Here is a 60,684-nt window from a genome sequence, read left to right on the forward strand (position 1 = left end):
CTATAGTTATTTTTTTAATTATTTATTACACACTTTAGCCGACGAATATCTTAATTGTTTCGTCGGCTAAAGTCTTGGAAAAAAACCGACGACATGTTTTTCGTCGGCTAACTGTGGGACTATAGCCGACGAAAAAAAAAAAATTTCGTCGGCTAAAGTCATCACCGACGACCTTTTCCCGACGACACTATAGCCGACGAGCCTTTGTCGGCTAAGATCTTAGCCGACGAATTAAGATAACAGGCCGACGAAAATTTTTCGTCGGCTAAAGTGCTTGTCCTGGTAGTGGTTGCATAAAATGCACCTATCAAAACTCACTTTCTTCCTTGGGCGAGTAAGTATCAAGCCTAAGAGTCTCCATCTTCTTCTTTTGGGGAGTCATAATCTAGCTTGTGACACCATCTTGCAAGTTTTGTGGCGTCACCATTTCATCATCCATGATGACAGTGCCAACATCAATTCCTTTAGGTTGTGCCATGTGCTCTTAATAGGACATCATTTGCTTGCAAACATGTTTGCAACATGTATGTACATGTGATCTCGTTACTTTAGGTATTAAGTATTCAACGTACTTTGTGAGAGTTTTGTGGATCAAGATGAGCTTGGGGACAAACCACGAAATTTTTTGTCTTTCCACTTGAACATATATGTTTGTTCTTATCTTCCCTTAACGACAGAAAGACTGTCACATCAAAGTGTCAATTCAAAAATATAGTAGTAAAATCGCCTATCAAGGTTTCTAAATAACGGACTATAGTTAGAGATTCACATCCAAATATTTAATCATCTCAAAGGAATGCATTATGGCAGTGCAATTTGGCATGTAGAACCATGCATCTGGCCGAGCTCAAGGATTGCAAATCTGTTTCAATCTTGCCGAGTTCAAGGATTGCAAGTCTGTTTTAGTACTCCTCACAAACAGTCACTAATTGTAAATGAAAAATTCAATGATTGTGGATCGTAGACAAATTAGTATGCGCTTACCAATATCAAGACTATTATCGTAGTCGTTTTTTGTGAGACCAATTAGGTTATAAATATCAATTTTTAATGATATAAGATAGTCATCAGATCTTCGATGAAAACTCCTTTAAAGAATGGGTGGTGAGCCCGTAGAAGTTGCATGTATCATAAGCAACATAAGTAGTAACGCTCGTGTAACACATGACCAATGTGTGACACATTAACGAACACCATAAAACATGTAAGACGTCCGAAAGTTGGTTGTATCTATCCACATAATCCGATTTAGATTTGTTGTAAGAATGAATGTTCTATTTTGTGTCATTATCGTAGGAGGGTCTCGCTCCTAATTTTAGCTAAAGTACAGGCTCTACAAAATGAGCGATGAGCATTAGATGACCAATGAAATATCATGGGAAGGTTAGTGAGTCTCTAGTACTATAGAAAATGACCGTCAGGCCGCTGATGCGTTGGAGCCTCTTGGTGCTGAGGGGGCATCTGTCACATTAATAATCGTGCCATGAGGTAGCAAGAATCGAGCAGCATTGCGCTCTTGAATAATTGGTGATGATCAAATCGTTGTTGTCACAAAATATTTATAAGGCTTTAAATTTAAAAATAGTTGCCGGCTCCTTAGAATTGTATGGGTAGTTTCACTATCCGCAAGACACTCAATGTCTTCGCGAGACATGCATACTCAAGAAAGTAGATATATGAGTATGTGCACAAGACATATATAACTCAGAAAAATAGCTCAAGTACTTTAGAGTTTTTCGATGAGATTGAAAGTATGTTGCAATCCTAAGAGTGCAAAAGATGGCGTGAGCGTCAGGGCCTGCAATTGGGCTGTAGTCATACTTGTCTATACAAGGTGATGTTTTCTCATCTCATCTCTAGGATGAGTCTTCAATGTCTAAGAAAGGAGGACAATTGTTTAAATAGTGTGATTCATAATTCAATACTTCGGATTTACAATATGAAAACCAAAATAAATAAATTTTGGTAACTCTAATTCAGTATGATCAATCAGTCATATATGTGGAGAATCGGTAGTGCAGAGGCACACTTGATATACTGTATTGTAATTCTTTTATGTTGTGATGACTTAAACCCTTGACCATGCATTTTAGCTATTAACTACGTTGTAGTTCTCATTCAAATAATATGTGAGCACCGAAGTACCAATTGCAACCCTATTCCACCACACTAAGGCCCAGATTGGTATTGAGTTTTAGAGATTAAAATCACTTATAATCACCATTTTAGATAGATTTTCTGTTTGGTAAAATCTTAAAACGTGCTTATCTAGAACTTTTTAGTTTAAATAATCACGATTTTAGAAAGCATGTCGGGGGTTGCTTATTTAAAACTGAGTTTTTTAAAAATTGAATTTTTAAACCACAATACCAAACTAAGCCTAAGAAACTGAGAAAAGAAATCCGTGGCTGGAGAATGCCCGCAGATAGATCCTACAGCCAGCTGATTTCCCGGCTTAAGGCAAGGCGCCGCAGTTTACAATATTCGGCCAATAAATATCACCACCACGGTCTTCACGTACCTCTTTCTTGTTGTTGTTGTTGGGATCACGTACATCTTTATCATCCTATTTACTCATGATCATATCCTTCCACATAGTATGTCTAATATGTCTCAGTTCTATCAGGAAAATATCTAATTTCTGTAATAAAATGGAAAAACTAAAGAAAATTCAGAGCAGCTTTGATGAAGTAATAAATGGAGTTAGGTGTCACGACTCCTCTGTATATATAAATTATGGTGGCCTCATGAGCTAGCTTTGCAAGCATTTAACAAGCTTCACCCACCACCAACCCTGCCCTGCTTGAATGAAGTAGGAAACACTCTTTATTAATCTCACCTGTAATTTCATGCTTTACCCGTTTTATATACCCTCCCACTACCTCACTACTTCATCCATTCCATCTCCAATGGCTTCTCTGTCCTTTTCCCCTGCTTCACTTTCTTCTTACTACCACCTCTTCTTCACTCTCTTAGCTTTCCTAATCTCCGGCCTCATTATCCTGCTCACCCAGAAAACCAAATCCAAACAACCCCACCTCCCTCCCGGACCACCAGGATGGCCTATTGTCGGCAACCTCTTCCAAGTCGCTCGCTCCGGCAAGCCCTTCTTCGTCTACGTAGACGAGCTCAGACACAAATATGGTCCAATATTCACTCTCAAGATGGGCACCAGGACCATGATCATTCTCAGCGACGCCAAGCTAGTCCACGAAGCCCTCATCGAAAAGGGTGCGGTCTATGCCACCAGACCTAGAGAGAATCCCACTCGGACAATCTTCAGCTGCAACAAGTTCACCGTCAACGCTTCCATTTACGGCTCGGTGTGGCGGTCCTTGAGGCGGAACATGGTCCAGAACATGCTCAGCTCAACCAGGCTCAAAGAGTTCCGAAGCGTCCGAGATCATGCAATGGACAAACTCGTCGAGAGGATCAACATGGAGGCCAAGGCCAACGACGGCGTCGTTTCCGTGCTCAAAAACTCCCGCTTCGCAGTGTTCTGTATTCTCTTGGCAATGTGCTTCGGGATCGAAATGGACGAAGAGACGGTGGAGAAAATGGATCAGGTAATGAAGTCGGTTCTCATTGTGTTGGATCCCAGAATCGATGACTACCTTCCTGTTCTGAGTCCCTTCTTCTCCAAGCAAAGAAAGAGAGCTCTGGAAGTGAGAAAGGAGCAGGTGGATTACATAGTCCCCTTCATCGAACGGCGTCGTCGGGCGATCCAAAACCCAGGATCAGATCGAGAAGCCACATCGTTCTCGTACCTCGACACGCTCTTCGACTTGAAAGTAGAAGGACGCAAATCATCTCCTTCGAACGAGGAACTGGTCACACTTTGCTCGGAATTTATCAACGGTGGGACCGACACGACGGCGACGGCTCTGGAGTGGGGAATCGCACAGCTCATAGTGAACCCTCAAATACAAGAGAAGCTGTACGCGGAGGTTAAAGCGACGGTCGGTGACAGAAAGGTGGACGAAAAGGACGTGGAGAAAATGCCCTATTTGCAAGCAGTGGTGAAGGAGCTTTTACGAAAACACCCTCCGACCTATTTTTCACTAACCCATGCAGTGACCGAGCCAACTACATTGGCGGGTTACGACATTCCCACTAATGCAAATGTCGAGATCTACTTGCCCGGGATTTCGGAGGATCACAAATTGTGGTCTGATCCCGAGAAGTTTGATCCCGATCGGTTTATTTCTGGTCGGGAAGATGCGGACATCACGGGTGTGACCGGTGTTAGAATGATGCCGTTCGGGGTCGGGAGGAGGATTTGCCCTGGTTTGGCCATGGCCACGGTGCATGTTCATCTCATGTTGGCTAGAATGGTGCAAGAGTTTGAGTGGAGTGCGTACCCGGATGGAAGTAAGTTGGATTTTACAGGCAAGTTGGAATTTACGGTGGTGATGAAGAATACGCTTAGAGCTAAGATCAAGGCCAGGGTTTAGTTAGGTCAAAAATATAGCTAATCAAATTTAAATATCCTGTGGTAAATCGAATTTGTGATTTTGTGGATTGTTCTTTTCTTTTCAGTTTGTTCCTTGTTCATTCTGAAATATTCCCAGATTTGGTTTATTTGTTTTGTTATATAAGTGGGTTACTAAATTAGTACCTTTCATCTGACCTCGATCAGAATAGAGATCGATGGTGTACGAAACATGTCTCATTAAACATTGACAGTTTAAGTAACTAATTGGTAGTTTGGTAACTAATCAAATGCACATGTTAATATCTCGTTAACTTACACATTTCGTCTCAAATCAATATAGGAAAACCAGGCCGATCTTCATTATGAGAAAAACAAAGACCTGAAATTCGTTTTTCTTTTCATTTAATTATCTGGTTACCAATGTCATTTCACATGACCGAGTGAGAGGTATGTCTTTAGGAAATGTGTAGTTGTCGAACTTAAATGATCATGTGCGCGCCCTACTCCTACTTTCCGATGGATGTACTTGTAGTGTTTAAGGTGTGTCTCGTGGAGTCGCACTTAGCTGCATATATTGGTAGTACGTGTTCGCTTGCATGTGACGCTCGTGAATGTCACAATTATATGGACGTGACAGTTAGTACAAGTCTACCGTCTATAATGCTGACGTTTGGTTTATGTGATCAGGCTTGCCTTTGAGATCGATGCACCAAAAATAGAAAGTATAAAGGGTGAATTAGAACTCTTCACGAGATTAGTCCGAGCTGTGATTAAATGGCCACATATAAATAGGGATTAATTACAAAACATCATCTGAATTATGATGCTATTTTTATTTTTATACCTAACTATCAAAAACTTGCATTTTTATATTTTAAGTTTTATTCCGTTAGCATTTTGATACCTGACCACTAACACCGTTAAATTTTGAGGACATTTTCGTCATTTCAATAAATGTATCATTTTTTACATTTACTTTAACAAAATAATTTGTTTTGTGAGGTTATCAAATTCAAATAGAATAATTTGCTTTAGCAAAAATATTCAAAAAAAAAACTCCAAAATGAAATATTTATTTTTGCAACAATAGTGATAAAATTTAGTATAACTCTTGTATATTTTTGGAGTTACATGTTAAGCAAAAAAAAAATTTTAAATATATAATTAAAAACAAATTCTATCAAGAAAATATCAAATATCGATAGAAATTTTATCAAATTTTATATAAAAATTGTATATTTAACCAAAAAATATATTAAATATAAAATATCAGAAAGATATAAAAATTAATATAGATGTCTGTATGTGGTGACCTAACTAGGCACGCAGGCTAGTAGGTGCACCCGTCCCATATCGCACGAGGGAGACAAGTTGATGTGCTTATATGTGCAGAGCTAGCATCTTAAATTAAGACGCGTTTTAGGGTGAAACCTCAAGACCAAGACCGTGAGGGCCGGTGGGCCCAAAGCGCACAATATCTCAATGGTAGGGACTGGGCGCACTGTTATAAATGGTATCAGAGTCTGTCCTCGGCCAGAAGTGTGTCGATGAGGACGTCATGCCCCTAAAGGAGTAGATTGTAGTAGGTGCACCCGTCTCACATTGCTCGGGAGAGACAAGTTGCTGTGCTTATATGTGCAGAGCTAACATTTTAAATTGAGACGCGTTTTGGGGTGAAACATCAAGAACAAAACCATGAGGGCCTGTGGGCCCAAAACGGACAATATCTCAATGGTAGGGACTGGGCAGTTACACTGTAAAAAACAGAAAATTCGAGGAAATATCGAGGATATCGTGGATATTTTAGTCCATAATCACAATAACCCAATGATTTGGGTGAATAAATAGTGTTCTCGAGTTTGAAGAATAGCAATGAAAAATATTTAATTTTAATAACAATTTTAATGTATAATTTTTAATTTCAATTATAAAAGATATCATAAATTGACATAAATGCTTTTAAATATTATCAAAATTTAACGGTGTTAGTGGTCAGGATATCAAAATGTTAACGGAATGAAACTTAAGGTATGAAAATGCAAGTTTTTGATAGTTAGGTATGAGAATAAAAATAACATCGTAGTTCGGGTGATGTTTTGTAAGTAATCCTATAAACAGAGAAGAAAGACAGTCCTTGATCAGTTCAACACAGCAAAGCTCGTGGATATAATCTCAGTCTTATTCCAATGCGCGCATTTCTTGTTGAAATTACTCTAAAGATTTTCTTGTTCCTGAACCTGCAGATCATCATTGTGGGCTTGTGGCTAAGCTATACATGGAGCATACGCTTGACTTGGAGGCTCAAGCATTAATGGAGCTGTTGGTTCTGAACCTGGCACGTAGGTTTACTGTTTGCACTAGGAAGGTTACATTCCACGTTTCAATGGAGCTGTATAGATGATTTTGTGATGATTATTATGAAATTTTGTTAGTTAACAATAATTTCATCAAGCAAGGGAATATAGATGGAAAAAAAGTTCCTTCTATAGTCTCATTCTTCCTTTCATTTGCAAAATTATTACGAACTTTTTAACAATTTTTCGCTAACAATTTTTTGCATAACTTTCTTCAGGTACGTACCAAACATCAAAGCACAAAGTTCTTCAGAAATCTCATTTTCTTTCGCATAAGGATGACACAGAAGAATCACTTTCACTTTCGTAAACTCTTTCGCATATAATATTTGCACCAACTTATATATTTCTTTTACATAGCACTACACCTAATTTTTAATTATTTTCCAAACAAAACCAACTTTCATTAATTAACACAGTACATTATAGTGATCGATGTGGACTTGCGTAAGGAACTGAGGAAGGGAAGTAGGGAAAATGCGCTATATCAAGTAAAAAGGACAATGAGGCAGCTCAATGAGTGTAGTTGGGGTCATGTCAGTCAGGCTAATTCGATAAGGCAGTACGTACACATGCGTGCTGCGAAAACAAACTCTTGAGCTGAATCAGATCGATCAACCTCTGCTCGATCTGTTATAGTTGGGGCATTCATGGCTCATGGCTTGGTCCTTGTTTTACAGATGGCCAGTACTCCTACTATGTTTTTATTTTTTATTTTTTTATATTTTATTTATCAAAGTATTCCTAATATGTTTTATTATGGATTTTTCTTTTTCTTTTCAATTCATTATTTAGAAAGGTTTAATTTGATGGCCACTAGATACTCTATTGTATTATGGTTGAATACTGAAATGAAGGGAAAACTTTTAATGATGATCTTATATATAATAAGGATCAAGTTAAATTTATTTATTTACTTATTATTATTTTTTTTTTTAAGAATGATCAAGTTAAAGACTTTTGAATGAACAGTTTGATATATATATATTTTTTCAATTAATGAAGAAAAACTCTCTCTCCCTCTCTCTTGTGAGAGAGAAAAATGGAGGCTGCCTCCACGCGAAGGTCACGAAAGCTTAACCGGTGGTATTGGGTTTCTCCCCGTCATTACATTCTCCTTTCTTTTCTTCTTGCTTTTAAGAAAGGTGATTTTTTTGCAGGCTTTCGATGGGGGCGGCAGTTTGCTTTGCCAGGCCCTGAAGGCGGCAGTTTGGTAGCTTTGTAGATTTGGGGTTGGAGTCGGTTGCGATTGCCGACAGCAGTGATGGGGGCAGGTTCGTTGAGGAGGGTGGCTCGGTGGTCCTTCACGGGATGCAAGGCGGTGGGTTACAGCGCATCATGGTGTTAAACCCTTTTTAGAAGGGATCAATGGCTCAGAAGGTTCCACTGGCTTTGGATTCATGGGGTTAAGGTGGACGCTCTCAATATGTTTGCACCTAAATTTAGCAATCCATAGAGATTGCTATATTGGTTTTGTTAGTCTGAGATTAGAGGGAAATGGGTTTGGCCATTTGGTCGGGAGTGGTAGTTCGGCCGAATAGTGATGGCATTTCGGTCCTTCGGCCGAGAGTGGTAGTGTTCGGCAATTCGGTCGAGAGTGAGTGGATACACTCGATCATTTGGCCAGGAATACGAAAAATGAAGTTTTGTGGCCGAAATGAGGGAAATGACTAGAGAGAGACGTTGGACCATATGATTGGGATAAGGCGCCCAAAATTTAAAATAACCTAAGTCATATAATCCAAAGCCAAATATTCTAAAGTGTATTTCAGTCATTTGGCCAAAAAAAGAAGGTCTTTAAGGTCGCATGGCCAAAGCATGGCCGAAGCGAAGGTGTTCACTCAGCCATTCGGCCGAAAATATGTGGTTCGGCCATACAACCGAGATAGAGGTGTTGCTCAAATAAAGTATTGACTTCATGTCATTCGAATTAAACATCAATCCATTTAGACGATTCAAGTGGACCAACGTGCAAACAGGAGAAATCCAATAACTATGAGTACGTAGTAGGTCGAGTCCATACGACAGTCTTGCCAAGAGTTCGTTTAGGAAAGAAGTCTCTACACGGACAAACTTCAATCATATCAGAGATTTCAAGCGCGACGTATCTCAAACATTAGTCAGATCAAGACTTTATGTGTGATTCAACCTAAAAGGGAAATATTAAATCGCTCTGTGATTCCTTAACTTGTAAAGCGAGTAGCTAGGTCTTCTTGTCTGTATATATAGAGCGTTGTAACTCATTTGTAAAGGGTCATGCACCACACAAACAAATAAATATACAACTTTCACACAAACTTATCTCCCTCATCGTATAGGTACTTTATCTTTCCCTTCTACATCCAAACTCAATTTTGTTTCTTAGCTTTATTTTCAATTCAGTTCTTAATTTACATTCAAGCACTTTATTTTCCTGTTCTTTAATTTACTTGAACTTTACTTATCGTACCTAGGAGTAGTTGTAACGTAGAATTTCTCATTCATTGATCTCTTTCGGCCAGTCCGAATTGGGTCAATGTGATTCGTTGTTCACACACACATCACCACACAATATTTCAGTAACCGAGTCTGTTTCATCTTCGTGTTCACGATGATTTGCAAGTATTATCACCCAATAGATCTCTCTCATGTCACCAAAACATTTGAGTTCACCCAAGAAGTAAACATATTCGAGGATCCCGGTGAGATTAACGCCTAGCCGAAAATCCTTGCAACACAGGCATTAGAACTTAATGGCCGAGAGGGTTCCTTCCTCGGCCTACAATCCTTTAAAGAAATCAGATCCAGCGCGCAACATCAATCAAAACCTCGCTTAGACTTTCGGCTGCGAGTTGGCACATCCGCACAAGTTAGAAGGACATTTGTACCCACGTCCCTCGGCCGAGACGATTTTGGATCAAACACAATTTTTTGCCTTCATTCTAGGCTGGCCACTGGTTCTTTGGTCTAGAATTAATGGTGGTGGCGTTGGGTTGATCGTCGACGATGGTGCTCGGCTTTGGTTTGGAGACTCGGCGATTGCAGTGGGGAATTGGGGATATGTGGCGGTGTGCCTGGAGGTCGGCAGTGGCCATTTTGCCCGTCGGTAGGAGTCTGGTTGGGACGCCCACCCTTGTGGATGTCCTGATCAATTTTGGATGGGCCTGGGTCTTTGGGCTTGGATCTGACCAAAAAATGCCAAGTGCTTTAGCTAAGCCTTGCGCATGCGTTCTCATCCTTCCAACCTAGCACTCCCAGCGCTGAGCGCCTCTCTGCCTTACATGTGGACGCCTCTCTAACCTCCGATCTTATCTTGCAGGATCCTCACAAATCGCCTCAGCGGTCAATCCACTTTACAGATTGAAAACGAACAACTGATAATCCTCAAAAATTTCTTATCCAAATTTTCTTGTACTAACAATTCAAGAGGCGAGATGTGATGACGGTGCTCGAAAGTTTTGGACTGAGCGTGGCGGTTCTGGTCAAGGAATCGGAGGATCTCCAACTCAGCAAGCGATTGGGTAGCCGTAGGCTCCAAAACGTCGTCGTTCTAGGCACGATCCAATTCTTGATGGTGGACGCGAAGAGCGAGTTGAAAGAGTTGGGGAGTGTAGAACTACAGATCGGCGGCAAGCTTCTGTTTTCTTTATATCCGTTAGAGCGTGTGTGCACGCGCCGTTAACTCAGAGATAGTGAGTTAACATCGGGTATGCTGAAAACTCTCCGCAAAAGTAGCTTGTACTCTACCTATACAGTCCCAAACTCTTCATGTCCTCGTCTTCCTCTTCTCTTCGACTCTTCGTTCTTCATATCCATTATATTTGTTCTTTCTTTTATATCTCATCTTCCTACCAAGTTGTATCTCATCCAAATCGGTATGACAGATACTAGATAGTTTTTTCCTTTATTTCATCAGCAACATGAAGCTTTCATTACTCAAAAGTACAAGGTTTAAATCAATTTTTCATTTTTTCTTCAGATTGTTCATCCCTTACCAAACCCAACTGGGTCTTCAACCTTTCGTATCATCGTTTGAATGAATTCCCATAAAGGAAGCCGCCCAACAAGGGAAAAAAAAAGAAGCTATTTTTGTGTTTTGACAATTTTCACTCATAAATATCGGCCAGTTTTTAGGTTACGTGAGTATAATACTCTGACAATACATGAGAGGGATACAAGTAAATCAACTACAACCTCCTCCAGTCGTTCTCTATGTCTTTAGAACTGATCTAACAAAACTTCCCAAGATCAGCCACCTAATAGGGAAAGAAGAAACTGAACCATGAACATAAAAGAAAGAGACCGCAACTGAAAACCTCACTTTTGCACTATATACAGCAAGCACGAAGAGTCGGCAACAAGCTGATCCCAACTTTCTAATTGAGCTCAAATGGTATTTACTTGCAGATTAAGGACATGCCTGTTTTGATCGCTGCAAATTACTTGGATTCCGAAAAAACCATTGTATTTAAGGATTTGATGGGCTCTCTACATGCTTGTTTTCCATGTCCTTAGAATTCCGAATACTCTCATTTAAGGGCAAGACATTCTCCCTGGCATCTGCTCCATCACCCTCAGATGCTATGTGATCCTCTTGAATGGGGTCCATACTAGGGTTGGCATGCGTTCTTGATCCATGATTGTTCAAAGGATAGCGATAAGAATGGATGTCAAAGGATTCTGTACCATAATGAGATCGAATAGCTGAACTGAACAAGGGTTGCAAACGACGTTTTCTCTCAGGAAGCTCCCGCAATGATATTCTACATACAGGACATGTGGAATGCTGATGAAGCCATATGTCTATACAGGTCACATGGAAAGAGTGCCCACAATATGGGAGGATGCGCAATACATCATCGCCATGGTATTCTGCGAGGCAAACTGTACATCTGCCACATATCAAAAGAAATTTTCATTAGCAATAAACAGAAGGGTTGAATGATTGATAGACCAATGATCAACAATTTCAGAAGTGGCAGATATTCTGGGTGAAGTCACCACAATTACAACAACACAGTGCTTATTATTATTTTTTATTTTTTATATTAATGCAACAGGCTAAAAAGAACTACCAAAATGAAGCCCTGCTGTCTTTTCTTTATTTCAATACCACTCAAAACATGAACACCGTTTCACAAAGACAAAACACAAGACAGCAGTCATGAATCAGTCGCAACAAAATAGAAGCTTGCAGATCATAGGACATAGATATAAAAGGATTAGGGAAGCAAAATCCTCATAATATTGCTTTGTACATAATATGATAGTAAATATTTGACCCTCAGAATAGATATTAAAAGAACTGGAAAGGTCGACCCAAGAGGCAAATATGTCTTCAGGCTTGGTGTTGGACTTGAAGTACTATTATTTTGTCAGTTCACACTGTCAGGCATAAGCAAGGATTTGCATGGTCTACTTAAAACTATTATTAGATAACACCACTATAAGATGACGAGAGGTGTTTAAATTACAGGCCACCAGAGAACAAGAAATTGAGACCTCTCATCCCAATTAATGTTCAACACGTTAAGTTTTACATGTTGAAAGCTCACGGTCCATTCATTTCCAATTCCAAACTTGTTAAAACTGACAGGAGGGACCTCAAAGAGAATTTAGAAATGCTATCGTACCTCTCTAAATATGCCAATAACACCCTGAAGAAAATTAATAATTGGCTCAGGAGGACATGCTGCCCTGACTCGCAGTACATGTAATTAATATAAACAAAAGAGTATATTAACAAGCTGGAATATCAATCTACACCATATTGACTTTCAATTTGTATTTTATGATAAAAATATATTACCCTACTGTTTTTAATCAATTCATAAATATATTGAGGGTTTTATGAATTTATGACCAAATCTCATATAATGAAGGCAAATAAGAAAGTTGAGAGGGTGTATAGACTAACATTTGTGGTGAAATAATAACACTCCCAAAAACCATTATGTTGATTTCAGAAACAACAGCATACTAACAATATTCATTAACACCCCAAACCAAAATTTAGTTATATGGTGATGCATCTTTAACTATGTGAAATATTGTCTAACCAGCACTGGGTATGAAAAACATTTTATGAGATTATACAATCATACATTGTATACAACCATGAAAAATCATAGGCTAGACAAAATTGTTGTAGACATGTAGTACGATAGTGTAAACTCTCAAGTTTTATTTTAATATATGCCTCTTTTATAGCAATTCCGATGATACATCAACTCCATCCAATTATATAAAGTCTTTATGAATAGAAAAAATTGCTCACAAACAGAAATATCAAATTTAACACATGTACCCTTTCTAGTCGAGAACATGTCTGAATTTTTTTATGAGAAAAAAGGATACAAATCCACAATGAGTCAGAAAATGAGTCAACATCACCCAGCTTGAATCAACTTTGTTTAGCAACCGATGTTGCTTACAGCAGCTCTAACCAATGAAATTACAGAAATAGAAGGAAACAAGATCCTGATGTTACTCTCTCTAGGGAAAAACACAAATGACCAGAGAACATGAAAAGCCCAAAACTTTGGTCACCTTAGTAATAAAAAAAATTAATAATAATAACACCACACTTCACTCAAACTTGTGTCTGGCGCACGTGTACCAGTATATCTACATAAAAAGCTTGGTGGCAAAAACAACGCCTAGAGAATTATCTAATCAAAAGGCTACACTAACAAGGGTTGCTCTGGACAATTTCTACCAGTTTATCTGCACTAAGAGGTCGGAATGAAGGATAGAGGTATTACAGAATGTAAAATATCGGCAGAAGCCAATATGACAATAGATTAAAAATTTAAAAGTCATACGAATGGCTTCTCTTAAATTGACATCTCCATATACAACTCCATTCAGGTACCAAGGAAATAAATACCACCCATTGTTCCGATCCTAAGATTTGCTTACTTTGTAGCAAGAGGTTAGAAAGTTCAGTCTTTAACTTGCTGCTCAAACCTAGTAAATTAAGATCAAAAAGGTTATGGTAGATTAATATCCTGTAAGATGTAACTGCCTAAAGAAAAATTAAATTATCCCATCAAAGGGTGTGCTTTACTATGTTCATCTTTGATGCATAATTAAGGTGACATCTCAAATAGAAAATAGACCTTAGCATAATAAACAATAGAAAGTTAGAAACCAATATCAGACAAAGTGCTTGACATTTGCAACTTGGAGACCAAAAGTTCTACAAGCTGGACTTAGTGGGCTTTTACCTCCCAATATGGACAAGTAGAAAAGATGTAGTCATTCTAAATATCATAAGTAACAAAATCTCTGGTAATAAATGCCATCATCTTGCATTCACAAACTATGTGAAAGAGACAAGAAGTTTAAAGCCAGGAATAACAGTAAACAGATGAACAGTCTCCATATAATTACTTCCATAATCCCATAATAGAGTTAAGGTATACACATAAGATCTAGGTCTCCAATATAAATAAAAAATAAAAACACTTATGAGACCTAAAATCTTTCAAATAACACTACCATAAGTACCACAGATCTTGATTATGCAAGATCGATAAGAAGAAAAAGAAAAGTTATGTAATACTACGGAGTCATGTATTTCATAAAGGTTAAACCTATCAACTATCAACTATGTAATTTTTGAGCTAGACGCAACTGTGGAGAATCTATCAGGGAGAACTAACCAATTACCACTGCATCCCCAGGTCTTTTCAAACTTTAAAGTTTATACTCACTATTTATTTTGTTTATCTAATACACACTTCAAGAGTATATTATCTCCCTAACTGAATTCTGAAGTACCACAAGACTGCTCCTTGCTGTTGTTGAAAAAAAAAAAAATGCAAAAGCACCATATAATGTGCAATCATTTCAAAGGAACTATAGACAGCCATAAAGTGAGACATACTGAGCATCTTCCACGGCTGAAAAAAACGGATCATTGTACTTCTTTATCGGAAATTTGGCTACAGCTACAGGTTCAACGCCATGTAAACCGCGTTCTAGCTGTATAATGAATCACATGAAAATGCTTTATTCATTGTCAATGAAGTATCTTAAAATAACAATATTGCAATATTTGAGAAACACTAAAAACCAAAAGAATATCAAAAAGTAAAAACTTGGACAAGGCTTACTATAAGATCAAAAGACTAATAACATTATGCATGATGCTAAAAGCTAAGAGCCATAATTGTTATGACTTATCCAAAGAAAAAAAATAGACAAGTGTTAACAAGAAAAAGTTACTGAAACAGTAAGATCTAAGGGACAATTACTGGAAATAAAATGAAGAATAAGAAACATACAATACTGAGATCGGATCTGGAAGCTGTGGGGAAGGAGCGTCTGGAAACATTGAGGTGAATGCGAGCACAAACAAGCCTGGTGCAGACAAAGACGATGAACATGGTGCTCACCGCGAAACCAATCACAGTCATCACCAGGTTGATCCCTGAAGATATCATACTCTATCTGACCAAGTGGGGATAGTCCACTGGTCTTGTGGGAAATGGGTTTCGTGCTGCTGCTACTGTTGGTTTTGGGTTCGGGCCAATTGTCATGGACAAGGAAATGTTGTTGTCTTCAGGATGATTTGGATTGTATATGGGAGTGTCTGTCTGTGTGAGAGTGGGAGGGAAAAGAGCAACGAGGTGGAGCGTGTTCTACTGTCGGAGGGATTGAGAAGAAGGAAGCCATGGAGGGATTGAGCAGAGCCAGGGACTGAGGCAGCCCATGTATCCAAGTGAGTCAGAGAGAAGATGATGAGGATATTAGTGGGAAAGGGAATTGCTCAGATCCAAATCAAATTCGGGTGTTGAAATATCCGAGTTGAACTCAAGTGACAAACCAAATGGACATGGGACTCCAAGTCACACCAACACCACCTCACGAACACTCTTCAATCGAAGATTGTGTTCTCCTTTTCGATTAAATCTCGGCATATCAACTCTCCAATCAACTGTAGATATAGACTTTTTTTAACGGTAAAATGTTTATGATTTGAAGTCTATATTTGTTCATATTTTTAAAGTTTTAGTTTTATTTGAATTTGAATAGTCTTTAAAGTTATAATTAAAATAAAACTATAAAGATTGGACATATGTCAATTTCAAACCACAGAAATTAAACAAATAGGAAAATCCACATCTATCCTAATTTTAAGCAATTTTTTCCCATTAATAAAATAAGAATCTAAAATTTCCATCAACCCAAAGACTTTTTAGACAACTTTCCCATTAACAAAATTTTTAACTTTTTCTGTTTTTTAGACCATATTACCCTTCATATTATCTTCTCTTCTATTTCTCTCCTCCATACCTCTTCTTTCTCTCTCGTCTGTTCCATGCCTCTCTCTCTCTCTAGATACCCAGCAAAATGTAGAGAGAGAATTCTCCACCAATCAATCAACCATGGTGTCCTCCTCTCAAAACACCAATAAAAGCCCTCCATTCCCACCTCGCTGCAAAGCTCACCAACATCACAATTCCACCTTCCTCCTCCTCCTCATCTCCGCCTTAAGACTTCGACTTCAACGACGTCTTCGGCCCCCAACCGCCTCCAACCACGCCGCGCCGCTGCCGTTGCTTGTTATCGATCCACAACCGCTCCCACTCCTTCGTCGGCCCCTCCCTGCGCTTCACCCCCACCTCCTCCTCCTTCCTCCGCCCCTTCGCCGCCGAATCTGACTCCGATGAAGACGAAAACGACGCCGGTTTAGATCTGGCCTGTATGAAGCGGCTCGCTTGTGCTTGCTTTGCTCGGAGCTATTTTGGCCGGGGATGGCTGCCCTGGTAGATCTCAGAAGATGAAGCTCGTAGATCTTTTCGGAGATGAACCGGAGCTACTCAGTAGTGGTAGTGTGGTTCGGGATTCGGAGGTAATTCACTGTACCAGAGTAGAGATTTGATTTGGCTTATCGGATTAGAAATTCGGCGATCAATTCTGGAATTGAGTTTTGGATGAAACGATTGTATATAGCACTGTTTATGCTTTTTGTTGTTTCCTTATGTTTATAAAAGGATTTTGATGGTCAGGAGTATATATGGTTATTGTTGAAGCACTTGATCGAACTTGTGGACAAAATGTAGTAGCTATTGTTTAAAAGAACCTATTTGGATGTAGTATGCGAAGGAAAACTATGTAACTTTGTTATGATGATGATGGTGAGATTAAGTGATATTAGGTTCCAATCACTCGAGTCTCCTGCCTCAGTAGACCCTCCTACTGCCCCTAGTAGACCCCCCTACTGCCCCTAGTAGACTCCTGGACAGACCTCCTACTGTCCCCAGTAGAACCTCCTACTGCCCCTAGTAGGACCCCCCCCTAATGCCCCTAGTAGACTCCTGGACAGACCTCCTACTGTCCCCAGTAGACCCCCCTACTGCCCTAGTAGATCCCTGGACAGACCTCCTACTGCCCTCAATAGACCCTCCTACTGCCCCCAGTAGATCCCCTAGCTTTCATCGGAGCCAGTCAACGGTGGCCGGAGCCCGGTCAACCGTCGTCGGAGTCCGGTCAACAACCCCCGGAGCCCGGTCAACGTCATTGGTCATGAGAATCCGTCATAGAAACTTTATTTTATAATAGACTCTTATAATGGTCAATTGTAGTTTATTTAATTCATTAAGGGTATAATTATCTTTCTGTTCTTTAAGTTGGCTCTTGAGAATTTTAAAATCTTATTTTATTAGTGGGAATAAAATTCTTAAAATTAGGGCTAGTGGGCATTGTCCCTAAACAAATTTCAACTCTTTTTTTAATAAAAAGAAATAACTTTATAGATAAAGACTATCATCACAAGTGATTGAGTTAGTAAAAGTCTAGGTGTGAAATCTTCATAACAAGGTTCGAAACCCGCCAATGCTGGTTAGAGTCTCAGGTCCTAAATGTATTTGAGAAAACCATGTAATCTCGATACAAATAAAATAAAATAAAAACAAAAAACAAAACTTCATAGATAGAAGCTCAGACGAGCATAGTAACATGACAAGCTTGATAACAATCATATCGAAGCACATCTATATAACATATGTAATCTCTATATGCCAAGGTGTGCATATTTTGCTGGATCAAAACCTCCATATCCTTGTAGTTCAGAGTTTCTCAGGTTGCCCACAAAAAAATATTTTATTTCCATTTCAGAGCTTAAAGATGAGCCTACTTTACAGCTTTTACCCCTTGAGACCCCTAGGTTTCATTTAGCCTCCTGTTAGATTACATTGCACTTTGGACCTCCAAGCAAGGTTTGGGCACCTGATCAAAACCTAAGTTACGATCCCCAGTTGCATGATCGTAATCTGATCTCGTTGCTCTGTCTCTTTAGTCTTCACATTCATACAAGCAACAATCGCCTCCTCACATGCTTCGTCATAGCGCATCAGCGCTCTCATCATCTACGATCGGAGAGCAGTCACAATAGGGTGGAAAGTTTCACACCACATTAAGGGTTACGAGCTGATCAACCTTATTCGGGCTTGATCAACTCAGCGTCAAGCCAATCCGTCGTGCCCGAGCCTTCTCATCTAGAACTAATCTAAATGGGTTCTAGATCCGCTTCACTACCCATATGTCATCCATTATGGGTTGTTTGTTACACGGGTTGAGACTGGCTTACATAACAAAAGAAGACTTGTCCAACATTTGGCTAAGAATGGGACTCATTTAAATGAGGTTACAGAGTCCCCGTGTCCCCTTCTTACCTTCTTACGTACACACACCTCCCAATTTTCATGGGACTCTCTAACGTGCTCTTTCTTCTTTGTTCATCATCTCTCTTCATTCTTCTGCTCCAACACGCTCAACTGCTTAACCTTCATAATTTTTCTCCTCCTCCTTTCTCATTCTATCACTGTCTCTATCTCTCTCCAAATTCGTTAAAGATTGGCTGCTGCAGCTTCTGACTCCATCCCATATATAAATTATCCAGAAGTGAGATCCGAAGAACAGAGGGACACTCCAACAAATATAAATGAAAGAGAGGAAGCCCAATTCATATTAGATGGTAAGTTTTATTCCAAAATCTTGATTTAATTTCGTTCTTCCTTCTCCTCTCTATTTCTTTTCTTTTTCTTTTTCCTGGGCAATGCTACAAGTTTATTTTGGGATAAGAAGAATCATGGGTTGATCTAATTGGAGGGCCAGTTGATTTGATTTTGTAATCTTGTGAATTGCAAGATGTTTGCTTCATATTTTAGATTGGGATTTGGTGCATATATATCAGAGTTGAAAGAGAGGGAAAAAGAGATTTGAAACTTTTTTCTACAGACCTCTTGTGCATCCATAAAATGTTGAGATGTGGATGTTATGCTTTAATAATGCTATCTATTCAATCATCTGGGTTTCAAAATCTATGAAATGGTTTGGTTTTGGCTATTCTGCTGCTTGGTCCTATTAGCACCAAACGAGGGTCAGGCTTAGTTTAAGATTAAGTCATGTTAAAAGAGTCAGGTTTAGTTTAGAAATTAAGTCATGCTAAGACAATCCCATGAAACAACATCTCATTACAGTTTTGAGGTGTCCCCTCTATGGTCGAATTTAAAAGTGTGACATTCACGCATGCCAATTGCTAGTTGTTATCCGTCCTAAATGACAGTCACATCGATTTCAAGATTCACGCCATCGATACTAAATGGTGATGTATTGAGCGCACCTCATTTGCATGGCTGAATGTTCACCGGAAGACAACGTTGAAGTGTAGGTGTGAAACCGTAGAGTGTGGAGAACTAATCTCCACTTAGGACAAAGACCGAAAGCGATCACCATATTTGAGAACCATAGCGTAGCCAGCAACAAGGTTTTTGAGAGAGCAAGAGCCCCATTTATTTGGATGTTTCAGAAATACATGTTATGTGTGGGCTTGTAGGTAAAGACTGTTAACGTGAGTCAATCCATGTGATATTAGGAATATTTGGTAATATTCTTGTATAATTAGTTTCCTATTAGGATTCGATGTAATCTTGTATATATACTCCATTCTTGGAGAATGTTAATAAAAAATATCGCAACATTCATATCCTCTGATAATTTTTGACTAAGACAACACATATTAAGGGCATGTTGTAACTACTAAGCAAGCAAGCTAATGCAAGTGTGATACAAGGGAAGTTGATGGAAGCGAGAATGTGATTATTGTCAGCTAGTAGTTAGAGGAAGTGAACATCTCCTCCCTACCAAACATACCAACCATTACAGTAGACAAGAACCAATAGCGTTCAATTATAACCAAACCTATTCAGAAAGTCTCGATACATCCTTACAGTCAACCTTAAAAAAAAAACAACCCCTTCCAATATGATATACCAAAACTATAAGCATATACGTAGAGACACCTCCCTATTACGTTGAAAACAAGAAAACATCGATGTTAATACCAACACCATGACACACACCCATACAACCAAAGATACCAAACCTACCAAACCCCTAAACTCTCGTTCAAAGAGGATGAATGACTAAACCCAACAAAATGAAACTTAAAAAAAACAAAAATATAAATTTAAAAAAAATAAAACAAAAACCTGAAAACCAAAAAAGGAAAAAGAAAAAAAAAGACTTGGGCGAAACAAGAGCCCAAGTCCAGCGTACACCCAATTGGACCTTGATCACCTAGGGCCAAAGGTCATATTGGAGCATAACCTATATATCATTCCTCTCCTAACCCAAAACCTCTACTACATCACCGGTCTACTACCATTAGCCATCGCTTCACCACTAGCATCAAAACTCTTGATTCACATGGCTCCACTCGCATGACCCGTCGTATTGTCGAAGAGAAATCCTTAAGCCCTGTAACATAGCCAAAGCCAAAACAACTCTAGATCAACGTTGTCATTCATTCTGACAAAACCAACAATCCAATTTATAACTCATCGAGCACCACCGCGTCTCCAACTAGTGCAAGCTAACAATCAGCCCCATCGAGAATTCGACCTAAATGCAATTCCATCCCATCACACTACTACAATCTTCCCCAATGGGGACTGACCAATGCACCATCCCATAATCCTCGATGCAGTTGACACCTCATATCAAGAGAGGCTAAGAAACGGCCCTCTCCAATTCCATCCTTCAAGCTCAACCAAAGTCCACCTTGGAGGATCCTCAGCCTATACAGGATATCAAGTGCTTGAAGGATTTGTTCGAGTTTATTAGCTTCAAGCATGTACTTAGAGAAACAAACTTTGTTGTCAATTCCCTTGCAAATATAGGTCATAGAATTAGCAACCGTTGCATCTGGGAAGGTTGTATTCCTCCGGATGCCTCGCTTGCTCTTTCCCTTGATATTGTAAACTTTGGGTGCATTAGGGCACCTCGCATTAGGGCACCTCTCTCTTAGTTGTTTTCTTTTGTTATAAAATAAAAAATAAAAATAAAAAACCAAAGTCCACCATTTAGAGATCCCATCCAGCTACACCCATTTGACGTCGGCATGACCAGAGATCAGCACCATAGCGGCGACCTAGCAGCATGAGAGAGAAATCTAAAATTGAACTCCAAGCAATAGTACCTGATAAGTTTATAGAGCAAAAATCTGTGTTTTGTAAAGAACATGAGTCCTTTTTTAAGGTGTTAAACAATAAATGTGTGTGTGTTTTTTTTTATCTGAAAATTTTCATTCAACTGAAGTAAAGCAAATACATCAAATTAAGGAGTTTTTGTGGCCTCGTTGAATCTAGTAGAAACACCAAGAAGAGTACCACCCTCGTATAAAATCTCACAAGTATATATAGTTACTGCATATATGTGCTATGCTGCCTACGTATAATTGGTTGCAAGCTGCTATATATTGTATTGAGTTGACAGATAGAAATAAAAACTTATAAAGCATACAATACAATGTTCCCAATCCAAGCCACAACTGTATCATCAAAAATCCTTTATATATTTACACTGGGTTTCCAAGTAATGAAAAAATATGCGTTCTTTGTACCAAAGAACTAAATAAAATTGCATCCAACTACATACTTATTGGTTGAAGCAGAACTGTTTTCAGCTACAGCCACCCATTTGGCTTTTTCTTTGATCTCTATCTTTTCCCAACACAACGTGCATTGACCATTTGGATATTGTTCTTGCTAGCTGTTCATTTGGAGCCGCCAGACTTGGTTTTATCTTGTTCAACATCATCATCCACATCGATAGTTCTGACCTTGAATCGCTCCAGCCTCATTTCCGACCCGTCTCTTTTGAATTCACGCGGTGAGCCAATGCTCAGGCTTCTTTGCATGGTCCGAACCCTGGTGCTCTGATCCGATTTGACTTGAGATAAAACCAAATTCCATTTCTTTGGCATCTCGGCCAGAAACTTATCAGGACTCCCCGGAAATATTTTCTTGAACAGCTCGAGCCTTCGGAAGTAGAGCTCCCTGAAGAACTCTACCAAGGCCAGGAACCTTGGATCAACTGACTTACCAACGTTTGATCGGAATCTGTAGTAGTTTCCACCCACGTCGCTGTAGTTTCTTCGAAGCAGACCGCTTTCTAGTTGTGACATATCATTAATCTTGGTGCCCAGAATTGATGCGCCGGAGTTTGATGGCTGATCGGCTTCTGTAGCTTCTACTTCTGGATACCCTTCTGGCCTCTCCATGGATATTTATGATGATATGTAGCTAGTATATATAAATTCTTGATATTCAGGAGATGGAGAGAATCTGTGTAAGGATGAGACTGACGAGGTTGCCGGAGAATAGCAAATCTGATCAACAAAATTGAATTGTTCACGTTATGGTTTTAGAGGAGGGGACTTATCCAACCTCTATATATATAGGTGTTTGTAATCTGGAAACCCTAGCCTTCATGTTGACTGGTATGCCATGACTTTTTCATGACTAACAAGGTACGCGTAGCTAATTCGATCTGTTTCTAGATCATGATTATAGAGAGGAGGAAGCAAGGCACACACAATTGACTATCCAACTTTTAATTTGGTTCTTAATTTGAATGACATAAAATCAAATCACGGCCACAGATCATGATTCTATAATGAAGAACTCTGGGAAAAATCTTAATCGGGTGGCTAATATTTGGCTGTCATATGAATTTTGTTAATTAAGCTGTATATATGTACGTCATAATCAAGTGAAAGATAGGTAGATTGATAAAAGAATGCATGATCGATGTTTCTTGCAGAAGTGGGTCACTTTGAAGATTGGAACTTTTCTTAGAATTACAAAGCCATCCTGATCAGACTAGTCATTGGCATGGATTACTTTGGCCCTACGTATTGGTGTTGCTGATGATGAAGCTTCTAAGAACCTTGCTTTGCAGTCAGCTAGCTTTCATTCCAAATGAAGAACGTTCCTGCTGCCAGTTGCTTCTGATCAATCATATATAATTTGAGGCTTCTAAGAACCATGGAATTCATTTCTTACTGCCAGTTGCTCTTCGATCATCATATTATTATTTTAGCCTTTCGTGTCAAGTTTTATTTATTATATATATTTGGTTGCTGGGATATATCACATATGTATGAAGGAATGTATTTATGTAAATGTCAATACGTTTTCAAATTCAAATTGTAGCAGTTCTATTTTCAATACCTAATTTTGAGAGTAGCTAGGTCTAGGTGTGTCTTTCTAAGAAGCAAGTGAATATATTAAACGTCCGGCTGAGTTCAATACATGGCCGGGGGTGGTATAGGGCTAGAAGCCAAGAAGGATCAATTAGCAGCCCTCAATTTTCTTTTGAGGGGAATGAATATGCCTAGCTAGATATATTGACGATTGCATCGAGTTAGTGCCAGAATATCACATATATACACCAGAGCAAGAGGGCTAGCTCCTAAGGCATAACCTTGTCTTCGGCCTAATTAACTAGAAACAAATCCCTACCAATTAATAAAATCCATTCTAAGTTTCTAACACTAATTTCTCACTTACATCCTATATATGTTGCACGGAATTCCCGAAAACAGCCGTTTCGCGTTTCAGAAACCGTAACATTTCTGAAACGCTCGGAAACATGTTTCCACATAAGAAGATTTTCCGAAACGTGACCTTTTTTTTTATTCAACCCCCAGGGTGCGGGAAGGGTGCCTAGGCCCGCACCCTGGGTGCGGCGGGGGTGCCTGGGCGCGCACCCTGAGTTCTGAAGGCAACATTCATATATACAGAAAATGAAGTTGCTTGATCCGGGCACACACCAACACTACCGTACCCCTTCCCTAATCGTCTCCGATGCCTCACTATTGTCAACCATACGACTAACTCCCTAACCCTAAACCCAGTTATTCTCCTACACAAACCCATAGGCATAAGCACAATTATTGACCCATGCCTGCGTCCGGCGCGGCTCTGTTAACCGCTACTACCTCATCGATCATCCTCGTAAAAGTACGTTGTAATAGCATGAACAATGGCAATTGAATTGCAAACTCTAGAAGCAGGCGGCATAGCAAGAACCATGCACACTTGACCAGAATTAGCAAACCCTTTATGATTCATGCATGCTCATTTGAGTTCCATGTATATGAAATTGTTTTCAATTTCAGGTAAACTTTTGCCACATATTTGCCGCATAGATATTCCATAACAGCAGACAATGGCAATAATCATGCACTTATTTCTTGACTAATTATGTTTGAATGCCAGTTCATTCTCCTAATTCCTAATTATATATGTACGTATCTCACCTAAATTTGGATTATTTGACTAAGCCAAATTAGTACTTACATAATAATCAGCATATATATGTGCAACAAAAACACCACGTGGAACCATGTCAACTAAACTATATATAATTAAGCTTCCCCTTTCCCGTGATTCTTATAAATAATGCACCCTTCGCAAATCATCATAATCCAAGTTATTAGACTTGTATGAGAGCAACGCTTCTAGTTCAAATCAACCAATTTTGAAGTCGAGGAAACGTTTACGTTAATGGCATTGCAAAAAGAGAAGGCGTCGTCCCCATCCAAGCCACATTCATCACCACTCTCAATAATTTTGTTCATTCACAAAGCAATCCGTAATGAGCTTGATGTGATTCACCGATCAACAATGGGCTATGCCAACGGCCAAAGTGTAGAACTTCGGGCATTTTTTGAGCGGTGCAACTTCCTGAAATCGATTTATGAGAATTACTTAAATGTTAAAGATGAGGTACATGCAACTCTTAAAATGTTGTATTTTAAAGTGTATTATACATGAATTTGTACAAAAAGTTATGTTGTTGAGTTTGTCTGAATATTTAGCCACTGAAAATAGAACATTTGTTAATACTCGATCGAGTTGCCACTGAATTTTGGAAATGCAGGTGATATATACAGCTGTTGATGCACGGGTGAAAAATATAGCTGAAACCTACTTCCTTCAACACCAAAATCAAAAACTTGTTTTGGATCATCAGTATAAGCTGCTGATTTCTAGCACACAAAATGAGGTAAAATTTCCAAGCAAGGAGTTGGTGTGCTTTACAGGATCCCTACAAACAATGGTTAGCCAGTGTATGGCCAAAGAAGAGGAGCAGGTATATATTTCATCTCTTTTATTTCTTTCTCTGTATTCTATTGATGCTACTTACAAAAATGCAGGCTACGAGTTTGAGATGGAAAACGAAATGTGATTTGCAAATTGCAAGTAATTAAACACAAAAACAAACCTGAAGATTCAGTTTTGTCTAGACAATGACAACTTAGTAAATTCAAGGATTTCATCAAGCATAAAATAGAGGTGGTTGGTTTTCCACTTAAAACGTATAATATCTCTACGTAGAATTCAATATATTTCCCGTTGTCAATAATTAGTGGACTATACATTAAGGACGATGATGATGCTTTCGCTATATAAATTTAAAAGTCCCTCAACTGATTCTTTACAAGAAGTCTTTCTGTAAGTAGTCGAAATGGTCTTGGACAATTGTAATTGGTGTTTCTGGCTAGGGATTATTAGCAGGTAGAACCAAGTCATGTATTTCACTAATACAAATTGGCTCTTGTCATCTACAGACAAATACACATAAGCATGTCCCCTTGTGATTTAGAATGTGGAAATGTACGTCTTTTTTATTGAACTAGTTCCTGTCTCAGATACACCCATATGATTATTGATTATACTTCATATATGTAGAGTCACACGCTGACTATTTCCAAAGTGCATGCATGCTAATTTGGATTCTTTCATGTATTCAATTTGATGTTTTACATCAATATCCTAATAGATTTTCTGAGTATGATTTCCAGTTAATTGGATGCTCTAGCTTTTCCGTTGCTATGCAGCCTATGCTGGTTATATATATATAACTTATTTTCTGTTTTCTACTATTATATATCAGATCATACCTTTGCTCATTCAGAAATTCTCACCTGAAGAGCAAGCTTCACTACTGTGGAAGCTTTTGAGCGGCATCCCCACGAATATAGTGGTTAAACTCATTCCCTGGTTAGCGTCGTCCGTTTCATCTGATGAACGTCAGCAACTGTACAAGTGCTTAAGTACTGTAGTACCGGCGGAGAAGCTTCTCCAACAGGTTAGCCTTCTTGATCTTTCCAGTATTACATTTTCAGAATTGTTTTCTGCTGTTAGTACATGGAACTGATTACATCTGCTATCTCGTGATATTGAAGGTCATTTTCAGCTTGATGGAAGGGAAAGATAATTGTTCTGGGACCAAAGCCGGTCGAGACGATGATACAAATTATGCAGCCAAGCTCAATGGGGTGCATCCAATAGATGATATATTGCTTTGGCATAATGCTATTGAGGCAGAGTTGAATGAAACGCTTGCGGAGGCGAAGAGGATGCCTATTGCTGGAGCTGTTACAAATTATGATCTTCCGGCTTGCTATGACAGGCTGCAATTTATTGCTGAAATCTGCATGTTTCACAGGTTTCCTTAAAACATTAGCCTCTTTATATTATTTGATTAGTCGTCAATAATGTTAAGTAATGGGATAGTGTTGCTCAATTGTCTTAATTTCTGTGATGGACTACTTTTCCTCTTCTTCACTTGAAAATAACTGGTTCTTTCTTCCCTCTTTGTTGTAGTATTGCTGAGGAAACGATCCTATACCCTGCAGTGTATGGGGAAGTTCCAAGTTTCCACGAGCGCAGAAATGAAGCAAGTCTATCCAATGAGTTTAGGTGTTTGATCAAAAGTATAAAAAGCGCATCAACAAATCCATCCGCAGCTGCTGAATTTCAATCAAAGCTACGCTCTCGTGCTGATCAAATAATGGAAACTTCAAAGGCTCATTTCCATGATGAAGAAGTTAAGGTCAGCTAGCTCCCTAAATTGATAAAAAGTTTCTTGTGGGGATATTTGCTAGCTTCTTCAAAGTTATGTAGTATCTCATGAACCAGTACAATGAACAATACAGTATATGTGTTTCTCTGTGTGTGTGTGCGCGCGCGCGCTCTCTCCAAAAGCAATTGGTTACCGCTGGACTCTTGCACAGTATGAAGATCTTATGTATTTCTATACAGAATTTAATTAACATTCCAATTGCTCAGCGGTTGATAGTCGAAGTATATACTTGATCTCAACAACAACTAATGCTGCATGACTAGAACTTGTAGTACTATCACTACTATGTATCCCTTTTTTATTATGGATTCCTTGTCTTTCTAGGTACTTCCACTTCTTCGTAAGAACTTGACCATTGAAAGACAACAGGAACTTCTGCATCAAAGCCTGTGTGTAATGCCCTTGAAACTAATTGAGCGTGTCTTGCCATGGCTGGTAAAATCATTGACTGCAAACCAAGCACAGACTTATGTCAAGAACATGCAGTTGGCAGGTTCAATACCTTTCCCCTCTATAGATTGATATATTACTTCACTGACTTGATGATTACAATATTTAGTTTCTTACCAATTTGTTTGATACAGCTCCAGCGTCAGATATCGCTCTGGTGCAGCTCTTTTGTGGTTGGGCTACCAAGGCTAGTAATGACAGCTTATGTTCATCAAGTTCCTTGCATATCAACTGTATATCACCATCACATTCAGTTCGCGAAGAATGTAATAGCCGTTTTGACACTGGATTACCTGCACAACCAATAGATGTTGTTTTTAAAGTTCATAAGGCCATACGCCGTGACTTGGAAAATCTGGATACTGAATCTGAAATGCTCAGTAACTGTGATGAAATATTTCTTAAGCAGTTCATTGAATGTTTCTGTTTGTTATGGGGCTTATATAGAGCTCATAGTAATGCAGAGGATTACATATTGTATCCGGCAATGGAATCCAGAGCGGCACTTCAAAATGTTAGTAACTCCTACATACTTGATCATAAGCAAGAGGAACATGCATTCGAAAATATTTCAGGTGTTCTTCTTGAGCTTTCTCACCTTCACAGAGGTACAAGATCTGGTGCCCCCATAAATGAATGTGTGAGAAAGTACTATGAGCTGGCAAACAGGCTTCGAATTATGTTCGTGTCACTAAGAATGATGGTAGACGAGCACATGTACCGGGAAGAGCTTGAGCTGTGGCCATTATTTGGAGTATACTTCTCTGTGGAGGAGCAAAACAAAATGGTTGGTTTCATACTGGGGACTACAGGTGCTGAAGTGCTGCATTCTATGTTACCATGGGTCACTTCTGCACTTACTGAGGATGAACAGACAAAAATGATGGATACTTTCAAGGAAGTTACGAGAAACACAATGTTCGCGGAGTGGCTTAGTGAATGTTGGAAAGGAAGCTCACTGTCAACTCTACCGCCGAAACTGGAAACTAAAATTTTCGTAAAAGGTTTGTGCTAGAAACCCTGCTGCATACATTCTGATATTCTATGTCTATCTCATTATGTTGACAATAATTCTATATGTTTCGTCTATTTAAGGTACTGGATTTGAAGAAAGGCACCGCCAGATTGATCAAACTTTCAACTCTCATATGCGGAATAACTTGAAGCATCAAATGACTAGGTTAGTCTGATTGTTGCTACCTACTATTTATCATCTTGCACATGAAACCTAATGATTTGATAATTGATAACTGCCGACCTAATATAAAGTACTGATGTTCTATTTTAGTTACTGGATTGCGGCTCAAGAAATAACAGTGGATGTTTCAAATACTGCACACTTAGGGGCACAGTCACCAACTTTTCGAGATCACGAGAAAAAAGTATATGGCTGCCCGCATTACAAAAGAAACTGCAAACTACTAGCTGCTTGCTGTGGCAAACTGTTTACTTGTAGATTTTGCCATGACATTGTCAGCGACCACCCAATGGATTGGTAATAAATTTTCTGATAATGTAGCTTCTTTTCGAGTTGAGAAATTCTATAACTGATATTTCATTATCTTTCTCCAGGAAAGCAACATCTGAAATGATGTGTATGCGCTGTCTTATTATTCAGCCAGTCGGGCCTGTATGTTCGACAGCTTCTTGCAATGGATTTCCGATGGCAAAGTATTATTGTAATCTTTGCAACCTCTTTGATGATGACAGGTACACTAATTTTTTTTGATAATAAATTAGAATTCCTCTTAAATCTGCTGTTTGTGAACTCAAAAGGTACACTAAGTACTAGCTGAATTTTCTGCATCTGAAGTAGATATCCTCATAAATACAAGTAACATCAGTCTCATAATGTGTTTTTCAATTAACTGTAAACATAATAGTTCTCTGAGTTAACGACATTCTTTTCTCAGGAATGTCTACCATTGTCCATTTTGCAACTTATGCCGAGTAGGGAAGGGCCTTGGCATTGATTATTTTCACTGCATGTCATGCAATTGCTGCATGGGGATGGCTTTGGTGAACCACAAGTGCCGGGAGAAATGTCTAGAAACTAACTGCCCTGTCTGCACTGAGTTTTTATTTACATCAAGTTCAAGAATCAAATCTTTACCATGTGGCCATTATATGCATTTAGCTTGCTTCAAGGTTTCTATTTCTATCACATAAATTTCATATATATTTTACATTGTTTTCCTTTTGTGTTAGATGCATATTTATGAGAAGTGATTGAATTGAATCTCCCAACCTTTCTTGTGTTTCCGTAGACTTGCACCCAGAGCCACAGTCACTACACTTGTCCAGTTTGCAGCAAATCTTCGGGAGCTACAATGGTAATAAACGTAATAGGCTTATGTTTATATTTTAGATAATGAGGCCTGATATACTGCATTTACACACCAAAAATGGTACAATGTGGCTGATTACTTAATCTGAAGTACATTCTAGATTTCTGAACTTCATGAATGCTTCTTTCTCAATTGAGTATTGACTAATTTTTCAGATGACATCAACACAATCCTCACGACTGGTGGATGGTGATGTGACCATGGAAATATGTGGTTATGACCAGAAAACTGAAATGACTTCAAGCACTGATATTAATCCTGAAGGAAGATTCTTCATGCACGCTAGCTTCTGGGTAAGGCTAAACCTGTTTAGTGGATATCTATGGTTTCTCTCTTTTTCATCTTTCAATGTACTCAAAATTCTATTTCTTTCTTGTTTCCTTTTGCTGCAGATTAATATATTATGTCAGCTTCTCTTATGGTTTGGCGCCCACAAAGGAAGAGTAGTTGTACCAAGATTCCTGCAAAGATTAAAAAGGGGATTGGAGAATGGAGTTGCAGGACAGAAGGCCAAAGAGAGGTGTGTGCTGTGTTGTGTGGTGCTCTGCGGTCTGTTGTTGTTTTGTGTCTTGAGCACTCTTCTGATTTTGCTTTTGTTCAAAGCATTAGGAAGCAACAAGTACATTCAACTATTGTAGACTATGATTTTTCCCCAGATAAAATGATAAATAATTTATGAGTTGGGGTTTCAAATTGTCCTAGAATAAATTCCAGTAGTAAGCGAAGATGTAATTCAACATACTCTGGATTAGGCATTGGTTGTGGAGCTTTATTTGCTGCTGTTGTTTTGAATATTCAGAACCGACTCTTTTTTTTTTTCTTTTTTCTTTTTTTCCGATGAAAACTGACTTCTTTTTTTTAGAGAAATATTCAGAAATGACTTCCTTCATCATATATCGGCCATTAGAAACTCTTTGCTCAAACACAGTAATCAGAATTAATCTCGAAGACACAGTTCATTGTTATCAGGGCAACAGGCCAACTGCTCTACCCTCTTCCCTTCTTTTTATTCTTTTTTTTTTTTGTAATTAACCCTTCCCTTTGCAACACTACTTGTCTTGCCTTTCCTTGTCTTTGTTTAGGTCTAAACGTGATGCAAGAAAATGACAACGTTTGCTTCACGGTTTGCTTCATATAATGATTCATGTAAACTTCCTCTTCTAAAGAAGCGAGTATTATCATTCTTTGGAGCATAATCACATGGACCTTCCATTACTACTCATGACAAAATGAAAGAGTATATGTTTAAACCGGTCTAGTTTAACATTCTAAACCCAAGTCCTAAACCATTGTACACCATTCTCAAATTTCAACTAATCCTCTCAAACTGCAATAAAGAAACAACACTCGAACTTGACACAGGAATTTCTGGTTGGTTGAAAAGCATTGCTTTGATTTCTATGCATAGGCGGATAGTCATTTTGCAACAGTAGCTTGTGGGTAAGTTTCCCAACTGTTGAAGGGAAACTTGGAAGCCAAAAATTTTGGAGAAATTTACTGCCGCGGCCTCTTTACATGAAAAGAAAAGTGACCTGTCCTATGCTAGCTAGTGTATAGTAATTTATTTGCATTCACTTGAGCCACCATCCAAAAATACATGATAATAATCCTAACACAAGTAGTTCACTCGATTCTTGTCATTTCTTTCTCCAATCAATTTACATATCAACCTAGTCACAAAGCATCATTCAGACTCTAACCATAAATTGCCAGCATGAACAAGAATGATTTAAAGGAAAGAGATAATCTAGCCCTAAAAGGAATCCCTCAGAGGAAACTATTCTCTCTAACACGACTTTCTAACCTGCAAGACACTGAGACCAGCTTTTCAATAATCAACAAAAGACTTTAAACCTCACAACAGTAATAATTGAGAGGATGATACTTCCATACAGAAAGAAATACAAAAAGTCAGAGAAATTGCACCTCCTCATAAGTAAAGTACTATTACAACTGTAAAACATATCAGGCTCCATGCAGATACGATAGGTATGTCAAGGAAATCAAAAGCCAACAATGGAAATCCTGTTGGCTTTCAAATGAAAATATGCCCTCAAAATGATTTCCTCGGAAGTTTCTCCATGGAGAATTGGACGCATCCACGGAAAAACAAAAGGGTATATAAAAAAGATAATATTTGTTTAGTGTTTTTACACGTTTAGTATGTGATTGATGGTACGCATGTCACTTTGATGCAGTAGATAACATACGGACATGAAACATTTTTCAGCAAAGATGCCTTTATTGACAATGCAGACATTGAAACAACAAAATATGCTAATGAAATCTGTGATTTGATCAAAGTTGTTTCTGTTCCTTTTTGTTTTCTTCTTTCCTATTAATTTTGAAAATACTTGACCAATAAACTTAGTTGGTAATTTGGTATAACATTACCAAAAAGGAACAGAAACAACTTGTAAAGAACTTGATGTCTCTGGTTTGTTCTTATGCAGATTGTAAAGAATTTCAATATGGTCATATTCTAGTCTAAACAACCTAATTCCCTATTTGGTTATATGATATAATCATGCCCAACTGACATGGACTTGACAATAATTACAGAATGCTATTAGAAGGAATAGTTCATAGACAGCTAACCGTACAAAGTTGAAAACCAATCATCTCCTGACCGATAAAATACACAAGACTCTGTGTGGCCGAGTTGATCCACTGGTCAAGCACATTAGATGACTTTTGTAGTGTGGCTTGAATAGAGACAAAAGCGGCAAACCCTCCAATCTCAAGTCTCTTTGCATTCTGGACAAGGAATACGTCCAGAATGCAAAGAGACTTGAGATTGTACCATGGCAGTCATACGTCCTTGACCTGAAATTGACCAAAGATAAAACTACCACCGGATCAATTCAAAGAACAAAGATCAACGAACAACACTCCAACATGAAAACAATAATACAGGAATAGATAAAATACACTTAGAACACAATAAACTCCTTCCTTCTTGAAACGTAATGGTTCAGCGCACAACAGGAGAGTAAATTAGGTATAAATCATACTGCATCCTGCACAACAGAAATCTGATCAGACATGATACTAAAACTATAATACGAACAGTGAGTTACAATAAACACAACAGCTACATACTGATCGATAACAACAATTGGTGGAGGATAATTTTTCAGACTTTTTACTCGTTTTTTTTTTTTTTCCATCTTCAGCAAATGAGATTCTGAAAGGCAGCCGACAGGATGTCCATTGCAAATGAGATTCTGAAAGGCAGGTTTGCCAAATAATGTAGTAGATAACTCCACAAGAGCGGAGAACCTGCATAATCGGAAGGAAACAATGAGGCCTAGCTTAGACATTGGAAATTTGTGCTCAAGTTAGGATAAAAGCTGACACAAAGGAATCTAATACTACAATAGGCAGCCGACAGTCATTATATTAATTAAAAAAGAAAGAAAAAAACCCCTCACTGCACTGCCCCTCAAGTCTCATATACGGAACTTGAAACTTATACATTAGAGTTCGCGGGAATAGATATAAGTAGCATCATCCTGACTTGATCTCTCAGACCAAAAAACTGTAGGTGAGCAGAAAAGTATCAGAACTAAAGAGTATTAGCATATAAATAGTTCCTTTAAAAATAAAAAAAAATTGTTGAAATTTAATTGTCCCAAACGAATCCCTAAACCCTATGTGGCACCATGAAAGTGAAAGCTACATCTAATTGAATTAGGGACCTGCAGATAGAAAGATAACCTTATACTACAACTGCCTCCCAGTAAACAGATTAGAAGAGAAATGTCTCTTTTCTCGTCAATCGCCTTGCTTACCACGGAAATTGTTTCCAAATGTCTACCCTTCACATATGCACCTGCTTCCCAAGAAACAGTATCTCCCGAAAGTTCCGTCACCATCAGGGTCAATGGCTTAGCACCAAATATATACAAACATGCACCAGACTAATTGGCCTGTAATAAGAATAATTTCAAACTTCACCTGTGCAGCCCTTTAACCTCTTGTGATCACCTCACATAGATATTTGCCAAGTTGTTGAGAAACTTCAAAAGATATGGAACCACCTCTAAAGTAGTTTACATGTATTGTATACAAGAATTAGAATCAGAAGTGGATTGTTTTAACTGAAACAGAGATATTTTATTCATAAACTATGGAACTCAAATATAATGCAAAACTGACAAGCTTTAACAAGAGAACATATAAACCACACAACCAAACTGCTTTTGGAAACCTCAAAAACCAGTTCCAAAAAGAAATCTCAAATAGAATGCGAATGAACTACATTATGCACTAGCAATCATACAGGCCGGCCACTGCCCTCAATCTGCATGAAAGATATCAAATTGCAGCTGAAGATGCCTATAATATCCCTCCACATCCTCCTGTTTTCAAGAAGCCTCTTATCCACTACCAGGACAACAACCAACCACCAATACCCCACCGTACGCATAATTTGGGTCGGTCCACATTAGTTTCCACAACTTTTATTAAAAGCTTAGGGTACTAAATTTTTGAGCATTTAAACATTTAAGAAGGATTTGCTGGAATCTTCTAGTTTTCAAGTGTCTTCTAAATGCTTTATTTAAGAAGGAAGTTCTTCGTATTGGGTCATAAAGTTACTTTCTGTAAGCCATGTTCCCTCGATCATTGATAAATGCACCAATTGTACAACTAATAATATATAGAGAGAATAAAGTTTCCGCCCCAAGACAAGATTTTAAGGACATTAAGTAAATAAGTCGGTAAGTAATTTTGACAAACAAAAAGAAGCAAAATATTTAATGACATTATATTTGAATTTATGAAATTCCAGGGAATCCTCATCTATGTATTACTGAATTACTGATTAATTCTAAATAACTTCAAAATCCCACCCTGACTCTAAAATAACTTCTAGTTAGGTACAAAAAATTTCCGGCACCAGTTAATAGCCTTGTTTCATTGCACTCAAAAACTATTAAGGATGCACATAAAAGGAAACATACTGACTCGTTAAAAAGAAAACATTGCTTCACTCATAGCAGCCTTTGTATTAGTAAATGCATATATATTAGGAATTCATATGTTCTGCACTACATATGTTTTGCATTAGAATGTAAGAGATTTTTTTTTTTTGTTCGAAATCCCCTTTTCCCAGAAATATGAAGCTACCCTTGATCTAAGGCTCTGCTAAATACGATTCTTGTAAAAATTAAAGTTTCAAAGATAATAAATTTACTAAACAACGGGTCATACAGGATTATAACTGGTAATTCCACAACTGAGATTCCAAAAGCACACGATCAATGAATAACACCAATCAAAATTCAAGGTCTGCAATTCAATAACCACCTATAAATCACTGACAGTAAAAATTAATAAAACAAATCAACGAAAGCACAAAAAAAGGATGTGAAATCCACACACCCCAAATTATAATCCACACACTCACTTTCCATTTTCAGTAATCATTTTCATACGAAGACAAAATTTAAATCACTAAGGACAAAATTTAAGTTACTAAAAATAGAAAGTGGGTGTGTGGATTACAATTTGGTTGTGTGGATTTCACTTCCCCACAAAAAATTGAAATCGCTAACAAATAAGGACCAATACCCACAATTTTCGTTTTATGGACTTTGGATAAGCCAACAGTTTGCATCCTTATTTTGTTGATCGATCTCAATGGCCCCAACACCTTCCTCTTCATGTAGAGTGGGATTCATGTCGATCTAAAATTCCAAACCAAGCCTGAATCTAGAACCACATAAAAACCAAAATGTGCAACTAATCAAAAACAAAATTATTGAGGAATCTAGGCTAATTAATGAGAATAACAAAAAGTTAAGCACACCAAAATTAATTAGTGATAGCATGAAATTTAGAAAGAAATTAAGTCACAGTTAATGTACTGCAAGAACATTGGATACATAGTTGAGCATTAAGAATTTATGATCCATTAGAAATGCATAGGAGTTGCAGATTATGAATCTCTAATGCAAGACTGGTTTTTATTTAAAAGTATAATAAAGGTAAGCCTAGTGATAGCTTGGTTCCATATGGTACATCATCAATACGTCGAAAAACGCCAAATTGAGGACCGCGGCTAGATGGAATAGTGATATGATCTATATTGTGCCGGTGAAGATCAATAACCTGTTAGAATCAACAAAAATATTCAACTCATATGCAGTAACAGAAAATATCAAGAGAAATCTACCAGCTTTTTCCTTGTGTTATATAGGCCCCCTACATAAGATGGATATAGTTCTACAGATACAGGCCCGATAAATACTATATGAATAAGGTAAGATTAGTTAGCTTCCCATCACCTTCCTTCTCCTGCCTTTGACGAACCCAAATATAAGAATATTAAACTTCTGCATTACTGAGACCCCAAATCAGTCTCCATCATTCAGTCACAGAGCACAAAAAAGAAAAATGAACAAAAAAAAAAAATGAAGCATTCACGGAAGCAGCACAACTCACCCGATCTATCAAGAGACTTGAGTGAGGTATCTGAGGCTTAGCGAGGCTTCCAAGCTAGATGAAACCCTACCAAATAGGGTCAACAATAAATCATACCGAATAAAAAAAAAAAGTGTGATAATTACGAATAAGGTTTACTTACTTTTTGCCTAAAAATTAGCCCATCCGAGCCTCCCATCTCCCACACTTATGCAAAATCACTCTATATTTTGAGCTACCTCTAGGGAATTGGAAAAAAAACCCAGCTTTCTTGAGGCATGAATTGAAGAACTCAAGTTAGTATTCACTCGTTTAAAGTCTTCAATGTTAAAATTTATGTCAGCCTCTACTCCTGTGAACTTGATCACCACTCTATCATACATTCTGCAGAAAATAATTTGAAATAAGTAACTAATCATTGAAATTTCTACATGTTCTTAGCTCACATTTGCTTGGAGAAATTTTTTGTTTGTTTCCCCGTAAAAAGTAAGATCTGCATATGGCAAGCAAATAATACTCACCAAGCAGCTGCATGTGATGTGTCAAATCAACCTATAGGGTGCCCAAAAAAACGAAAAAAAAAAACCCCAACAGAAAGACCAACATGGGAATTTTATTGCAATGATAAAACAGGTGGTCCTTTTGTCAATTCAAATTTGAATTCAAAGTGTCATATTTGAATTCATAGAGGTACTGAAACTTCAAAGTGGCATATTTCAAGTCATAATTGGTGATATAGATATTACTCCCTCACCTTATAAAACAGGAAAACAATAAATGATGATAAGTCAATTGAGTATGGTAACACTTTAAAACACACCATTCAGACCATAAAGTTGAGCTACAAAGAAACGATAACATTGAAGGCAAAGTTAATCAAATCTAAGAGAAACCCATATCATACCAACTTACCAAGTTAAATATATATACATAAATAAATATCAATTTCATTATATAAGAAGGTTCTTACCTGTGGAGCTGAGAAAATTGAAAAACACATACTTAGTGTGTACTAAAACTAGGCCAATGTTGGCAGCATATTGAAAGCGGATAAAAGTGGCCCTTCTAATTCAAAACACTTCAAGAAAACAAAATGAAAATGTCAATTAGAAGAGCAGGATTACAAACATCCACCAAAGTCTCCAGCTTTATATTGAAAGAAGTTGATTAACTTTTTTTTTTTTTTACTTAACCAACACATGTACCGTCATAAATAAACTTTGTAACGTATCAATTCAAAAAAAATTGCTATTTAAAGGTTTAATAACATATTGTGATATCAATCTGAAATGTTAAAGAAGGGACTATGGTATTATATTCCCTAGTTCACACAGACCAATTTCTTCTGATGAGATCATGAAGCTTACCTGAAGAACTAACAAACCGAATATTACCAAAATCAGCCCAAACCCAAAGCCACACCATAGTTACCACCACATTTTACCAGAAATAACAACACCAAAAGAAAAAAGAATCAGAATTGCACCAAAATTCAAACCAATAGCACCCAAAACTCAATCTTACTTCTATTAAAAAACGAACACTCAATCTTACTCAGAGCTCAAATTCTGAAATTCTCCCAAATATATAAACCATGCAACAACAGAAGACGAACCTAGATGAGAATACCCAGATGACACTCTTGCTCCTCTGTAGAAGTTGATAGAAATATGAAAACACCAAAAGACTACAGGAAGCGATCTCACTTCTCTTTCCGAAAACTATAGCTCTCCAGAAAACCAAAGAGCCCAAGACAGAGAGAGAAGGCAAAGAAAAAGAGAGGAGAAAAGGAGACGAGGCCGACGAAATTTAAGCAATTGCTCCCTGTGAAGTGTGAATGAAAGAGGAATAGAGGGGGCGATGAGGACTACGAAAGGAATTTATATGTGTCACAACTATAATGATCAACTACGAAAGGAACCCAATTAATCATGTATAAGCAACTATAATGGTCAATAGATGGATTTGATTGTTGTCTCACAACAACTTGAAATCTAAACTGTATTATATCATTAAAGAAATGGTTCACCTAGCTAGTAATGAAAGGCTAACAATATAAAATGCACATATTAATATTTGAAAACACCCAGAAAACAACATGCAAAGATACAAAATAACCATCTAAGGATTTGTCAGTCGAATCTTAATAAACAAAACAGACAAAGAAGAATCAGAACGAAACAAAATACCCAGATTTGTCCTTCCTGTCTCTGCAATCAGCCGTCTCCTTCAATTTGCACAATACTTGCTCCTCAACCTGAGAAAGAACCCAACAAACTTAGATTTCTTTCATACTCTGCATGCATCGAAAGAACCAAGATCAAAAAAGAAAAAAAGAAGAAGAAAACCAAGATCAAAGGAAGAAAATTTCTTTCATACTCTGCATGATGTGAACAACAAAGATCAAAAAAGAAAAAAGAAGAAGAAAACCAAGATCAAAGGAAGAAAATTTATCTCAGAAGAAGTCGATTTCTAGCTTGCGTAATAAAACTAACGCTTACAATCGAGTGAAGCAGGAGAGCTTGAGATTGGGGTTGAAATCTGGAAAGTGATGGATGTGGCTGAATCTCGATCAACAGATTCGGTGGAGTTGAAAGAGAGAGAGAGAGAGAGAGAGAGAGAGAGAGAGAGAGAGAGCAAGAAAAGATATAGGAAGCGACGAAATGCAAGCCTGACACTGTTAAATATTGTTAGGCACTGTTCTGTATGAACAGTCCTACAACAAATAGATATATAGTAAAAGGTAAACTAGAAATGTGCCCGTGCTTTGCTGCGGGTTTTGGATCTTTAGACCAATAATGCTACATGAGTTCTTTAGCAGTTTCCTCAGTTGGTTCCTCCATTGTAAACTCTTGGTTTCTGGATGCAGTGACAGTGGAATTCTGGGTAGTTAGATAAGAAAACAAACTATGAATCGGCAAAAGAAATACAATCTGTAAGGTAATCAGATGAAATATAATAATGCAGAATATCGTTCTTATATATGTTAAAGATACAATATTGAATTCTCAGTAACAATCTTATATTCACATCACATATAAGACACTAATGTCATAGGTCAAGGTTTTTTAGAATTCATATCCATATAATGAAACTTGATATTCCTAGAGTAATTTCTGACCGACTTGAGTGCTCAAAAAATAGTTTCTCAAAATGAAAAGTACATTAGTAGCTTACTAAACAGAGAGCATAAAACAGAGTTCGCAATCAATTTCATGATATCACAATTAGGGAATCCAGGGTACTAATATTAAACATAAACATAGATATACACATATTGGTGATCAAAATTAGGGAATGCAGGGTACTAATATTAAAGCTTCCATATTTATTAACCAGATGTAGAAGCATCTATAGTAGCACATCATGAAGTTGTAAGCTAAAGAGGAAGTTACCTTACTGAACTTTTACTTGGCATTGGTTTGCAAAGCCGGTTGCTGCATGAGGTGATGTTCATTTTCTTTGCTAATGAAACATGCCCAGGAGTTGAACATGAAGGAAAGATATCCTAGAGAAGTTGTTGGATATTAGTGATGATGCGGCCTCCATAATCTATAAGTGCAACAAATCAGTGTATATAATAAATAACAAATAAACAAATGAAAATGCACAGTAGAAAAGGAGAGCTCAATCACCTAAATGAAAGTTCAAAATCCAGAGCTTTCATTTTGGATATATTTTTTGCTCTCGTTTAAGGCTTTAACAGCTGCTTGCTTACTGAGTGGACTTTCTTTTTGTTTATTCCTAAAAAACACATGCTCAAAAAAAGTGACAGATTGAGTTTATGGGTTGCAAGAGGTCAAAACTTTACTTAAAAATTCCTTCAAGAAGTCAATGAGAAATAACCAAGTGAAAGATAGGAAAAATAGATGTCATTTTAGCTTTCTATTATTCCATTTTCCCATATGCAGTTTACTCAAGAATTCATCATTTCATATTTCATAGTAGAATTTAATTTGAGATCAGCAGTTTAGAGTGTTGGTTGTGTTACCTGTAAAGAGTTTGCTGCATATCATGACCCAGGCTAATTAGCCGACTGACTGGCATTTTCTCATTTGATTAAAGCATGTGGAGCAAGCTGGGTAGAATATCTTTCTTCTAGCACATTGTAGCTCTAAAAAATATCAGTTGGTTCTGTAATGTAGAGCATGACATTCACGTTGTGAGTAAATGCTGAACGAGTGGTAAGTAAAACACAAATGTAGCTTTTCTATCTCACATACGGCTGGATCTTTAATTTGGAGATCATATTTTTGTCTACAGCCTCCAACACCACTTGAAAATCAAATGCCAATTTTGCCAATTCAAAATCACAAACAAAATTCAATTACAACAGAACATTAAGATAAAGAGAAATATACAGAATATAAATTCAATTGTATATGGATTCCCCAAATACACAAAACATTAGGACTAATAGAAAATAAAACGGTCATTCAGAATTGAACGTACTATTGAAACAAAGCAATTCAAGAGTAGACATTGTCACATGATTAGTATCCATGATCTACAAGTTGCTGATCTATAAATCAAATGCACATTCTCATTCTTCAGAAATATTCAACACAGAAACAAAAACCCAGAAACGTAAAAGAAACCAATTGATTGATAAAAAAATATATATAAAAAAAAACACAGTGATTGCTCACTTTCATAATACATGCAAAGTAATTCAAAATTACTGAAGTAATGACTAATGCAATTAAAAGTACCTTTCCGGAGTCGAAATACAAAGAATACTATCAGCTTCACTGCAAAACTTGATCAGAAGGATCAAAATGTTTCATCCTGCAAAAAGGAACTATTGATATTGTATCTAAAACAGAAATTGAAAGCAGATAAAATTAAAGGGTGCCTGAAACTCTTCAAACAGACAATATTTAAATTTGAACACAAAATCATTCAGCATATATCAAAAAACTAAAACTGAATGCATACTAATAAAACAATAATCATAAATGTGAACGGAAACAAATACATGGAGCCTAGCCTAACATGGGGTTTTTCTCTCTGTATTAGAATAATAGCAGACAAAGGATTTGTAGCAAAGAAACAAATGAAGTCACTAACCATATGGATCATTTATTTACTTCATCCCTCTCTGCAACTGTAGCTTTCAAAAGAAATAAACCCAGATTAATCTCAAAGCTCCAACATTCAAAACCAAATTCAGACACAATTCAACTCAAAATTGTAACTTGCGCAATTGAAAGAGGATGGAGGAACAATACCCATTCTTTTTTCTTCAGATCAATGTCGGAACCCGTACCCATTCTTGTTTCTTCCTTGTGGTCTTCAATTTTCATCTTTCAATTGTGGCTGACGTCAAGATTCTTTGGCCTTCAGTTGTGGAGATGGATGTGTGGTGGGTCGGAGGAGGGCTGGGTTCTGTGTCGATCTGATCTGAGGGCTGGGTTCTCGCAGCTTTGCTCTATACCTTATTTACTACTAGAAATTAGCCCTTGCTTTCCTGCGGGTTCCTTTTAGTAATATCAAATTATTGAAATACAAAAGAGATATTGCCACGTATTATTAAAATAGGAAAATACTCGTTACAGATGTTACATTTTAGTTTATTTTCATTCAACAAAAGGCACTGCAAAAATACTACAAAAGTTACATATTCCAAAAACCTTGAGCAGATATATTAAATTTTCTTTTATACACATTGCAAATAAAACTTCACCGAAAATCATATCTAGTCAGATGCATTCTTCATGGTAAGAAACAACTCCGTTTGGCACCTCATTTCAACGGCCATCACTGGAACTAACAAACAGTCGTATATCAGAATTTCAGAATGTGTGTGGGGTAAACGATTAATTCCTAAGTGGATAGCTTATTTGAAATGACAGCATGAGAACTACCTTACAGTTTACTGTGTTTACTACATTGGACCGAGTATGAAAATCCTGAAGATCAAAGTTCTAACATTCCCCCGAAGGGAACCAGATAAATTGAATACATGATATTGGAAGACATAATTTCTTTTTAATTAAACTTTCAATGAGAGTGGATTTCGTCGAGAAGTACCACTCCCTCTATATTGAACAATTCTTAGTAAAAGCTGAGTAGTTATTCTTGCGTTAATCTACAACCAAACATGCCTCAAAAAAAATTTGATTGCAGATTAATAGACAGGAGGGAAATTAAAATATCAAATTCACCACAAAAAAAAAAGGTGATTACTTACCATGGAGAGTCATGTCATGACTGATATGACTTTGCTTGATTCAAGCAAGCTCTCTGTCTCGAGCTTTCTCCTGTGCCGGTTCTTTGGATCAACTGCATCGGTCTATCACCAGAAATAGAAAAAGATCAAAGTATAGAAGAGACTCCCAATATATTGAGCCGGAAGAATGTCATAAAAATCTACATAGAAAATAATACATCATAACTGAGAAGTAATTAATTTTGTAACATCAGGCATACCTCAAAGTGAAGTAATTGATCAGATTTCAGATAGACACCAGCTGAAGAGCAGTATATGTACCTGCAAATCACTAGAATTGTTTAACAAGCTTAAAATTGGCCATCTTACATTGGTGGAAATAACATTTTAGCATCAAATAAAACATAGCCCCACCACTTTAGTATTTGAGCAAACCTAAGAACTACAAAGCAACAATTATTCACATTTCCAAAATTCATTTTTCCGGTTTATGGTTCATTTCTTTAGTTCCATTTTGAGTCACAATCACATCTATACCTATGGAGTTAACTGATCTTCTCTAAAATCCCAAATGTGTCAGCAAGCTTCAAGGACTGGCATTTCAATTACTCCTGTGCATGAGCGATGATAGCACATCCTGTAAATACATATCATCAGTTTGTAAATAAGAAAAAAAAATTTCACCGACTCTTCAGAGGAATCCTAACACCAGAAACATACTGCGAAAATAGACTACTTGAGTTTAAATCCTCAATTCACTAAAATCCAAACCAATTAAGATTAATCATGTTTTCTCATATATAAGCCAACAATTTTTAATTCTCGAGAAACAGTATTGTATCACGCAAATTGCACAATGATTTCAGCAATTCATAATTTCAGCATACCATCTAAGCAATTGAGCTGATACTTAATCCACCATCTCGAGTATCCAGCGAGCTCCAGTTACCTCCTCAATCTTATACTTTGCCACAGTATACAAATTTAATTTGGCTCGGGTAGCATTTTATGAGTAGAAAACTAACCTAATCTCTCTCTCTCTCTCTCTCTCTCTCTCTCTCTCTCTCTCTCTCTCTCTCTCTCTCTCTCTCTCAGTACACTCTAAACACTAAGAACATTGGAAAAAAAAAAAACTGCCTAGCATATAAATGTAGCCTGCTTTAGCCTTAGTTGGACCAATTTGATAATTAACAAAGAATAATAATTTTAAATTAAGGAATGTGTTGACCTCTTCTTCGACACACTGATAGTGCACAGAGATGCAAAATGTCTGATCTTCTACCATGGCAACTTCTATACCCTTTATTTCTTCTTCCGGTGCCTTCATGATCTGCAGCAAGTTATTTTTGCTAATAGATATATGATGAAACATGTGCAAATTCTTAAAACATGATAAATCATTAAATCCTCACAAAATCCAGCAGGAAATTCATTACCTCATTGTCGTGATCTCCTATGAACCTGCAAAATTAAGAGAGTAGTGGGAGTCATAGTTAGGTCAGTAGGATCAACTGACATCAATTTATTTCTGGATTTTGGGGGTAAAGCTGTGTAACCAAAAGTAAAACTTTAGACAACCAATAGAAACCCATGTTATACCAAGTAAAGAAACCCAATTTCCATTTTGTTGAACCGAAAATTGAGAGAGTAGTGGGAGTCATAGTTAGGTAAGTAGGATCAACTGACTTCAATTTATTTCTGGATTTTGGGGGTAAAACTGTGCAACCGATAGAAACCTATGTTATACCAAGTAAAGAAACCCAATTTCCATTTTATTGAACCGAAAGGGAAAAAAATTACCTACACAATTTCACGGTGAACAACCCTGACCCTCCTCCTCTGTCGCAGTCGAAATCCAACAAACAATCATGGTCTTACCCGGTTACTTGAAAACCTCAAACAAAATAAACCACCAAACTACCATTTTTACAATAACAATAACCCAATCTTTAGTTGGTCAATCAGTTATAAAGTATGCCAATTGTTATGTACATGCGGCATTTAGTGTATAAAGCCATAGGTAATACCCATCAACTAATGCATTATAACAATAAACAACTTCATTTAATGTCGTGAAGAAGAAGAATATGTCATAGGTGTTCTGGTATGATCGATAATACCTTTTATAACAAACAAAATTGAGATTGATCTTGTTCTGATGGTATGAACTATAAAATTCACTTATGAAAATCAAATTAAGTTATCATCTTGCTTCAAAGCACATATTGGTATGAAAATGTTTCTGATTACATTACTATAAAAGACACCAAAAATGCAAAGCAACGAAACAAAACAGTTTAAATTCAAGGAAAAGGATTTATAGCCTCATATATGGAACCCAATCAAACTTAATAACATGCCCCCAAACACAATCATAATGGCACCTGATGGAAAAAACATCAAGCCAATCTTTAAACCCTACCAAACACCAATTACATTATCAACTAGCTTCATTACGAAATACCTGAAAAGTTTCAATTACAATCGCTATTCAAATTTGGCGGTACAATCCATGGACAATTGAAACTCTGCACCACAACAAAACATTCGATCAGACCAAGAGAAAATAAAAAATAAAATATAAAAAATTAGCAACAAAATCAAAGAAACGAATGCATGGGCAAAAGGGATACTGAATATTTTCTTTTATCTCCAAATCTCATCATAGATGTCTAGCTCTTTCACCCTCTTTGTATTTCTACCGGCATAAATTCAACCAAAATCAATTTGCAGCTAAAATAAAAAAAGGGGAATTAAACACTACCCAATATAAAAACAAAGATAAAAGACCCATGCCAAGAATATCAACTATTAATAAATAAAATGGCCGGAATGAAGAAATTTCCCCAGATAAAAAAGAAACAAGAAGAACATAATGGAGAAGAAGGAGGAGGTCCGTAGAATGGACAAACCTAATACTTGTCGTTCCAGTTTCTGAGTTTCCAATGAAGCAGATCGAACTTAACAAAAATTGAACCATAAGAGAACCAAAGAAATGACAGTACAGTAATTGTGTCAATAAGATTGATATAAAAACATATACGAGATCAAATTAATTATATCATTATGGTAGCGAAGCAAGGGAGCCAGCATTTGATAAACACAGTTCAACTTGCAATTTTGGCATCCAAATTCTTACTAATCGAATCATCAAAATGTTAATTTCTCTTCAGCCTCGCCCAAATTTAAAACAGCTGAATCTTTGCGAAACCTGAAAAGGAATAATTTAAACGAAATTATGATATTCACTTGGATTTCAAATTAGACGTATCATGTCGGAATAGAACCAACTAAAGAACTATGACATAAGCCCAATGTTAAAACCATATTTCATATTCGATAACACAACTTTGTCAACTGATAAGATAATCATGAAAATAATCCACTTAAAAGGAATCAATTACCCGATTCAGAGCTTATGAAGAGAACAACAACTTGAGCAGCTTTCCTTCAGCCAGCAGCAATGAGATTTCCTCCCTGATCAGATCAGCCCATAATTGAAGGTATGTTGCGTACTTGAAACTGCACCAAGAACACAATCTATGGAGTGTATCATCTGGTGCACAAACACCTCACTGAAATTAAACTCCCCATGATGTTGCCTCGCTGGATCAGTTTCTGAGGAACCAAGCATCCCGTATGCACAGCCTTGAAACCTCTGGAAAATAACAGGTAAGCAAACTAATATTATCCTCCCAAGCTCCTGACTTATGTAGTAAAATACCAAGTAACCTAAGCTGAGTCCACAAAACAATTTGGGACACTAACTACTAATATTCTATTTAAATTTCAATATTTACAATGAAAGCAAACATCTTATCAAAGTTTCTGTAGGTTTTATCCCTTTACTGGTTTTCTAAGAACTACGAAACAAAAGATGAGCAAATTATACCACATTACCTCTGTATGAAGCCTCCCAACCCCCGTCAAAGCTTATGATCCCTGAAGGAAACGAAGACATGCAATCCATTAAAAACGAAAGATAAGAATCGGAATTAAACAAACCAAGGAAAAATCACATGCCCAACCTGTAAACCTCGTTTCTTGATGGATCACCCAATCAATGAAGCCAGAGATGAGAACAGACGACTCGTAGCAGGTCCCAAACCTATACCAGAATAAGAGAGGACAAGGAGTCCAGATTCTTCCAGAGGTGTGCCGAGCAAGAGAAAGGACAACCGATGAAGGAAGTGACGAAAGAGAGGGAAGAAGAGCTTGAGATCTGGCTGAATCTCTTGATGGAGATGATTCGGTGGTGTCCAGAGAGATCGAGAGAAAGAATTAAGAAACGGCGAGATGCAGGCCCAAGGCCAATGTTCCCTTAGGAACAGAAAGGCAGCGCGAGGCCGCATAATAATATAGTAAATTTCCAAAAAATCAACACTCTTAACTGGTCAGTACCTGGTGTTGCTTGTAAGACACTGGTTAAGACTGAAGAGTACATTAGATTCCCTCAGTTGTGCCATCTGATGTTGAGATCTGCTGCGTTGGGCATTCAGTACGTATCATAATAGAAGAGGATTAGCAGTGAATGTGTCATATAAATTAGTGTATGTAATAACATCCAAGAAAAGAAAAAAGTCAAACATGAAATAGTATTTTAGAAATACAAATCCTTTAAGTGATCAAGGACAGTTTGAAATAAACGTACATATCTTCTTCTTTTTTGAAGTGTTAACTCCATGCTTCCATGCATTATACCATACAGTAATTGCATTCATTCTTAGAGAACTGATTTGTAGACTAAAAATAAAAGACAATAATGAAAAAAAAAAATATCTGAAAAAGTAAAACTAAGTAGCAAATTAATTACGATTTCATAACCTCAAAATTAACAGCACACAGTAAACTAAATGTAAACTATTCTGGAAGCTTAAATGTAGTCATGTAGTCCAACAGAAAGTAAAGTAATGTAGTCATGTAAACTACTCAAAACACTGGAATTTAAGTGTGACGAATGTGAAAGAGATCTGATATACTATGGAATTCAACTCTTACGTTCAAGTATGGAGTAATAGATATATGAAACATAAGTAGACCACATAATATGTTTAGTCCACACCCAATCTGATGGTCAAACTAACAAATAGAATTGCACTCCCTATTATAACTGCAATCAGGAGGGAACATATAAAACAAAATATTCACTTCATTCTCATATCTTTTATTTTCAATGTATTAAACATTGCAAGGAATGAACCTGCCATAGAAATCTTATATAAAACACATAGCGTATAAGTCTCTAAATGTAAACGGTGTACTTTTGTTTGTTTTTTCAAAACACTGATATTCTTATAACTATAGTGATAGATTGAAAAGTGTTGGCAAGTAAGAATCATGATTGTAATATAAGTCATCACCACCAGTACAAATGGAAGCCAAAAATTAGATATTGTGCAGAGAAGTAAATGCCACATTCCCTATTTTTCCTCATTCCTTTGGTCTCTAACCTCTCAAACACTTGAACTTCCGCAAAAGTCTCTTTAGTAAAACCCCATTTTCACTTTTTCCATCTGCTTCAACATCTCTAACCTTCCAAACATTTAAACCTTTGCGGGAATTACTTATACTGGTCACGATGTAAAACTGCATACAGAAGAGCGAAATCCATTCCATATAATACACACAGGAAGGCTTTCGACAATTCATATGTGAATATAAGTTGCTAATATAAATTTTAGTTTTGTGTTACCTGTAACGTATCAAAGTCTGGGCAGATTCAGAGCTAGCTTTGTAGCTTCTTCCTCATTTGCTTGAAGCAGATGGGGCATGCTAGGTATAGAAGCATCCGCCACCAGCAATTTTGTTATCTGCAATACATCATTTGGTCCTGAAATATGAAAAAGGATATAATTAGTATTAAGATACATTGCGATGCAAATACATATATATTTATCAAGTTTTCTATTTTTTAAATGTTCTTCAAATAAAAGATCAGTTGTTTCCAGATAAGTGAAAAACTTCTACAAAAAGCAGTTGATGGCGAAAATAGAACTTCTAATAAGTTTTTGTGATGAGTAGTAAGTAATTAAGAGTGGTGTGTGTCTTTTATTATATATACATTCAATATATATAACTGGATTACGGACTAAATCAAAATAAAATGAATAGAAACCCTCGATTGATCAAAACAAAAGCACACTTTCACCAACTCTTAATCGAATTACCACCTTTTTAGGGTACAATCTGAAAAGGAAAAAAAAAGAAGATAAGCCCAGCATATTAGCAGTAATCATGGGACTGAAGATATGGTAACTGATATTTCAACCACCTAATATTATAAAGATTCTAGGAGACTTTAACATTACATTGAACACACTCAACCAAATTCAAAACCACATTTTGCGGTGAAAAAAAACAGTTGCAGATATCAAATATGACAGAATCATAACTATCAAAAACACTGAAGAACAGGGCAAAGAAAGTAAAGTACAACGTTTAGGTTTTTGATGGAAATAAAGCCTACCCTTCTAAACCCATATCAATATCGTCTTAAACTCAATGTTGGGATATTAACTTTCTCAATTTCAGTGCAAATCATTAATCCAAAAAGCATCAAACCAATTCTCAAATTCTGGATTTGGAGTTCCCTGATAAAGATTGGGAATACAGAGAGCAACATGCAATTGCAGATAATGATCAAAATCCCCTAAAAAAAATCTCCATCAGCAGAGCCAATCAAAATCCAAAATCAACCAAACAAAAAAAAAATCCCACAACCACCCAGATTTGGATGGATCGAAATTCAAAACCCAATCAATCGCACCTAATATTCAAGCATATCTGGTGCTTACCCTCCTAAAGAAATGTCTCGTTGCTTCCCTTTTCTTTCCTCGGTTGTTTCTACCATGTTATCGAATTCAAACTTTCAAGACCATATTAGCTGTATTCTTCCTAAATATGAGGCTTTTGTGAATATTTCCATTCATCCCAAACCCCAAATCCTACAGGAGAAAAAAAAATTAAAAAGACTATCACGGCTTAAATTGTTAATCCACTTTTCTCCAATCTGCCTTAATGGTAATGAACCCCTAAATTATCCACACTCAAACTTATTTCAGAACAAACAAGCAATATTTGATGAGATTAAACCACCTCAAAATCGAAACCCTGTTTAACCCAACACCAAATTGAAATCAAATTCAAACTAAATCCCATACTCCACAAAAAGAAAAACCAACTAAAGAAGGCACAAAGTTTACCTCCTTGTTCCCATTGTTTGCAACTGAAGTCGATTGACATTCAACACCATAAAAAAAATAAAACAAACAAAATCAGAACCAATTATATAAGTTTATACAATCAATCCCAGCGTCAGATGATCCCAAAAACCATGCAATTATTGTTATAGTTCAAGTCAGGAATGACCAATAATGCTACATAAGTTCTTTAACAGTTTCCTCAGTTGGTTCCCCCATTGTAAACTCTTGGTTTCTGGATGCAGTGACAGTCGAATTCTGGGTAGGTAGATAAGAAAACAAACTATGAATCGGCAAAAGAAATACAATTTGTAAGGTAATAAGATGAAATATAATAATGAAGAATATCATTCTTATATATGTTAAAGATATAATATTGAATTCTCATATATTCAGTCCACATATAAGACACTAATGTTATAGGTCAAGGATTTTTAGACTTCATATCCATATGACGAAACTTGATATTCCTAGACTAATTTCTGACCGACTTGATTGCTCAAAAAATAGTTTCTCAAAATGAAAAGTTCATTAGTAGCTTGCTAAACACAGCATAAAACAGAGTTCGCAATCAATTTCATGATATCACAATTAGGGAATCCAGGGTACAAATATTAAACATAAACATATATATACACATATTGGTGATCAAAATTAGGGAATGCAGGGTACTACCAGATGTAGAAGCATCTATAGTAGCACATCATGAAGTTGTAAGCTAAAAAGGAAGTTACCTTACTGGACTTTTACTTGGCATTGGTTTGCAAAGCCGGTTGCTACATGAGGCAATGTTCATTTTCTTTGCTAATGAAACATGCCCAGGAGTTGAACATGAAGGAAAGATATACGAGAGAAGTTGTTCGATATTAGTGATGATGCAGCCTCCATAATCTATAAGTGCAACAAATCAGTGTATATAATAAATAATAAATAAACAAATGAAAATGCACAGTAGAAAAGGAGAGCTCAATCACCTGAATGAAAGTTCAATATCCAAAGCTTTCATTTTGGATATATATTTTGCTCTCATTTAAGGCTTTAACAGTTGCTTACTGAGTGGACTTTCTTTTTGTTTATTCCTGAAACAGACATGCTCAAAAATAGTGACAGATTGAGTTTATCGGTAGCAAGAGGTCAAAACTTTACTTAAAAATTCCTTCAAGAAGTCAATGAGAAATAACCAAGTGAAAGATAGGAAAAATAGATGTCATTTTAGCTTTCTATTATTCCATTTTCCCATATGCAGTTTACTCAAGAATTCATCATTTCATATTTCATAGTAGATTTGAAGTTAAGATCAGGAGTGTTGGTTGTGTTACCTGTAAAGAGCTTGCTGCATATCATGACCCGGGCTGATTAGGCGACTGACTCGCTTTTTCTCATTTGCTTAAAGCACGTGGAGCAAGCTGGGTAGAATATCTTTCTTCTAGCACATTGTAGCTCTACAAAATATCAGTTGGTTCTGTAATGTAGAGCATGACATTGACGTTGTGAGTAAATGTTGAACTGAGTGGTAAGTAAAACAAAAATGTAGCTTTTCTATCTCACATACGGCTGGATCTTTAATTTGGAGATCATATTTTTGTCTACAGCCTCCAACACCACTTGAAAATCAAATGCCAATTTTGCCAATTCAAAATCACAAACAAAATTCAATTACAACAGAGCATTAAGACAAAGAGAAATACCTAGAATATAAATTCAATTGTATATGGATTCCCCAAATACACAGAACATTAGGATTAACAGAAAATAAAACGGTCATTCAGAATTGAACATAGTATTGAAACAAAGCAATTCAAAAGTAGACATTGTCACATGATTAGTATCCATGATCTATAAGTTGCTGATCTATAAATCAAATGCTCAATCTCATTCTTCAGCAATATTCAACACAGAAAGAAAAACCCCAGCAACGTAAAAGAAACCAATTGATTGATAAAAAAAAAAAACACAATGATTGCTCACTCTCTATGTGGTAGTTTTACTGTAATACATTAGTGTTCTTTTAGTGCAATTAGTTCTTGAATAACATAGTAAACTCTGATATCTGAAACTTACATTAGTGCGGTAAATTATTTGTAGTTTATAAGTATGTAATCTATTTTTGACAATTTCTTTTCCTTTTTTGTTTAAGCTCCTGAGGTCAGTAAATGCCTTTATGTTTGAACTTTGTTTTATTGTAATAGAGATAGATATAAACATAATTATTATCAAAATATATTTTTTCTTTGGCTGTCACATACAACTTAAGCTTTTCAAAATGATATCTTATGAATAAGAAGCCTAACCTCCCAATTCCCTACACAAAAGGGTGCTCCTAGTCTGTCTGAAATTTCCACGGTCATAAAGTGTGCACTTATTAAAGACCATGTTCCAGCATTAGATGAATAGGAGTACCATGCCACACAGAGCTTACCAAAGTAGCATCCCATCACCTTTCCAACTCCAATGCCATACTAAATGTATCTCGTGCCATTTTCTTCTGCAACAGATTCACAGTTACACTTGATTCATAACCTGAATTAAAAGAAAATGATCTTTACTACGAACTGATTTCTACTTAGCATAAAGGCTTCTTCTACTACCTACTGATTTCTTCAAATTAAGTATCTGGAAATTTGCACACTACATAAGTACCTGATTGAGGTTCAAGTAAACTTTCTTAGGAGTGATCTAGCCAGCAGAATTCTGAAGCCTAACCTCCCAATTCCCTACATAGCACTTCCTTCCAATCCTTCTGCAATTGAGATGGCCATAAAGTGCTGATGTAAGGATGGGTATAGTTGGTAGGAACTCAAGTTTCAACAAAAGAGGAAGGAGAATATCATAACCAAAATGGAAGATTGTTGACCCTCCTTTTGTACCATCATGCCTTCTAATTCAACTTGTCATGAACATCTCTTTGAGAGGTCCTGTTTGGGACCAGATCTGGTCACCAATATATCTGTCAAGAAATCATATCGGATGCATCATGCTCATTTCCAGATGTACTTCTGATATCAAAATCACGATAGACGTTTAAGTCAAAAAAAATTCAATCAATTTCATATCCAATTAATCTAAAATAAGTAAAACAGTGAAAAATTATAAAGTATAATTAGCCAAAACTGACGAGTCACAGCAAAACAGAGAAAAGCATACCTCTCTCCTTTCAAATTCAATCTTCTCCTCTTCCGTGTCATTCACCTATTACATAGTAATAGTTTGACTTCTGTACATGGGAAGAATTCATGCTGAACAGACAAATTTGTTCAACAAAATGTTAGTAACTTGGAAAACTTGCCCGTAACTAATGCTTTCCATTTCTCACTACCAAATTTAGCTTCCAATTCAGCCACATCATTTGTCTAAATAACATAAGTCCACCAACGGCATTAATACATGAAATTTAGCTCAAATATAAACAAATAGGAATTATCTACAATATAGTCTTGTTAAATAAAATACTTTCTAACATGAGTGTTGTGCATTATGATCTTTCCTTTGCATTTAAAATAAAAAACACAGCCAGTTTACTGAAAAAAAAATGAATAACACTTATTTATGTTCCTCTTTACGTAATAGACCAAGGATCAAAATGTTTCATCCTGCAAAAAGGAAGCATATTGATAGTGTCTAAAACAGAAATTGAAAGCAACTGAATATTAAAGCGTGCCTGAAACTCTTCAAACTGACAATATTTAAATTTGAACACAAAATCATTCAGCATATATCAAATAACTAAAACTGAATGCATACGAATACAAACAATAATCATAAATGTGAACGGAAACAAATATATGGAACTTAACCTAACATGGGGTTTTTCTCTCCCTATTAAGAATAATAGCAGATAAAGGATTTGTAGCAAAGAAACAAATGAGGTCACTAACCATAATTGACATCTGCAAAGTGTACTGGAGTGTATATGGATCATTTATTTACTTCATCCCTCTCTGCAACTGTAGCTTTCAAAAAGAAATAAACACAGATTAATCTCAAAGCTCCAACATTCAAAACCAAATTCAGACACAATTCAACTCAAAATTGTAACCTGCGCAATTGAAAGAGGATGGAGGAACAATACCCATTCTTTTTTCTTCGGATCAATGTCGAAACCCGTACCCATTCTTGTTTCTTCCTTATGGTCTTCAATTTTCAACTTTCAATTGTGGCTGACGTCCGACATTTTTTGGCCTTCAGTTATGGAGATGGATGTGTGGTGGGTCAAAGGAGGGCGGGGTTCTGTATTGATCTGATCTGAGGGCTGGGTTCTCACAGCTTTGCTCTATACCTTATTTACTACTAGAAATTAGCCCGCGCTTTGCTGCGGGTTCCTTTTAGTAATATCAAATTATTGAAAGACAAAAGAGATATTGCACGTATTATTAAAAAGGAAAATACTCATTACAGATTTTACATTTTAGTTTAATTTCATTCAACAAAAGGCACTGCAAAAATACTACAAAAGTTGCATATTCCAAAAACCTTGAGCAGATATATTAAATTTTCTTTTATACACATTGCAAATAAAACTTCACCGAAAATCATATCTAGTCAGATGCATTCTTCAAGGCAAGAAACAACTCTGTTTGGCATCTAATGTCAACGACAACCACTGGAACTAACAAACAGTCGTATATCAGAATTTTAGAATGTGTGTGCGGTAAACGAGTAAATTCCTAAGTGGATAGCTTATTTGAAATAACAGCATGAGAACTACCTTACAGTTCACTGTGTTTACTACATTGGACCAATTATGAAAATCGTGAAGATCAAAGAGCATTCCCCGGAAGGGAACCAGATAAATTAAATACATGATATTGGAAGAGATAATTTCTTTTTCTTCAGATATTTGTATATTTGAATTTCCCGTCGTGATTCTCATCCGGAAGTTGCTTGTTGGAATAGCACACAATAAACTAAAATGTTGGGTACTTGGGAGTTAAAAGAAATTCAACGTAGAGAAGCAATTTCAAATAAGTCCTAATCTGATCCCAAGATTATTTTTCTCTTACTGCTCACATATGCACGCAATCAACTATCATAGTTTCATATATATGGACTGAAAACACGATTTTACCTGCACTGGCTTCCAGGGATACACTTTCTCCTAGTGTTGCAACCTGTGAAAAAGAATTGAAAATGATGTTAAAAAGAGAGCACAGCCATTTATCTGAAGCAAAACTAATAGCTAATAGGCAAATAAATTAGATAGAAAAAAATAGAAAAAAAGAAATTGACATAAAAGTAGTTGTAGCAAAGTTAAAATTCCATCTGCAAAACTATTGAACCCTGGATTCAAAGCTATATTGCAATGTTCTGTTCCAAAAGCAGCAAAAGGTTAAAACTCGTAAGTTAAGGAAAAATAAATAAAAAGAACTTTAAGAGGGGTGGGGGAAGAGAAACAGTATCCCAAACTCCAAGTGCACCTTTCAGAATTAATAAATGAATCAGACAACTGTTGTTACTTTCTCTTAAGCTGTTATGTAAACCAAAAATCACAATACACATGGATATTAATTAACCTTTCAATGAGAGTGGATTTCGTCGAGAAGTACCACTCCCTCTATATTGAACAATTCTTAGTAAAAGCTGAGTAGTTAGTCTTGCGTTAATCTACAACCAAACATGCCTCAAAAAAAATTTGATTGCAGATTAATAGACTAGAGGGAAATTAAAATATCAAATTCACCAAAAAAAAAGAAAAGGTGATTACTTACCATGGAGAGTCATGTCAAGACTGATATGACTTTGCTTGATTCAAGCAAGCTCTCGGTCTCGAGCTTTCTCTTGTGCCGGTTCTTTGGATCAACTGCATCGGTCTATCACCAGAAATAGAAAAAGATCAAAGTATAGAAGAGACTCCCAATATATTGAGCCGGAAGAATGTCATAAAAATCTACATAGAAAATAATACATCATAACTGAGAAGTAATTAATTTTGTAACATCAGGCATACCTCAAAGTGAAGTAATTGATCAAATTTCAGATAGACACCAGCTGAAGAGCAGTATATGTACCTGCGAATCACTGGAATTGTTTAACAAGCTTAAAATTGGCTATCTTCCATTGGTGGAAATAACATTTTAGCATCAAATAAAACATAGTCCCACCACTTTAGTATTTGAGCAAACCTAAGAACTATCTATTTAATCAAAGCAACAATTATTCACATTTCCAAAATTCACTTTTCCGGTTTATGCTTCATTTCTTTAGTTCCATTTTGAGTCACAATCACATCTATACCTATGGAGTTAACTGATCTTCTCTAAAATCCCAAATGTGTCAGCAAGCTTCAAGGACTGGCATTTCAATTACTCCTGTGCATGAGCGATGATAGCACATCCTGTAAATACATATCATCAGTTTGTAAATAAGAAAAAAATAATAATAATTTCACCAACTCTTCAGAGGAATCCTAACACCAGAAACATACTGCGAAAATAGAGTACTTGAGTTTAAATACTCAATTCACTAAAATCCAAACCAATTAAGATTAATCATGTTTTCTCATATATAAGCCAACAATTTTTAATTCTCGAGAAACAGTATTGTATCAGGCAATGGCTAAATAAGAACACTATCAAAGCAATATTATCCTTTTCAAATTGCACAATGATTTCAGCAATTCATAATTTCAGCATACCAACTAAGCAATTGAGCTGATACTTACATCCACCATCTCAAGTATTCAACGAGCTCCAGTTACCTCCACAATCTTGTATTTTGGTGGCATGCAATAGCAAAAAACAAAAACAAAAAAATCCTTAGGTACTGATCATTACTCTAAAACACAAAGTATACAAATTTAATTTGGCTCAGGTAGTGCACAGAGATGCAAAATGTATGATCTTCTACCATGGCACCTTCTATACCCTTTATTTCTTCTTCCAGTGCCTTCATGATCTGCAGCAAGTTATTTTTGCTAATAGATATATGATGAAACACGTGTTCTTAAAACATAATAAATCATTAAATCCTCACAAAATGCACCAGGAAATTCATTACCTCATTGTCGTGATCTCCTATGAACCTGCAAACTTAGGAGTAGTGGGAGTCATAGTTAGGTCAGTAGGATCAACTGACTTCAATTTATTTCTGGATTTTAGGGGTAAAACTGTGCAACCAAAAGTAAAACTTTAGACAACCAATAGAAACCCAAGTTATACCAAGTAAAGAAACCCAATTTCCATTTTATTGAACTGAAAAGGGAAAAAAATTACCTTCACAATTTCACGGTGAACAACCCTCACCCTCCTCCTCTGGCGGTGTCAAAATCCAACAAACAATCACGGTCTTACCCGGTTACTTGAAAACCTCAAACAAAATAAACCACCAAACTACCATTTTTACAATAACAATAACCTAATCTCTAGTTAGTCAATCAATTATAGAGTACGCCAGTTGTTATGTACATGAGACATTTAGTGTATAAAGTCATAGGTAAAACCCATCAACTAATGCATTGTAGCAATAATCAACTTCGTATAATGTGGTGAAGAAGAAGAATATGTCATAAGTGTTCTGGTATGATCGATAATACCTTTTATATCAAACAAAATTGAGATTAAACTTGTTCTTATGGTATGAACTATAAAATTCACTTATGAAAATCAAATTAAGTTGTCATCTTGCTTCAAAGCACATGTTGGTATGATAATGTTTCTGAATACATTACTATAAAAGACACCAACAACGCAAAGCAACAAAACAAAACAATTTAAATTCAAGGAAAAGGATTTATAGCCTCATATATGGAACCCAATCAAACATAATAACATGCCCCCAAACACAATAAGAATGGCACCTGATGGAAAAAACATCACGCCAATCTTTAAACCCTATCAAACACCAATTACATTATCAAGTAGTTTCATTACGAAATACCTGAAAAGTTTCAATTACAATCGCAATTCAAATTTGGAGGTACAATCCATGGAAAATTGAAACTCTGCACCACAACAAAATATTCGCCAAGAGAAAATAAAAAAACAAAAAAATTAGCAACAAAATCGAAGAAACGAATGCATGAGGAAAAGGAATACTGAATATTTTCTTCTTTTCTCTCCGAATCTCATCATAGTTATCTAGCTCTTTAACCCTCTTTGTATTTCTGCGGGCATAAATTCAACCAAAATCAATTTGCAGCTAAACTGAAAAACGGGAATTACTCACTACCCAATATAGAAACAAAGATAAAAGCCCCATGCCAAGAATATCAACTATTAATAATAAAATGGTCAGAATGAAGAAATTTCCCCAGAAAAAAAAAGAAAGAAGAACAGAATGGAGAAGGAGGAGGTCCGTAGAATGGACAAACCAAATACATGTCAGTTCCAGTTTCTGAGTTTCCAGTGAAGCAGATCGACCTTAACAAAAATTGTACCATAAGAGAACCAAAGAAATGACAGTACAGTAAGGGTGTGTCCTGTAATGTTTTATAAAACCATTTTTATAAAACTGAATTGCAAAATGAAAATCAAGAGTTAAATTACAAGTTTTTGAGATCCTAATACTTGTTCGGTAGAAGTAATAATATTTCTAATACTTTGAAAAATTAAAACCATGTTTGACACCACTCTGTTTACCAAATTCAAAACCACATTTTGCGGTGAAAAAAAAACAGTTGCAGATATCAAATATGACAGAATCATAACTATCAAAAACACTGAAGAACAGGGCAAATAAAGTAAAGTACAACGTTTCGGTTTTTGATGGAAATAAAGCCTACCCTTCCAAACCCATATCAATATCGTCTTAAACTCAATGTTGGGATATTAACTTTCTCAATTTCAGTGCAAATCATTAATCCAAAAAGCATCAAACCAATTCTCAAATTCTGGATTTGGAGTTCCCTGATAAAGATTGGGAATACAGAGAGCAACATGCAATTACAGATAATGATCAAAATCCACTAAAAAAATCTCCATCAGCAGAGCCAATCAAAGTCTAAAATCAACCAAACAAAAAAAAAATCCCCACAAACACCCAGATTTGGATGGATCGAAATTCAAAACCCAATCAATCGCACCTAATATTCAAGCATATCTGGTGCTTACCCTCCTAAAGAAATGTCTTCTTGCTTCCCTTTCTTTCCTCGGCTGTTTCTACCATGTTATCGAATTCAAACTTTCAAGACCATATTAGCTGTATTCTTCCTAAATATGAGGTTGTTGTGAATATTTCCATTCATCCCAAACCCAATCCTACAGGAGAAAAAAAAATTAAAAGACTATCATGGGTTAAATTGTTAATCCTTTTTTCTCCAATCTGCCTTAATGGTAATGAACCCCTAAATTATCCACACTCAAACTTATTTCAGAACACACAAACAATATTTGATGAGATTAAACCACCTCAAAATCGAAACCCTGTTTAACCCAACACCAAATTGAAATCAAATTCAAACTAAATCCCATACTCCACAAAAAGAAAAACCAACTAAAGAAGGCACAAAGTTTACCTCCTTGTTCCCATTGTTTGCAACTGAAGTCGATTGACATTCAACACCTTACAAAAAGATAAAACAAACAAATTCAGAACCAATTATATAAGTTTATACAATCAATCCCAGCGTCAGATGATCCCAAAAACCATGCAATTATTGTTACAGTTCAATTCAGGAATGACCAATAATGCTACATGAGTTCTTTAGCAGTTTCCTGAGTTGGTTCCTCCATTGTAAACTCTTGGTTTCTGGATGCAGTGACAGTGGAATTCTGCATAGTTAGATAAGAAAACAAACTATGAATCGGCAAAAGAAATACAATCTGTAAGGTAATCAGATGAAATATAATAATGAAGAATATCATTATTATATATGTTAAAGATACAATATTGAATTCTCTTATATTCAGTCCACATATAAGACACTAATGTTATAGGTCAAGGATTTTTAGACTTCATATCCATATGACGAAACTTGATATTCCTAGACTAATTTCTGACCGACTTGATTTCTCAAAAAAAAAAGTTTCTCAAAATGAAAAGTTCATTAGTAGCTTGCTAAACACATAGCATAGAACAGAGTTCGCAATCAATCTCATGATATCACAATTAGGGAATCCAGGGTACTAATATTAAACAAAAACATAGATATACACATATTGGTGATCAAAATTAGGGAATGCAGGATACTACCAGATGTAGAAGCATCTATAGTAGCACATCATGAAGTTGTAAGCTAAAGAGGAAGTTACCTTACTGGACTTTTATTTGGCATTGGTTTGCAAAGCCGGTTGCTGCATGAGGCGATGTTCATTGTCTTTGCTAATGAAACATGCCCAGGAGTTGAACATGAAGGAAAGATATCCTAGACAAGTTGTTCGATATTAGTGATGATGCAGCCTCCACAATCTATAAGTGCAACATATCAGTGTATATAATAAATAATAAATAAACAAATGAAAATGCACAGTAGAAACGGAGAGCTCAATCACCTAAATGAAAGTTCAATATCCAGAGCTTTCATTTTGGATATATATTTTAGGCTTTAACGGGAATTAATCACTACCCAATATAGAAACAAAGATAAAAGACCGATGCCAAGAATATCAACTATTAATAAATAAAATGGTCGGAATGAAGAAATTTCCCCAGAAAAAAAGAAAGAAGAATAGAATGGAGAAGGAGGAGGTCCGTAGAATGGACAGACCTAATACTTGTCGTTCCAGTTTCTGACTTTCCATTGAAGCAGATCGACCTTAACAAAAATTGTACCATAAGAGAACCAAAGAAGAAATGACAGTGCAGTAATTGTGTCTATAAGATTGATATAAAAACATATATGAGATCAAATCAATTATATCATTATGGTAGCGAAGCAAGGGAGCCAGCATTTGATAAACACAGATTTGATAAACAGTTCAACTTGCAATTTTGGCATCCAAATTCTTACTAATCGAATCATCAAAATGTTAATTTCTCTTCGGCCTCACCCAAATTTACCACCTCAATCTTGTATTCTGGTGGCATGCAATAGGTAAAAACAAAAACAAAATCCTTAGGTACTGATCAGTACTCTAAAACACAAAGTATACAAATTTAATTTGGCTCATGTAGCATTTTATGAGTGGAAAACTAACTTAAACTCTCTCTCTCTCTC

At 36.5% G+C, this 60,684-nt stretch overlaps 3 protein-coding genes and 2 non-coding genes across 5 annotated transcripts; 3 read left to right on the forward strand and 2 right to left on the reverse strand.

Annotated features, from left to right (window-relative positions):
* Positions 1–2,826: 2,826 nt before the first annotated feature.
* LOC101306375 (cytochrome P450 77A3-like) lies at positions 2,827–4,521 on the forward strand. The gene has a single exon (XM_004306991.1). The coding sequence runs from the start codon at positions 2,850–2,852 to the stop codon at positions 4,452–4,454; it is 1,605 nt and encodes a 534-aa protein (XP_004307039.1). The 5' UTR covers positions 2,827–2,849; the 3' UTR covers positions 4,455–4,521.
* A 6,337-nt stretch (positions 4,522–10,858) lies between these two features.
* Positions 10,859–15,683, reverse strand: LOC101306957 (RING-H2 finger protein ATL32-like). The gene is made up of 3 exons (XM_004306993.1): positions 15,060–15,683; positions 14,660–14,757; positions 10,859–11,660 (listed from the first exon to the last, which is right to left on the reverse strand). Exons 1-3 carry the CDS (start codon positions 15,216–15,218, stop codon positions 11,237–11,239), a joined length of 681 nt encoding a protein of 226 aa, XP_004307041.1. The 5' UTR covers positions 15,219–15,683; the 3' UTR covers positions 10,859–11,236.
* A 5,893-nt stretch (positions 15,684–21,576) lies between these two features.
* LOC101308611 lies at positions 21,577–23,267 on the forward strand. The gene is made up of 2 exons (XR_185203.1): positions 21,577–22,591; positions 22,885–23,267. It is a non-coding gene; the product is annotated as an uncharacterized LOC101308611 (transcript).
* A 1,365-nt stretch (positions 23,268–24,632) lies between these two features.
* Positions 24,633–32,255, forward strand: LOC101309012. The gene is made up of 15 exons (XM_004308503.1): positions 24,633–24,854; positions 25,009–25,221; positions 26,026–26,220; positions 26,318–26,580; positions 26,739–26,967; positions 27,322–27,490; positions 27,582–28,451; positions 28,543–28,627; positions 28,736–28,942; positions 29,020–29,157; positions 29,361–29,595; positions 29,727–29,780; positions 29,951–30,088; positions 30,188–30,315; positions 32,249–32,255. The coding sequence occupies exons 1-15, from the start codon at positions 24,633–24,635 to the stop codon at positions 32,253–32,255; spliced, it is 3,153 nt and encodes a 1,050-aa protein (XP_004308551.1).
* A 15,060-nt stretch (positions 32,256–47,315) lies between these two features.
* Positions 47,316–48,141, reverse strand: LOC101309385. Its single transcript, XR_185208.1, has 2 exons — positions 48,089–48,141; positions 47,316–47,982 (listed from the first exon to the last, which is right to left on the reverse strand). It is a non-coding gene; the product is annotated as an uncharacterized LOC101309385 (transcript).
* Between the last annotated feature and the right edge of the window lie 12,543 nt (positions 48,142–60,684).

Source organism: Fragaria vesca, linkage group LG7, assembly GCF_000184155.1.
Source record: "Fragaria vesca subsp. vesca linkage group LG7, FraVesHawaii_1.0, whole genome shotgun sequence".
Classification (NCBI taxonomy): domain Eukaryota; kingdom Viridiplantae; phylum Streptophyta; class Magnoliopsida; order Rosales; family Rosaceae; genus Fragaria; species Fragaria vesca.

Coding starts and splice junctions, on each gene's coding strand:
- LOC101306957 (XM_004306993.1), bottom strand. CDS start 15,218: ATGATATCTTCAGGGATCAACCTGGTGATGACTGTGATTGGTTTCGCG. Junction 14,758..15,059: donor CCAGATCCGATCTCAGTATT/GTATGTTTCTTA, acceptor TTCATTATACAG/CTAGAACGCGGTTTACATGG. Junction 11,661..14,659: donor TCAGCCGTGGAAGATGCTCA/GTATGTCTCACT, acceptor GATATGTGGCAG/ATGTACAGTTTGCCTCGCAG.
- LOC101306375 (XM_004306991.1), top strand. CDS start 2,850: ATGCTTTACCCGTTTTATATACCCTCCCACTACCTCACTACTTCATCC.
- LOC101309012 (XM_004308503.1), top strand. CDS start 24,633: ATGGCATTGCAAAAAGAGAAGGCGTCGTCCCCATCCAAGCCACATTCA. Junction 26,221..26,317: donor CGGAGAAGCTTCTCCAACAG/GTTAGCCTTCTT, acceptor GTGATATTGAAG/GTCATTTTCAGCTTGATGGA. Junction 26,968..27,321: donor TCCATGATGAAGAAGTTAAG/GTCAGCTAGCTC, acceptor TTGTCTTTCTAG/GTACTTCCACTTCTTCGTAA.